This window comes from Aptenodytes patagonicus, chromosome 12 (assembly GCF_965638725.1).
Source record: "Aptenodytes patagonicus chromosome 12, bAptPat1.pri.cur, whole genome shotgun sequence".
NCBI classification, from domain to species: domain Eukaryota; kingdom Metazoa; phylum Chordata; class Aves; order Sphenisciformes; family Spheniscidae; genus Aptenodytes; species Aptenodytes patagonicus.
Window position 1 is genome coordinate 4,470,232 of NC_134960.1, and position 70,938 is coordinate 4,541,169.

At 47.3% G+C, this 70,938-nt stretch overlaps 1 protein-coding gene across 1 annotated transcript; it reads left to right on the forward strand.

The window, feature by feature from the left end:
- Window positions 1-16,440: 16,440 nt before the first annotated feature.
- On the forward strand, window positions 16,441-39,789 carry TGFBI (transforming growth factor beta induced). The gene is made up of 17 exons (XM_076350098.1): window positions 16,441-16,556; window positions 20,951-21,049; window positions 27,907-27,971; window positions 28,863-29,020; window positions 30,120-30,284; window positions 30,781-30,927; window positions 31,621-31,762; window positions 32,359-32,571; window positions 32,721-32,858; window positions 33,095-33,240; window positions 33,408-33,544; window positions 34,074-34,204; window positions 36,143-36,267; window positions 37,757-37,859; window positions 38,064-38,143; window positions 38,520-38,544; window positions 38,708-39,789. Exons 1-17 carry the CDS (start codon window positions 16,441-16,443, stop codon window positions 38,761-38,763), a joined length of 2,046 nt encoding a protein of 681 aa, XP_076206213.1. The 3' UTR covers window positions 38,764-39,789.
- The last annotated feature ends 31,149 nt before the right edge of the window (window positions 39,790-70,938 follow it).

The window sequence follows — 70,938 nt, forward strand, 5'->3', positions numbered from 1 at the left end:
TATAGAGAGAGAGAGACAGAGTATTATGGTTTTAGTCCCTAGAACCTCTGCTGTAGGGAAACACGGATGGCAAAGCGATACATCTCTGAGGCAGTCACTGTATTGGCCTTAGAAATATGGGCAGCCAACCAAGCATAATTTAAGCAGTTTATTCAGAAGAACAGTTATTTTGATCTTCCCTCAGGCTGCCTTTTCGGGATGCAGATACACAAATCCCTCGGCTTGGGCACAGTGGGGATGAATAGGACCAGTGGGGACGAGTAGGACCAGTTTCCACCCGACGTGCAGTTCCCCACCAGAAACAAAGATGTAAAACTCAGGAGTTTTTGTAAACCTCTTTTTGACCAGTCATTTTTAACTCAGTCTGTTCTGGCTTTTTATCTTTTGGGTCCAGCAGTGTTTCAAACGTGGCCGAGCATGTCATCCCCGTGCATGGGCTGGGGAAATGGCTGAGAAAACCTGTCCTCCGGATGTGCAGACAATTACAAATGACCAATTACTGGAAAATATTCTTCTAATGAAACCATCTGTATACAGTCTGACTCATCTAAAAGCAGACTAAGACGACAAGTCACCTCTCATGTTTAAAAAAATCTAGGTTAGCCCCATGTATAAATATTCTTTTCAAGTAGCCACATTACTATATACATGAGGCATGTTCTGCTGAGCCCGCTGTGGGTTGGTTCCCATGAAAGCACAACCAAGGCACGATAATCCCAGCTACTACAGAACATCTGCTCTACGTTTTCACATGATTTATGGTAACGTTGCAAACATATATGCATATGTGTGTGTGTATATACATATGAAAGAGTAACACATTAGCACTGATCAAAAATCCTGCTTATTACTGTAATGCCAACAAATGTATTTCTTACATTTCACAAACCATTTGTTGTCGAAATTCCCACGTGGCATACTTGCCTAATAAAATAAGAAGAAAACAGCAACTCCATTGATCTTCAAAACCAACTGCACTTTATTTTTCTATATGAAAAGATCATGGAAAGATTTATACACAATATTTCTTTATTCCTACAGTTACCCAAGACTAAGGTACTTAGCGGAAGTACAGATCAGCATTGGACTATATGGAATCATTTATCTTTGTGTAATACCAGTGAAGGTCTCTAATTTTTTAAGAGCTTACAGGGTTTACAACATTAGCTCATATTCCTCACATTAGGCTCTTCATTTGCTTTTTATTCTGAAAAACTTGATAACCCTTGGAAGAAAGGGGAATGTTTTTTCTAGATAAAGAGAAATCTAAGCTATGATTTAGCAGGAAATTTTCTTGACGAGTGTCTTACAGTTTAGCTTTCACAATTTCTACGCTTTTGAGGTTTGCTTTTCCTCACTCTACCTTTCATTTCTTTTTTCCTTTAAATGGGAAGGACTTTTTCTTCCTCCTTTTCTGCTTTTTACAGTCTAAGCAGAACATGAGGCAATAACACCAGGGACTAATGTTAGTGCCAGACTTTTCCCAGTGGGCAGACAAAATGGAAAAGTCAAATTCTAACTGTGAAAAATGAAAAAAACCTCAATGAAGATGCCCAAGACTCTGAGGCAGCGCTTGGGCCAGGTACTCGGCTACCATCAGTGTGTATGGATTGGTGAGCACCAGTGAGACATCTCCATTTCGTGGTGCTGCTGGTTCGTTAGTGGTGGTATTACACTGGGATTTGTAGTCTGGTGAACCTGCTCATAATGGAGAGCGCAGGCTTGGCCTATGCTTGCAGGCGACAATTTGATGTAATAGGTTAATTCCAGATATTGCATGGCAATAAGCAGTTGTGATATTTTCCCCTTTCTCTCCTCTCACCGTTCGTGCTAACCGTGATGATTTCATCCTCCCACATGTAATACCCAGCGCCGCAGCCTCGGGTCCCCTCCACGCCTCCGCCGGCGGCTGGGAATGAGAAGCAGCCCTCAATAGCAGCAAGGAGTCTACTGTAGGTACCGGGATGCAGATGAATCACGGCCTGCAATTATGTCAGACTCCGCAATATGTTTCTCATTTGCTGAACTAAGGCTTTTATGAGACAATAGGGCAGTGTGTGCTATGGAAAAGGCAAGAGAGCTGAAGGATAGCGGGGAAGCCAGAGCAACAAGAAATAAATAGCCCATGGTAGGTACGGACGCTGCTTCCTTTTCTAACTTCTAGTTTAAATTCAGTCACTTAAATGGCATTGGACTTATCCTCCTAGTAAAATCAGTATTGTCACACATTCCCCTTTCTTCCTTTAGGCTACTTAGAGCCTTCCAATGTTTAGGAAAAAAAAAATTCTTATTTAATTAATCATTCTTAAAAAATAATCGTAGGCAATTATGTAACGGAGTTGTTCATTAATCCATTAATCCGAATATATGGGCACATCAGGCTCTTGCTGCTACGACCGAGGAATCTAAAACATCTACTTGGTGGAGGTTATTAGCCCTGTTTTCAGTCCTGGGCACGTGCTGAGGCGTGGTGCAAATCTGGGGGGCAGTGGTCAGGACCTCCCCCAGGGCTGCCACTCCTGGTGATGAGCAGTCCCCATTTGCAGGCTGTCCCCAGGCCATGGAGCAATCGCAGCCACCACAGGACTCTCCCCACACACGGGTGCTCTGATATTAACACTTCATGTAAATCCTCAAGCGCTCATAATGCCATTTTTTTTGCATTGACTGTTTTGGTTAAGAGTGGTATAAAGTTACTGGAAAATGAATAACCACTGTTGCAAGTGTCAGAGCAAAACATTTGCAGAGAGCTGTGCTCCCTGGTTTCACCTATCTCATTTTTCACTCTGGTTTTCTGTCCTTCCACCCCACCTCGCTCCCCGAACTGGAGCCAATGCCTGGAGGGTGCTGCGTTTTCTGGACCAGCTGTATCGCTTACTGGAAAAAATTGCATGGTTTTGTCCTTCACGGGGAGGAATGAGGTTACATTTGTGTTTTCCACCATACTTGTCTGCACCTCAGGAGAAAACTGAGTTGCGGTCCAGCTCTGAGATATTTGCTCTCCATCACTGAGACGAGCTGTGGGAGGAAGAGGAGGAGGAGGCAGCTTGAGGCGTAGAGGAGGGAGCGACTGGGAGGCGTTTGGTGGCAAGTCTGGGTGGGTGCAGGCTTAGGGATGCACAGGGCTTAAGGGAAAGGAGAGATGCTGTTATATTAGCACAGGGGGATCCCAATATTGCAGGTTTGCGGGGTTTTGGTGAGATTTTCTTTACGTCCATTTGCTTTAAGAAACAATTTCCATGAGAGGCATCCCCCCACAGGGCATTGAGGAAGGGAATGGGGAGCAATGGGGCAGGGCTGGGGGCGGTGGGATGAAGAAATGAACTCATGTCCCGGGGGGGAAAGGAGAAAGAGGGCTTTGGGAGATGGGTTTCTCCAAATTTCCTTGGGGAAAACACAAAGCACGCTACTTCTGAGCGCCCAGCGAATGTGTGTTAATGTGTGCTGAGAAGGAAAGACAAGTCTTGGTTTGGAGAGAGCTAGCGGTCCTTGCCTGGGCTCAGGGATGTGATTGTAGAGGAGAAAAAAGGAAATAAATCATCGCTGGGAACTGTGTGAGAGGCAATGAGCTGTGTCAGCACTTGTGGGCTTGCCGTCGAACAGAGCTGCATCTTCTAGTGGTTTTGTCTGGGGAAATTTGGAGGACTGGTTCTCAAGCAATGCTCTCCTGGGCTGGCCATGGTGGGCTCACATGGATGACCTGAATCTGGGAAGGATCCAGCCTCCAGCTGCTTTTCAAATGGGTGTGATGTGAGCGATCCTCTGCAAAACTGGTGGGTTTGACTTAAAATGAGGCGCTAATGTCTTTGAGGAGATATCTGTATGTTCTTTCATAGCATATATTTGTATTGTTTTGCAACCAAACCTCCTGGTTTGGGATTTTTTCTAAGTTGCTCTATTTCCTGCTTCACCCATTTATGGCACATTGCTGCAGGAGCAACGCTGATGCTGAAGCTGGTTTCACATCAGGCAGAACATCTCAACCCACAACAGCTCTGCAGCATGAAGAGGTGAGCATGGTCTGACTTTCTGGTTTATCTGGCAAACATCTGGTGCTTGTTCTGAGGCTGTGCTCAGGAGCAGTTTCCAGAGGCATTTGCTAACCTTCCCCGGTGCTTTGGGTGTCCAGATCAGGCACCGTGTGCCCGATCACTGAGGGTCCCGCTGAGTGGGGATGGGAGGCTCCAACCCAGGCTGTGGGCTGGATCCTGCACAGGTCAGCGTTGAACCCATAAACGAGGAATAAAGCTCCAGGAGTCAAACCTTTCGTCCTGTCAACCTGGGAGAGATTTGCCCAGATGACTTACATTAATTTTAATGGAAACTGTGTGCAGAAACCACAGGCTTAAATCACGAAGATTATGTCAAAAGAGCAGACTTTACATTCATAAATCCAAATGACAGATTCCAAGTGGGTTTTTTTGCTCACTGCATAGAACCCATCACTATTTTCAGCTTCTTAAAGCTGACACAATGCCCAACCTTCATGGGGATCAAGTTTTGAAATGGTTTTTGTAATTCAAAGGAAAAAGGAAGAAAGCTCCCCAACCAGGGTTACATTAATAAGCAGCTACATTAAAAGAGCAGTTCTCAGAGACTTCAGCACAAGTTTTGGCTTGGCATCTCATTGCAGTCTCTGTGCCAAGGTGGGATGAGCTGCTGAATATCATTTCCTTGCGGTGGTGTGGTTGGGAGCATGGCAAAGGATGTTGCAGCAGTCCATCCCGCCTGCCCATCCCAGCAAAGAGACTGGCACTTTCCATAGAAGAAACAGCCTTCCCTGGCCAGTTGCACTTTTTTTAATTCTATCCATCAAACGAGATGAAAGGAGGGGAAAATACAAACCTCAGGAATCTCCACAATGGATGGTATTGATTTTTCTGAGGGTGCTTTTAGCCTGGAAAAAGTACCTTCTGAGCTTGTGAGGAGCTGGGGTATAAGACAAGTCCAACATAGCAATCACAGACTGATCAAAACGCACTCGGAGAAGGGTGTGAAATTTAATGTATTGCAACAGGTTGAGAAAACCATGACATGTCTTTGGGCAAGCAGAAAGGGAAGGACCTGGCTTCCAGGCTTGGAGCCAAAATCCCATTGCATCCTGTGCTTGAGAGAGCCCCTCCACACACAGCTCCTGGCCTTCTCCATTAGCAAGGCAGGAACATCACCACATGGCTCTCCTTGCTTAGGAGAAAGAAATAGTCAGGTGATTTCCTTCTCTTCTAGCCTGAACTGCTCCCAGAAAGCCCTCCTACCTGCTTGTTTTTTTCCAAAGCCATCCTGAGCGTAGCGTCAGCTCCAGTTCATACTTGGCTCCTTGGGGCTGGCAATGCCAACACAGAAAAAGCACTGTCTAATGCCACCAAGCTGCTGGAGAACCTCACAGTCTGGGGCTTGTCAAACCCCACCAGCTGCATCCAGGTCTGGCACTTGTTTTTAACCTGCAGATCCTAAAATGCCTCCGTGATGTGGTGCCTTGTGCCCAATTTTCCAGTGGCAGCGCTGGGGGAGCTGAGAGCAGCTCTCGACGGCAACCGGGATGGGGAGCTCCTCGTGAGCCATCAGATAGCAGCCCTGTTTCTGGGGAAGGAAGAAGAAACCCTCCCTGCAAAACCTGCTTTCAGAGCTTTCTGGGAAGGTGGGGGGAAGGCTTTTCTGCCAGGAAACAGTAGCCATCGCTAACGGACAGGGAGCAACTTGTCATTAGGCTCTTGTCAATGACTGACATGTTTGTGACTCTGGACATCTGGAAGAGATTTAGCAGAAAGGTCTGGTTCCTGTGACACCGCTAATCTCCCTGGCTAATGGATTCAAAGGGAATGAGGTAGAAGGAGAAAAGAAAACTGAAGATCCAAGGACTGATTCTTGCCACATGTGAAATAAATAAAGGACCTGCTCAGGAAAGAGGGTAAACAACCCAGCCCTGCAGCATCAACCGCTTTCTCTTGCTTTTCTCTTCTCCTGTTATTTATCAGAGGTGACCACAACGCACTGGAAGCAAAATGCGCTCAGCCCCACAGGGTCTGGGTTTCTGCAGTGTCGTGGGGGCTCAGCAGCTCTCCCCCACGCTGGCTGCCTGGCCAACCTTCCCCTCTTGGACTGAGCGTTTGGGGCGCAGTGATGCTCGTCCTGGGGAGGTGGTGAGCAGAGCTTTAACCAAACCCCAAACCACCACCTGGTACAAACTCTCATCCAGATTTTGTAAGTACATTTGAGGCCCAACCTGTGACCCTGCCTTTGGCCCAGCAACCTTGTGCATCTGCTCAGTGGCATGACCCAAGTAGACCCCATCGCTGATCAGAGATGAATGTGGGAGTCCTGCTGCAGATGTCGGGGAGAGACATAGAAACCCGGAGGTTTTAATTGTTTTTCTTTTGGTGTGACTTAAAAACCAAGACTTCTGGAAAAAGATGTGCAGAGAAGGAGAGAGATTTCCCAAAGCCAAATCTGGTGCTTGGTGGTTGGGGCTCACTCGGACTGTGGGAGACCCGAGCTCCCCTCTTGGGAAGCGCTTGGCCGCAGATAAACAGGCTGCTCCAGGTTAGTCACACTCAGAAATTACTCAATCTTACATGAAATTGCAGAGCCAAAGGCTGGTTCAAAATAAGAGACATGACCTGACTTTCCAACCTCCTTGATTACTTGTCTGTCAGGTTCTTCTGGGAGTGACCCAAATTTCATCTTGTCCGAGGTTTGGGAAACCTTCCAGCTGAAAACGCAACACACAGTACGTTGGTTCAGTCCTGCTCGAGATAACCTCGTCCCTAGACACAGTGCTGCTATACATTGTGTACCCATGAGTGACATATTTTGAGTTGTTTCACTTAATATCACACAATATTTGGAATATTATCATATGCATGGCACGCCTCTCTTTATGTAAGGAGAAAACTGAAGGCATATAGCTGGCCTCTGTGTTTAACTTGCCGTTGGATGTCTCATGTTTTTGAGATGATCTTTTTTTAGTACTGTCTGGGCTAAAATAATAAGGGTCTGTCCGGGAGTCATCAGCCAGTCTGTTAGCTCAGAGCTCAGCAGGATTCCTAATTTGGATAATTCCTGATCCAAACAGTCCCTGGAGGAAAATGGCCGGGGAATTCCCTGGTTCTTCAGTTTAAAGTGTAAATCACCAAAGTCCAGTGAAAGGCTAATGAGCAAACCAAAGATACCTCAACCACCTAAAAAAGTATTCCCAGCAGTAATCAGCTGGGAGAATCTTCTGATGACCTTTAAAAAAACATTTATCTTATTCTTTTTTTCACTTTTGAGAACATCTTTTGTTTAAAGGAACTTTCAGGGAGTTTGACAATTGGATTTTGACAAGTTCTGAAAACTCAGAGCAACAGGTACCCGGTGTTGGTGCTGGAAATTTAACGCTGCACCCTGGCAGCCCCGTTGTGCTCTGGAGCAAGTCTTTGTGCGTGTTTGTGGGTGTGTATTTGCACGTCACTGTGCCCCTCAAACCCTGCAGTTTGCTCTCGGCCAGCCCCAGGCAGGGAGAGGAGCGCTCCATCTCCTACCTACCTGATCTGGCCTCTAGAAAAAAAGTACAGTTTGAGATTAAACAGCCGTGACCTCATCCTGGGAGTTTCACATTGCTGCGAGGATTAGGACCATATGACTGGAAAGCCTGTCTGATAAATATTTGTTCCTGCTCATGGATGAAATGTCTCTCCTGCAGCAGCTGGAGCGAGGGAGCATTGCCTTCCCGCTTGTCCCGGGGCTCCGGAGGAGCTTCGCAGGCACACCGGACTCCTGGTGTAAATTAGCCCATCCCTCTGCTATAATAAAGGAAGAAAGCAAATGTGTTCGCTTGCCAGCTTCGGAGTCGGAGAGTGATGAGGGTGGACGGTGCCAAACCATTGTGAAAAGCAGACTTAGAAGAACTAAAAACTAATAATGAAGAAATTAGTCTGTCTTGATTGTGCTACAACTGCCAGACTAATCCTACTGGAATCCTCCCAGGCCAGAGCATCACTTGCTCACTTTCTCAGTAGCTGGCAACTCTGCTTTTTAAAACCAGTGGTGGAAACAACCTTGGTTTTAAGCAGCTCTTCATTTGTAGTGAGGTTTTGCTTCATTTGAATTCCAGATTTCCAGGCACTTGGGGCTAATGCTAATACAAAGTCCTATTGTATCATACTAAAGAAAACACTTCTCTGACTCTTCCCATAAATGCCCAAAGCTGAGTTTCTGTTTACCTTGCCTGAGTGAGAAACACCACTGAAATCAAGAGGTCAGTTTGCCTAAACAAGAGGAACTGGACTTGGCCCAAGATATCTTGCTTTACAACGTGCTATGTTTCCTATAAAAAATCCATGTCTCCAGTTTCTCTCTGCTTTGGGTATGCCAAAGTTCTGGTGCACGTTCAGGCATCTTCTACGAGACCTATTCCCACACCTGCATCTCTTGTAAAAAGCAATAAACCTACGTGCATGTGAACCTCGGAAATGTGCGTATGCTTTGCCGGATAAAACAGCGCATGCCTGTTTCAAATACTTGACTGAAACCTGTAGAAAATGCTGCTCCTTATATTTTATGGAAAATAAGCTACGTGGACCTGGCTAGTTGTAGAAGCGGTTTATCCAGGAACATATGTCTGTATGTTGAACTTGCATAATGAAGGCAATTATTTTCCATTCAACCCTCCTAACACGTATTGCAACATTTGTTCTCGGCAGCGGTGAGGAAATGGATCCAAACTGTTCCAGCTCTGCCTGGCCCTTTATCAAGGAGCCTTTACAAGCGCTGTAGCTTATATTACTAAATCATTCCCTCTTAGAAATGATTACTAGTCTTGTCGTGTTGTCTACTCAGCTGTAACTACAAAACCACTGCAACTAAATTAAGCCATATGTCCCCTATAATTCCTCGCAGTGATGATGAACTCACAATACCTAATCAAGAAGTACCTGTCCATACGATTTTTGTGTTTGTATGTGCGCAGGTATGCAGATAGAAGTGCTCCAGAATCACAGGCTCGGGTGAAGCTCTGCTTGGCAAACAGCCCCCCAAAGCAGACGGTGGTGAATGGGATGTCTCCGTCTGAGTTTTCTAGCCATGAGGAAGCAGAAAGAAAAGGTAAAATCCAGGCATGAAGGAGCTGATGGGGTATATAATCACCTTCAGTGCGCAGAGTCTCAAAGCTGAAGGAAAACCTGAGAAGGTCTTTTGCTGCTGCCGGTGTGATGCCAGGCAGGAGAGGATGTCGAGTGGGATTGTTTTGCTCTCGTACCTACCACGGTCCAGCCCCGTGGGGATGGGTGTGGAGGTGGCCAGCGCGGGAAAGCTGGGGCAGGCAGAGCCCGTGCACGAGTCCCTGCTACTGCTGGTATCGTTCACTTCCCGGTGCCTGCTCCTGCCCGTCCTGCCTGCTGCCTCCAGAAACAGTCTGACCGCTGGGGAGCCGGTTCAGCGCACGAATCCAGCAGGAAGCTGCACCTGCAAAGTGGGTCCCACTGTGTTGGGCGAAAAGGAGCTGCCTGTGACCGCCGTGCTGGGCTGATGGAGGCAGAGGAAGAGCTGGCGTGCGGGAGAGGGAGGAGCATCCTTTTTGGAGCAAGCCAGCTGTAATGTCGAACTTTACCCAGCAGAAACTGGTCCAGGAGTGTGTAAGTGGATCTAATCCGCACTGACAGCTCAGGTCATCTAGTCCATCTCCCCATCCCAAGGCTGGCTTGGCGCTAGCTTTCCCCTCCCAGTAGACGTCTGCCTGAGCTGTTACTGAAAGCAAGAGGGGAAGTTGCTCAGCTTCCTCCCACCCAGCTGCACAGGCCCTCTCTGGTGACAGGTCTGTGGTCACACAGAAGGAGGGCGGTTGCTGGGTCCGAGCGCTTGGTCTGATGCATGGTGGGAGAGGGCTGTGCCTCCTCGGTGGTGGCCTGGCGCGAGACACGACTGGGTGTGTTGCGAGATGTCCCTCTAGTGTCACTGAAGTTTGTTCTCTCTTCATTAAAAAGGGAGAATTTTCTTTATTAGCACCTAGTTTTCCTAAAGTTTATTACCGCTCGCTTGGTCTTCTGTCCTGCGCTTTGTTACGTACCTGCTTCACCCTGGTGCTTGAGGAGGCTGTTGTCTGAAGAATGGAGTAACCAGAAAAAAACACCCAGCACTTGTGTAACTTTGCAGAACTGGGACATCAGTGATGTGCAAATGCTACATGAAACAGCCACCAATCATTTTATTATTATTATTATTATTATTATTATTATTATTATTATTATTATTATTATTATTATTATTATTATTTAAGGCTCTTTTTCTTTCGTCTCTTAGATGCAGCATCTTCTTGCTGATGAGGGTGTGAATCGAACAAGGCATTGCAGCCTTGAGAAATACTCTGCTGTTCTCCAACCGGTTTCTTGACTTCCCAGCACTCTGTGATGCTAAATCTTTTTAATATGCTCCTAACTGCGAGAGCCCACAGGGTTTGTATAAACCCTCGTGTTTACTTCGGAAATATGGATAGTGTGTTGGAAAACGTACAGCAGGGAACACGCTTGCACTTTCATGCTCTAATGTCTCTTTTCCTTTGCTTCATTAACACCACGTGAAATGTATTGAGAGATGATTGTGCGGAGGCCCTGTGATCAGTGGGTAACGACCACCTCGTCATGGTGGGTGTAGCATATTGTTATGATAGAGAGATGGAGAAGAAAATGGCTCCTTAAATCTTGCTGAAGAAATTATTGTGCTGAGCTACGGAGGGACGTTTTGAGGTTGGTCTTGAAGTCAGAGTTTTGTCATGCTTTCAGTGAGCTGTATTTCATCCAAAGTCTGTAGGCTAACAGAAGCAGCCTTCTGGCTACGCATGTCCAGTTACGAGATGGTCTATTGACATAATGTAGTTTGTGTATCTTTTTGGCAGGGAATGGTTTCTTCTGCCTGTTCTATTTAATTGAAGTTAATGAGTATCTTTTTTTTTTTTTTCCAATATACCATAATAAACTAAATGAATTCAGATTCCAAAGCTTAGCATCCCAAAATAAGTCTGTTGTAATTTGGCTCAGGATGCTCAAACGTTTGCTCTCTTCCTGCGTTACAAAATGGCCTACAGCCAACCTCAGCAGATTACTGCACTGACACTGGGCGTCTATCAGACCTTTAAATCAGTTGAAGCAGGCCAGAAAAAACTTGCTTTTATCCATTTTAAAGTCTGTAGACTCTGCTTGTCAAGTGGTTTGCTCTCCAGTGATGGCACAGACTTTTCCATGGCTGATGCAGCTATGTGTGGAAATGAATACTCCCCAGAAAGATATGTCAGACTAAGATTTCTTAGGGGTTTTCTACTTCATTGCTGGCTTGCTGAAAACAAGAAGATAAATTGCAGGATAAGGAATAAAATGAGAACATGTGAGAGCTAGAAATGCCTTGTGGGAGCTGTTTTCTCTCTCTCTTTTTTCTTTTTCATATATGGACGATATGACTAAGTGACACTGAATTATTCCCTGAAAGTTGAATTGCTACTTCTTCTGACTTCCTGCTCTATAATTTTACTGTATCATATATCTGCAATATGGGGCAGGGGGAAGGAGGGGAAAATAGAAAACAGATGAGGGGATATCAGCTTGGCCCCATAGCACTACTCCCGAGCTTCAATGGGTTTATTCTGTGTGTGTGCCTGTCGGCGTACGAAGAGAGAAACAGCAACGGAGAGGCGATCTTAAAAAGATTTATCTCAAAGTATCTAATGTGGGAAGATAATTACAAGCTTATATGATGAGGTAAGAGAATTGTTTTGTTTATACCAGAGAAGATAAAGCACATATTTCTTCCATCACAATGATATATTAAAAGGAAGCAGAATATTGTGTGTAATTGCCTTTTTGGCTGGCGCTCCCCGAAGCCCCTAAGGACAGGACAACGGGGTGCCTTTTAAAGCTCGCGAGCTAACTCAGGGCAGCTACCCTGCTTAAATGTTTGTGGGGAGGCAGTTTAGCATCGCTCAGAGTAGATTAATTTGGCCAGACCTAACAAGACATGCAGGAGTAACTTTGCCCTTAATCAGAAAGGAGAGAGAAAACAAACAGTAACTGTACCCGATTTCCTTCAAGCAGCTTTTTGGGGGATGCAGGATTACGTGATCTTTACCGGGATCTCTTTACAAGACTGATATATGAAAGCAAAAGCGTGGTGTGAAGGAGCATCTGCCACGTCGTTAACACATGGGACATGGAAAGAAGACCCAAAAGGCGAGCGCGGGAGCATTCGGGGCGAAGGAGTTGTTCAAAAAAGACTTAAAAAGACACAGAAGGGAAACCTTTTCCCTTGATATTAGTATTGATAGTGAAAACAGATAACAAAGTGGGAGTGTGGGATGAGATGGGATATATTTTATACCAATATATTAACAGGCTCATGGTTAAGGTCATTTCCCACCAGTTAACCAAGCCCTCCGCCAAACTCCCGACCCAAGCCAGGCACAAACCGCTGGCTGTCAGTGCCTCTGTCACCAGGGAATATTTTTCTGTGATATTCTGATTCCATTTGCCTGGATCATTTTTCCTTTGTTTCAGCCCCTTTTGTGCCGGGATCCGCTCAGGTCCTGCCGCGTCCCGTGCAGGGCTGTGCCTCCAGCCGCAGCAGCGATCTGCCCGCCGGGCATTTCACAAACGCCCCGAGAGTAAAATGAATGAAGGATCATCTATTTATTCTTCTGAATGAATTCTGCTGAGTTTAAAACAAAAGCACAACAAACACGCTCAGAGCTATTTCCAGTACTTTTGCTCAGAGTCTGTGGAAATGAGAGCAGAGGCTCGTCTGGGAAAAAAAACATCCGACCTGAAATCACCATTAACTAGAGATCGAAATGAAATGGAGATTCAGCTTGTTGCAGGGATGTGGGTTTTACCAAATGTCACTCTAACTGTTTATTATGGGAATTATTGCTTATACTATTATGGGGATAGTAGAAATTTAATACGGCAGGCAAATACAAAACCCCTTTTAATTCTATGCTGTTGATCATTTCTCCTAAAACTATTACGAGAGAGGTGGAAAGGTGGTTTTTCTTTACAAGCTCTCCTTCTGGCCTTTCTGTGCAGCTCACAGAACAAAGTAAAAAATATTTACAGTCTTAATGATTCAGTAATTTCAGCCTTCAGATTTGTGTATACAGGAAAAACTTTTTAAATAATAGATGTTTATTATTGCTGAAGATTTCTTTGGTTTGGCTTAGGGTATGTCTTGCGATTCCTCCCTTTCGGTGGAGCAGCTGTTATTTCTGCTTATTGCTTACTCTGAAATGTGTATAGAAGTGTCTATTTGTGTAAGTGCAATTTTCTACGTGATTGATTTTAGAGTATTTGTATGAGTGTGCAGAGAGTCTACTGCACATGGATTTCATTTCAAACTAAACATCCGTCTGAAAGCAGAGGTTAAAACAAGTGCAAACCAAAGCAATGGTCATTCACAAATAGGTTTGTCACAGTCTGATAGCCGAGTATATTCGAATATTTCTTTGCAACAGTTGAACCGCTCTCAAACAGATTCACAGAAGCTAATTGCAGGCTTAGGCAGCACAGAGAGTCCTGCTGGAGAGGAATAATGAATAAGGATGCAGTGGAGAAGAACGAGGAGGCAGCGGGACCGGGAGGGAGGGATGGGGAGGAAGGAAACCAGCAGTTGTAGATAAAACCGGCGAATTTGCCCATGAGGTTTGCGGGAGATGCTTTTCCACGTGAGCTCTCTGCTGCCCAAATGGCAAACGCACCGGCTCTGCCCACCTGCCTGCTCACCGAGTGTTTTCCAGTCCTGCCCTTGCCTTGCTCTGCGCATCTCCGCACAACCAATCCGGACTTTTTGGGGCAGGAAAAGCAGAGTGTCACTCAGGGGACCCAGGATGCGTGCCAGTGCTGGGCGCAGGAAGGCGGTGGAGCTGCCCCATCCCTCCTCGCGCTCAGCCCTGACCCCTCGCAGCCGCTTGCTCCTCCCCACCCGGTGTTTGCGTAGTCTCCAGGAAAACACTTCACTGGGAAAAATCCTTGCCAAGTTCATTTCCAACGTTTTGGGTTCAACAAACTTCTGTTGACTGTAGTGCGGGGTTTGGTGTCTCAAGGACATCAACCCTCGTTTTGGAAGGTCATAACTGGAACATGGTGATCCTGGTGAGCTTGGCTGTGGGGAAAAGCCCCCAGGAGCCCACCTTAGGACAGGCAGCCCTGTGCTCCCAGGGGATGGAGAAGCTTTTCCAAGGATCTGGGGTTCCTTGGGCACATCCAGGAGAGAAGTTCACAGGTCTATAAACCAGCTGTGCGAATGAGAGGCACCTTGCCATTCCTGAAACAGCAGTCTGGCCCAGAGGAGACGAGGCAAGAGCCTACATCCAGGTGCTTGGCCCTGCCACCGCGTGGGAGCTTCACTGTTCTTCCTTGCAGAGAAATTGCGACCGGCTGCTGTTTTCGGAGGACTCAGCAGTTGGCAAGGCCTTTGCTGTGATCTCCCTCCTCTTTGTGTTTCATTTTTTAGGAGCTTTAAGCCTTTCCCTGGCAATAAATTACAATAGCTGGTGGAAGAGAAGTGAATTTTAAGGCTTGTTCCCTTCTGGGGTCAAGGGGTCTAACTCTGACCTGGAAAAATGCACATCCATCAGACCAGGCTTCGCAGCCCTAAATCTTTTCCCAGAGCCGGGGAACCAAGTCAGCCCTTTCTGGGGAGAGCGTGGATCACTCCTCCCTTTTACACAGAGCGCTGGAGGCACTCATAAAATACCTCCATTGTACAGAGGTGCAGCTCAGAAAGGCTTGGGTTAGGCAATGCCTGAGAGGGTTCAAAACCTCACCTTTTTCTCAGGAAGACCCGAAACATCTATTTCTTGTCTTTTAGTCTGGACTCATGAGCCTTTGCAGGTAAGACTTCATGATTTACCTACTTAGACAGAGGCAGCAATGAGGCACTCCCCGGGGAGAGGAAACCCGACTGAGGAATGGTTTTGTGTATTTTATCCAAGAAGCGTTAATGCTGTTTACACTAATCAGATTTATTTACTGTGGGGAAAAAAAATCTTTGTAAATTCAAAGTGTTTAGTACTGCTAAAGACTTCTTCTGTTTGGCTCGGAGGCTGCTCGCTGGATGCGTTTCAATTCCTGTCCTTTGCCGAGCAGCTGCCCTTTCTGGCCACTGCCCAGTCTGGAAAGCCGCGTGAGGGCTTCGCAGAAGTCTGTCCCTAAGGGCAAGTGGCCACAAAGGTCCCCTTCTGCTTCCCGGGAGGATTTAGGGAGGAAAGAGCCCTTCAGCTTTGGTGTCAGTCCAATCAGAGCAAACCCGTTACAGACGCTGGGATGCTGCGGTGAGTCGGGCTAGATAAACTGGGGGCCAGGTGACTTGAGTCTTCCCTGCCCCTTTGTGCGAGGCATTGCACAGGGAACCTCGGTTGGTTGTGCTTCACCCACATTTTGGCCCCTTCGGGACTTCTGCAAGGGCTCTCGCCTGGGAAGCCCGTGGTGATGAGCACAGTGACAGCCTCAAGTGAGGGTTTGACTTCTCTGCTGCCATTACCTTTACGAGCACCAAACACCACTCTCTGCCCTCGGCTGGAACGCAGGTTTCCCATGTGAGCTCTTAGGGTGGCTGTGATGCCAGGGCTGGCTCCTGGGGGCCTGTCCCACCGGCCACGGCGGGCCGGCACCTTTGCGTCTGTGACCCTTCAGAGGATTGGGGTGGCATGCGGCTCGCTGCAAACCTCGCCCCTGGGCTTCACCCCAGAGCCGTATGTAACACAAGCAAGCAAGGCGGCATGCCGATGGCAGCCTTATTGCTCCTGCTTTGGTTTAAAAGAAACCAGAAACATCTCACCACGGGTGACCCCTGACAGCGCTGGAGGACGCTGGGGGGGTGTGCGTGATACTGGCGGGCACTGGGAGGGTACCAGGCGAGGCTGCATGGGGAGGCATTCGAACAGGCTGTGGGGCAGGGATGGGCTGGCCGGGCGGCAGCCAGGAAAGCTCCCTGGGGTGGGGGGGTCGTAGCGGGGCTGAGGTCGATGGGACCCCCGGAGCGTGTCAGTCCAACCACCCCGGTCTAGGTCCCGACTGGGGGTGGGGGGGATGGGGGAAAAAAATCCAGAAGAAGAAGAAAAAGCCGTTGCGGGTGAAACGCCGAGCTGGAAGGGAGGATGGAGGACGCCCCCGGCCGCCTTCTGCTCCCGCAGCGGCGGGGCTGCGGGGCACGGGTGGACCGGCGGGCGGACAGACGGACGGATGGACGGATGGACGGGTGGGTGGGCGGATGGAGGGATGCCCTTCCCGGGGGGCGGCCCCCTCTCCCCTCCCCTCCCCTCCCCTCCCCTCCCGCCGGGCCGGGCCGGGCCGGGCCGGGCGGCGGCCCCGCTCCCCCCGCGGGGCCGCGCCGCCGCTCCCCGCCCCCGCGCCGCCGCCGCATTTAACGGGGCGCGCGGCGGCCGCCGGCCCGTCCCGGCCCGTCCCGGCCCGTCGCCTCCCGGCCATGGCGCACCCGCCGCTGCCGCTGCTGCTGGCGCTGGCGCTGGGCCTCGCCGCCGCCGCCAAGTCCCCGTACCAGCAGGTCCTGCAGCACAGCCGGCTCCGCGGCCGGCAGCACGGGTAAGCGCGGCGAGCGGGCGGCTCTCGCCCCCGCGGGGAAGAAAAAAGAGTGTGTGTGTGTGGGGGGGGGGGGACGGGACACTTTTTTTCGCTAGGTTTGCACAAATCCCGGTGGGGAAGGGCGGCCCGCAGCGGGCGGCGGCTCGGTTGCCTTCTCGCCCGTCGCTGGGCACCGCCGGGCTCCGGCCGTCCGGCTCTTTGTGCGGGTGCGGAGGCGCCGCCGAGCCCGGGGCCGGTGCGGGCACCCAGCAGCTCGGCCCTGCCCTCGGGGGAGACTCCGGGCGCTTTCTTCCTGGGCTAACGACTTTTTTTCTGTCATCCTCGAGTAACTTTATTCTTTAGATAACTTTCCTCCTTCCTTTCGGGATGCTTAATATTGCAGACGTCATTTTAGACCCCTCCGTGATTCTTTATCAGTCTATCCCTGTTAAGGAAAAAGGGAAAAAAATCCCCAGATTTTGAACGGTTAAACATTCTGTGGGAAGTATGCTCGTCTTCATGAATTTATAGAAAAAGAAAGAAAACTGGTTCAACGGGAGAGGAGTGTCTCTGTGGAGTGGGCACCAGCTCACTCATGACCGGAATCCCCAGTAAGTCTTGAGAAAATTTTCTTGACAAAAGTAATCACTTACTTACTCATAAGTCTTCCGAGATAAGGAATATCCAAAAAAGTGCACGTAGACCTCTCTTGCTAGATGGACAGTATGTTACGGACTGAGTAGTCTGGGTCTTCATTGATAGGTAGAAAACTAACCCAATGTTAATAGTTGTTCCCATTGTTTTTAAAATGTATTGGGAATTAGGAAGGATGAAAGGATGACAGACCTTTCGGCTGGCTTCTGTCTCTCAGGATGGTGACGTTGATTGAATGGTAGCTTCCATTTAAATGGATTGCTGAAGGCAGGGTCATGAAATGCTTTTTAAAAACCCCCAAGACTTAAATACTGCAATATGATACATTATCTGGCAGGGATCCAGGTCAGCATTTATGAAAGGGGTATGCTGTTTATGTGTCTAATCAGTTACAGAATCCAACAGACAAATTCTGAGCTGGTGTCTATTTGTAAAATCTCAGTAATGAAAGAATTACAGTGACTTACGTACAAATACAGTGAGTCTTGCTCTTCATCTCTTACATGATCTGAAACTAAGTAAATATCCAGTTCTGCTGATAGCCCTGTGGCAGAAGTTTGCTCCGACTCGGTAAGTCGGTGCCGTCCTGGTGTAAGTCGGTGCAGTCCTGGCGTAAGTCAGTGCACTCATCTCTGCGGAGAGAAGCCTGTTACTCCCTGTACAATCAATAGGGGCACAGGGTAGGACGGGATCGTGGTCCATGCTGGTGCCTGAGATCTTTGGGAGACGCAAGGAGTTAGTATGCCAGGTGAAGTGAAGTTACGCTGAGAAAAACCCAGCGTAGCTGACCACAGCACATGGCTCACTGGTCCCTTTCTGATGGAGACAGCAATTTATACCAAGCTAATTTTTAAACATCAACTGAATTTTGAACATTGATTAATGATGTGCCAAAGAGATACAGCAACACAAAACCAGCCAAAAAGCTCTTGGACGTGAGGCGTGTTGTTTTGCTTGCAGGAGGGAGCTCAGGGATGTGCAACCGGGGCTGCCACCCCTTCTGCTGTGAGCATCCCCCCACACCATCAATGCTCCTATTGAGCCGAGAGCGAGTTGGGTGGCAGAGCTTGGCTCTGCAGCAAAACTTGTACATCTTAATTAACTTTTTCTTTAAGTGAATCAGCTCAAGTCTGGGAGAGGAGCTGAGAAACATATAAGGAGCATTAACATTTGAAGATGAAAACCTAGGAGCGCTCTCCCCAGACTCACCCAGCTTTGTGGGCACTACGTGGTGCTGGGGATCTTCATGGGCGCAGTCACAGCAGGTAGATGGGACCGCATGGTAAGTCCTGCTCTTCTCTGCCCCTTCCCGAAGGGCAGCCCCTGCCCCAGCAGCTCCCAGCTGGAAGGCTTCAGCTGAAGGGGAACAATAGGCAGTTTTATCCTCGAGTCAGCGCGGCTGGCTGGGAACGGCATGGCAGAGGTGATGAACTCCAACGAGGAGAGGGGAGAGTGTTGACAAATTCATTTTAAGCCAGACCGGGCAAAGGACCAGAACACGCACCACGGGGAGCCGCTACTACAGCCTGCCTGCGGGAATCATTGATAACACGGCCCTGGGGGGGTATTTTTCCGCACTGAGGGAAAACTGGGAAGAAGTTTTTCTCATACGTCAGGGAGGGAGCAGCAGCCCTGTGGAGCTGTGGTCCCGGGCAGGGAGGAGGGAGCAAGGCAGCGCCGGGTTCGATGCTGTCCTGAAGGCACAAGGGTTTTCTTGGCAGGCTGCTCCCAGGGATACGGGGGAAGTGATCAAACAAGTCTTTCAGTAGCCAGGCTTGTCAAGACGAATATTAGAGGGATTGTCCACTGCCGTCAGCCAGACGCTGAAATCGAGGCAAGGTTTGGAATTTCGATGTAATTGGAACCATATTTTGGCGCAGCGGGGCTGGGGTAGCCGAGGTGGGCTGAGTCAGAGCACAGACGTCTCTCTAAGTGATGATTTGGCGTGGAAATTACTGAGCCTGGGCCAGTTTGCACCAGCTGAAAGTTTGGCTTTGTGATTTCTAACTTCTTTTCAGTAGATTCTTTCTCCTTGTCCCTCGCCCTATATATATAAAGGGAATTAAATGCTTTCATGCAGAAACAAACTACCATTACTGGATATGGCAATAATGAGGGAAACGGTGAGCCTAATTCCCCCAGGTCCCACGGGCCCTCACTTTCCCCTTGGGGCAGGACGAAGGTGCCAGGGCCTCGCGGGGTCGGATCCTGCCTCTGCAGGGCCCTGCAGCAGCCACATCAACAAAGGCTCATTGAAGGCAAGCCAAGCTCCCGCTGAGACTGGCGCTGGAGTTAGCCAACATATAGGAGACCCTCATGTTAATTCATGCTAATGATGGGCAGCCTGGCCCATTTTGGAGAGAGCTGAATTTGGGACGCCGGTGAAAAGCAAGCACGACCACAGGAAGACTTGGTGGTCGGGCTGCAAACTCTGCTTTTGTTAATTTTGGTAGGCAAGCGGGCAGTGTCTCGGTCAAACCCAGCATGAAACAGGATGCTGTCTGTTTTCCTAAACAGATCGACAAGACCTTTACAACAGCATCTCCAGGCCCCATCCAGAGTGTCATTTTCACAAATGAAAACTCTGCCTTGGACGGTGCAGAGCACTTCTGAATGGCTGAAGTGATGATTTATGTATTCTGCTTAATTACTTGTTTTCCCTCCATCTGCCTGGCAGCCAATACTGCACATACTTTTGGTGCCACTGTCGCAACTGGGGCACGGTGTTGGTGTTGGGAATCCAGTCTCAGTTGGGCTGAGCATCCTCAGCTTGCTTGGGCGTTTGCTATACCTCTGGCTCAAGCCCAGAGGCAGTTGGTGGCCTCGCAACCCAGATCCATAAATCATACCTCATGCACTGACCATGCGTTGCCCACATCCGTGGCCAGGGATGCTGGCCTCAAACCACGGAGGTGGTGAGCCAGGCTGAGTGGGGAGAACACTGTGCTGGCCAAACCAGCAGCAAGTAAACTCCCAACTCCTGTTTGACCACATCTTTGCTTGCAGTGATACCACTTCTTAGAAAGCTGAAAGGCTGCAGTCAGCTCTCAGTGGGGTTAGTCACACATGTAACGCCAACCGTCTCCTTTTCTGGTTGAGAAGGAGCTCTCGGTACCTTATGGGCTGATATATATCTAGCCACTCTCAATCTGTGCTGTCATACCTGGTGTGTTGAAACCGGAGTGTGCAGTGCCACCGCTCACTTTCCCCATCAGCAGCTCAGCATCCATGTCCAGAGTCGGCTGAGTCTATCATACAGCAAAAGTACCCGTTCTGGTTTTGGTGCAAGTCGGTCCATAGGGTGATAAATATCTGTCCTTCTTTATGTCCTCAACAATAAAATAATGGGGTTTTTTGGAAGGATTTGAATTATTGCATAACTTTATCAGGTTTTAGCTGGGATCCCAAATTGTAAGTAGCTGTTCACCACGGAAATACTGACCAAAGTATTATTTTTAACTTACTTCCTTTATATTTTGGTGAGGGGTGGAACGTGGAAAAAAGTCAAGATTTCGCACTCAGTGAAGAAAAAGATACCCTGGCAGAGTGAAGAGAGATCACTTTCACTGCTTCCTCCACTTCATGATAGTCATTATACGCTCAGATCGAGCAAGTTGACGTGTAGTTCTCAAAGTTTCCTCCCTCGCAACCGCAGCAGGGCTTTTCGGGCGCTGTCAGGTGGGGTCTGGCTCCATGCTGGGGGTCAGCACCGAAAGGAGGGAGGCTTACAGGACCCTCTTCTGCTTTGTCGTTACCTGTAGCCCCAACGTGTGTGCGGTGCAGAAGCTGATCGGCACGAACAGGAAATACTTCACCAACTGCAAGCAGTGGTACCAGAGGAAGATCTGTGGGAAGTCAACGTAAGTACCCGAGCGCCGGCCGGGGTCTCCCTGAAGACCCCGTTGCGGAGGTGGGTGCTGGGTGGGAGAAGCAGACGGTGTGACGGACATGGGATGTCGGAGCCCGTGGTGTGGGCTTAACGTGGATACCTGTTAAAAATTGTTTTAGCCTTTTACTCCCAAAGAAATACTTGTGCCTTGTTTTTTCTCAAATGGCAAACATGATCCTAGAACACTTAGGTGTTAAGAATGGAAAGTACCATGTAAATACAAACCCTGATGGTTTATTCTAATTGCATTTCTATATATACTTATATAGCTCTCAGTGCTGTAATGAAGTGTGTGCCAGATGTTTTCTAGTACTTAGCTGTGTCTCTCTCCACGCTAGGCTCAATGCTGCCTAGCTGAAAAAAAAAAAAAAGAAATAAAAGGCAACCCATAGCTGATGGATATTGGAGAGAATGTGAAATTCATCTGCACGTGTTTGCTTTGGAAGGGAAAACAGAAATAAGGGGAAAGAGGTGTCAGTTTTAGCCAACGCTCTCTGATGACTCCACCAGGAAAGCTAATTAGACTTGCAGGCCAATTCCATGTTTAAAATTGCAAACAGTAATATTCAAGTAGCTGTTGCATAAAGTATCTGTGTAAGCAGCCTCGGGACATTCTTTTGAAAGATGTAGTCAGCAGATAATTGAGGATATGCGTGCTTGACTATCTGCCAGGCTGTAGACCAGGAGCGGGGAATCTTTTTCCTTAGTGTAGGCCAAACTGGGCTTTCAGACACGTTTGCTGGCCCACACTTTAGCATGCACCACCGCGTTACCAATATCAGTGCAAAGGTGCTGGCCGTGGGGAGCAGAGCTGTGGGCCAGGTCTGGTCCTGGATCTGCGAGGTCAAGAAGAACAAACAGCAGAAAATCGTCTCGTGTGTTTCTGATATGGTCCAATGTAAATTGTGATTAGATCTATAGGAACATGCTGTTCTTTACTGCAGATTAAATAAACTCTGTTTCTGTAGTAAACAGCAGACTTTGAGATCTTTAACTGTGGTGAGCTATATTGCTTTTATTTTGGTTGCCTTCGTTGGTTTAGCTGTGTTGGCTGGCCACTGGGATTTGTTTCACATGTCTGGTGTTGGTATAGTGAAGAGGGAGGCAAACCAGGAATCATCACTGCGTGTGGCTTTTGGCCTTTCATCGTGCTACCCATGAATTCATCTACTTCAGGAGGATGTATTGCAGGATGTACCATATAGTGAGCACGTATAGTGGTTTCCCTTATGTCCAATTGTCTTTACGGGGGGGGGGGGGGGAAGAAAACAAAGGAGAGGCAATATTGTAAAAACAAACAAACCCCCCCCCCCCCCCCGGCTTAATTCTACAAACCCACCAAATCTGGGAAGACTTAATTTGGGTGATAGAGTTCAGGCTCTCATCTTGGCCGAGCGGTGGCTTTTTTTGACGTAAAATGGACAAGATTATGGCATGGCAATATGGTATCATCATTGCCTCTTCTGATAACAGAGTAGCTTAGTAGGTCTCCAAAGAAAACATGACTCAGCGTTGGATGTGGGATAGCTTTGCTGTTATAGGCAAAGCTATCCAGCTATCCACTGAAAGGCAAAGCGATCCAGCCACGGATTTCTTCAGCTCTGAAGCAAATGAGAAACTAATCTCAAGTAACCCAAGTGTGCAGCTGTATTTGGCAGAGACAAAGTCATCTGCTTATCTCCAGAAAGAGGTGGAACAACTGGCATCTGGCAGTATTTCATGATTTCATTTGAGGACATGGGGTGATCTCTTCTAACCTCATTTTCTCTGCTTTTACCCAAGTGTCTAATCCAATGGTGCCTTGCTGAGAGGAAAGCAGACACAGCATTAACCTGCCTGTTAAACTATGAGATAATGTTCCCGTTATACACGGAATTTGCTCGGTATTCTTTACTTTGCATCATCTCGACAATGGGTGTTACTGTCGTCTTCTCTCTTCCTAGTCATTTTTGAGCCTGGGCCCTAGTTTGCCCTTTAGCAGTGCTTGTGCAGAACAAAAGACACGTGCCTTGACTCATGTTTTCCAGAGGACCCTGGGACAGCTCTAATTACAAAAGTTTGCTGGTGATGGCTCCCGCTGGATGTGGTGTTCATGCTGTATGGAAGCAATCAGGAGTCATTTGGGCCATAAAGGACATGATGCATTATGCTGCAGCAGTCAAATTCTCAAACCAGTGTCAGGGGCCTGATGCTATGCCGCGCTCAGTGCATCAGCGCCCAAGAGAGTGCGTGGGCACAGTTAATGGTGCTCAGCATGAACCCTCGAAACTGGTCCGTTGTGTGGGACTGAGCTGGTCCGTGAGAGGTTTTGAGAATACCAGATGCCTTTAAATCCCAGAAAGAGTCAGGATTTGGCATGTTCGTCAGCGTAACTGGGTGGATCCAGCCTTTGCTTGGGATCCGTAGTCAGAAGTCCGCTCCTGAAGCTGTGTGCTTGATCCTCCTGTTGGCAGGGGGATCCACTCCATCAGCCCAGGGGGGATGGTGGAGCTGGGTAAGCATGGTCATTTCTTTCCTCATCCTAAAAGGCTTTTCCCACCTGTGAGAAGAGCAGTCCTGGGATAGGAGACACTTGACCCATCTCACCTACTTCACATTTGACCTGGCTGTTATCCTCCTTACTTGCTTAAAGGGTCAGTGATGCCGTAAGTTGGATGCGTGTTGCAGGTGCAAATATCTGGCTCTAGGAAGATAGTTTTGATTGCTTTGATTTCTTTTCTTTCGCTGCTCTGAGCACCGTTTCGAACAGGTAGTAGGGAGGGTGGTCAGTGAGAGACCAGGTACTGCAGAGAAGCAAAGCTGGGCTCCTGCAGAGCTGGCTCAGAGCAGAGAAGTTCAACCCTGAGCGAGGAAGGCAGAAAAGCTGCTGCAAGCCTGTAGCAGTAAGTCATAACTTCACTCCTTCTTGGATGATCACATCCTGCACTGGGAGACGCAGAGCAACTGGAGCAGCAAGGAGGGCCAGCTCAAAAGACGCGGATGTGCCTGGTCTTTAGTCTTGTCTGCAGGTGCACCACCTTTTGGTTGCTGCTCCAGGCTCACGGCTGAGAGTGCTCGCAGTCACCCTGGGGTGCAGCGGGTGCCGTGCTGAGTTGCTCCATAGCTCCTACCAGAAACAAACAGGTTACGGCTGTAAGGCAGGGGCTTGGCGGCGAGGCTTTGCAGGCTTGCTTCCTGAGCAGCATCTTTTGGTCCGTGGGGGTGGAGTGCTCTACTGGGGCTGGATGTGCACGATGAAATTTCCAACTCATGCATCAGAAGAGGACACTTACCTCTTTATCTGCTTTTTTTACTTTGTTTTTCTTCTCTTTGCTGAAGTATTGGCTCACGCAGTTAGGGAGAAATTAGATAGAGGATTTATGTACATTTTTTATCATTGCATTACTTGCTGATGAAGTGAGATAAGACAGTTGGCAAGAAGTCTGACACTGCTTTGATTTTAATGAGCACTGAAACAAGATTGTTTTGGTAATTAGGTAATTTTCCACTGTTGGTTATTCCAAAGCCAAAGAAATAGTTTATTTAAAGTATATTCTCATAGTTGTGCCTGTGTTTTTTGTATTTTTCTACCTCGCTTATGGACTGGCCTCATTCTTCCAGAATTGCGGTTGCAACTGAACGTGTCCCCACACACTTTTTTGTCTTGAGAACGAAAAGACAACTTACATAAATTTGGGTTTTGATTATTTTTTGAGGAATAACTAGTGGCAGTAAGTTGCCCCTTAATACGTTCCTTTTTTTCCTTTTAAATTAACTTTCCTTTTCTTGTGTGATGTACTTTCCTCAGTTCAGGAAAAAAATGACTCTGGCACTTATTTTACAAAAACAAAACATATGGGTTTTATTACAGGAAATTATTACAAATGGATCTTTATTCACTAATATATCCCTAAGCTTATTTTTATTACCTTGAAAAATGCACTTAAAATTTAATTTCAGATCCTAAGAATGCAACAGCAGTGAAACAATGACTAATGAAAGCCAGGGAGCTTGCCTCTGCAGTCAGACACAGACAGACATTTAAGAAATACAGTGTTTCAAAGAGGCTGAAAAACTACAGATTTGACTTGAAATTACTCAATGAGGAGGTCAGGAAATTGTGGTCAGAGGCGTTGCAGAGTGGATGAGAAATGCTCTTTGTACGAGGGCATTGCTTATTTAACCCACATCGCTGGCATCCACCGTGTCCCGGTGTAGCAGTCTGTAGCCGCTGAGCAGACACCAGAAACAGGGATGGACTTGGCAACTCCAAAAGCTTTTGTGCAGAACCCGCCGTGCGGTGCGGTGGTTGCAAGTGTTCAGTGTTTTCTCCCGTGAGCTGTTTGTCCCTGGCCATGTAAGAAAAATACTCCTCTCCGGGCAGCAGACTGTGGCTCCGACCCAGCTGGAGGAGGACATGTCAAAGGAACAGCCTTCCTCCCATATGGATGTGTAGGGTACTGTAGCATCAAGATGCAGAGTCGTGCAAGTGAGGCAGAGCAGCCTTCAGCCACGGCTGTGCTGCTCCTCCCCGAGGGCTGGAGGTGGCTGCAGGACCAGCTGGGAGGATGCGCTGTGCCCAGCCCCGAGCGAGCCGTTGAACGGTGCCCACGTGCCTTTGGGTGGGCTGGGTGCTTCCACCAAGTCCACCAGCCATGAGAGGGCAAATGGCTGAAGCTGAAGCTGTTTTTTACAGTCCTCATCTCTGGCTCCTTGTAGGTGCAAACACTTGGCTGAGCACCTCTGTGTTCACCTGGCCCTTTGCAGAAGTTTTCTGGTACTCAACTCAAAATGCTGGCACGCAAAATGCATACCAGATGATGCTGGTAGGTCACCTTCAGTGGGCAGGTGAGACTGGGGGCTTGAATGAGCCCCTGCACGGGTGGAGCTGGCCCCATTACTGGCCTCGGTGCTTCTTGCCATTAGCTTCCCTTGTGGGGTGGTGCTGGAGATGCCCACGAACCTGCTGAAAAGCAGGCGGCGCGGTCCCTCTGTCCTTTCCCGGTGCCCTCCCCTCCCGGCAGGCGCCTGGCTGCTGGGGCAGCCCCGAGCCGGCGAGCTCCCCGCGCTGCAGGCTGTGTGCATCAGCGTCCTGCCCCTTCGTCACAGCTCATTAATCTCCGATCGATCTATAAATAAGCCTTTTAAAGCCTACGTCAGCACTCAGGAATTATTTATGCTGAACTTTGGAATGATTTCTCTTTAATCAGCTCTTCGTCTTTGATTACAGGCCTGAACCAAGGGAACTGTCTAGACTGGATTTAGTTTCTAGGGTGAAAAAAAGAAAAATCGGAGGTAGGGGAGGGAAGTGGCGGGGGGAGAAAGTGTGTGTTTCTAATGAACACGAGACGGGGGGGCTGGGGAAGGCGGAGCAGCAGGGTGTTAAGATCTCCAGTAGTCAAAGGACGGGATTGCTTTAGGCAAACTCTTTCCCACATGGAATATATAATGTCTAGACAATCAGTCTGGGTTTGCTTTGTAATTCTCTTAGGAAACCGTGACACAGAATTTATTTGCTTCTGTCACAGAAAAGCAGGTATTTGTTTCACTTACTGGCTCTTAATTACCCTGAAGAATTCCCTCTTAAACCCCAGGCATTTCCACTGTTTAACAGTGTTAAAATGATGACAAATATCTGAAGCTTGAGGATTTTCCTTTCTCTTTGAGTGAGTGTGCTGAGGCTCGGCGATACAGCATCCTACTTGTCTCGAATCCAACCAGGAGCACAAAGGAAACACTCCTCTTCGGGAGGAACACCTATTCCCTTGCTGTCTTTAGCCTATCAATCAGATGGCCGCCTTCCCTTCACACCAAGCGTAAGAGCAATAGGTGAAAGAATCCCCTGTGAAAAATAAACAGGCAACTTCTGGATTGATTTTTTTTTTTTCCTTTCCCCCCCCCCCCCCCCCCCCCCCCCCCGTTAATATCAAAACATGTTCTGTTAAACGGCCAGCTTTGAGAATCAGATTACTTTTCTTTCCCATTGAGCTGCAGATGATGGACGCAGCATTCAGGCAGCTCTTGCAGATTTGCAGACCGTATATAAACAGGACGGCCCCGAGTCCCCAGGATGGGGTCTCTGGCCCCTTTGGTTTTACTGGCAGATAGTGCTTGATCAGAGCAGCAGTTTGCTACCAGCCACAAGGAAATGCTGCACTGAGGGTGCTCGGATGGACGTAGCCGGTGTTAGCAAAGATGGGTGTGCTGTAGGTACTGCCTACGGGTGCCCGTGGATGCACATGCCACCACCGGTGAAGTTTGTCCTTGCAGGGCTTATCCTAAGCCCTTCTGCCAGTGCATCCGAGACCAGGGAAGCTCCTTCCCCTCCGGGTCTGTCTTGTGGATTCTGCCGTAAGTAAGCAAATAATTTCTGGTGGTGGACGAGAATGGGGTGAAATGAAGGGGAAGTACTTGGCTGGTTTGGTAAAGCAGCCGTACCGGCGTTGCAGCGTGTTGCCCAAACAGTGATCAGACGTGACAGCAGCAGTCAGCCGGGGAGATCCCCAAATCCCATGAGGCATGTGCCCAAATGAACCAGCACTTGCAGTGTCTTGCGTAGGTTATCTGTTGGGACCGCGGCATCGGTTTCCATCCACTGTTTGTGCAAAGTCTCCTGGAAGGTGTGGTTTTGAAAAGAAATGGTGTCTGCTTTTATTCAGTGGAGAAATTGGCAACATGCGGCCCTGAAGGAGATAAAAATTGTGGTTTGTCTTTTGTTCAAGTCTATATTTCTAATGAAGAGTCTGCTTAGAAACATCACCAAATATGGATGGACACGGAACTATAGCGAATAGAGAAAAAGCAGTGAGATGCCGTCAGTTAATCTGCCGTATCCATCTCTTATTCCAGAGTAATCAGTTACGAGTGCTGTCCTGGATATGAAAAAGTTCCTGGAGAAAAAGGCTGCCCAGCTGGTAAAAATACGTTTGACATTTTTTAGACTTCTTAAAATTATACAGCTGCCTAGTAAAGGGAAATGTTAGAAAATTGCTCAAAGTGGATTTGGTTTTTGCAATTTGTGCGCAATATTGCCATGAACAAGTCAAAAATGGACTCAGCGGAGCACCAGCTGAGTGCCAGATCAGCTCCAAAGCATGCAAAATGTTCCAGACAACTTAAAACCTTGGATATAATTAAACTTAATCAAGCATGGGAGGGCCATAGGGAACTACTTATTCCAACAAGTAATATAGCTGTATGGGAAATGCAATACAAAGGAATGATAGAGTAGCAGACAGCTCTGCCAATCTCTGCTCATTTTTATTTTGGCAAGCATGGGTTTAGCAAAACTGCATTTAGGAGAAAATACAGTTCAGCCCCTGGTGGGGGTTGGCAGGGAATTAACTGGGTTTATTGAAGAAAGACATGTTCTGCTTTTGCTTTCTCAACGCTTCCTTCCACAAAAGTTTGATGCCGCCCAGTTAGTCACGTGGGCTGGTGTGGATGGGTCAGTGGAGACCAAGACCAGCAGTGAGCTGCCAGCTCCGAGCACCGAAAGCCTGAGTACAAACAAGGATCGGGTGAAAGCAATGAATATCTTTGCTTGCCTCAATTCACATCCATATAAATCCAGAGTAACTCCATTTAAACGTGCAGAGATGCAGTAGATCCTGGATTACACTGCTGTAATTGAGGCTGGAGCTGTCAGGCTATGATTATTCATTATCTAATTAATAAACAGACACGAGCTCCTTGATGTGCTTCATTTCCCCAAGCGTTTTCACCAGCAGCTCTCCTTTAATTCAGCGCGGTGCAGGGAAGGATGAATGATGTTGTGTTGGGAACATAACCTTCTCTTCTTTCAGCGCTGCCGCTCTCCAACATCTATGAAACCCTGGGAGTTGTTGGGTCTGCCACCACGCAGCTCTACTCCGACCGGTCTAACCTAAGGCCAGAAATCGAAGGACCTGGAAGTTTTACAATTTTTGCCCCAAGTAATGAGGCCTGGGCGTCCTTGTCTGCTGTAAGATATCATTCCTCTTCTTTCTCCTCTTACTCTGGCTTTCTCTAGTGAAGATCCAGCTCTGCAGGGGTCTGGATCCAGCCCCATCTGGCAGAATAGACACAGTCCTGATATAGGAAGGACTATGAATTTCCAAGATGGGAATCACTGTACTGGTCCATCAGCTCCAGAGCTTTGTTTCTGAAACAGCCCAACACTAGAAAGATGTGGATGCTCTCCAGCAGGTGGATGTAGAAATCACCTCATTCAGTTTTCCCTGCCTCTTACCATTAGAGATTGCATTAAGACCTGCAGCAAGAGACTTTCCACCCCTTTCGGTTTTTCTTCTTGACCTTTACTTTACCACTCTGGTTGTTCTTAATAATTTGTACAAGTAGCCAGTCCCAACTGGAGCCTCCGTAAACCTGCAGCCTTCCTGCATCAGTGTATTCCTATGCCCAATTACATATAAATTTCCTTTACATTGGTTTTGATTTTCTCACTCTGTGTCTTGTGAAATTTCCACTCCTGAAATCGTCACTGCTGTCCTGCTGGTGCTCCCATCCTAGTGGAGGATCTCTGTGAACAGGGGAGAGTCCCGACTATATGACCCCTATCCAGTTACATCCCACGTTTAAATCACTTGTCCATAAATATGTAAGAACAACTATTGGGGCAGGGAGGGGGCATCTTTTTGGCTATCCCCACTACCAAGCCTCTACCTTAAATGTGCACCAGCAGAGCCCCTTGCAGGGATGATGCTGTTGGGGAAAGTCTCCTGGTGTGTTTGTCCTTGGCCCTGAGCGATGCCTTTTGTTGCCTTACTGCTCATTTCGATGCAGTGATCCCACACTGGAGCTTGCTGCCATCATCCCTTCACCTGCCAAGGATGGGGGGGTGCCAGAGCTGCTAGCTGCTGTTGTAAGGCAAAAGATAAAGATTTACGAAAGTCAGAGCTCTTAACTGGCACAGATGGCTTAAGGCTGAATACATCACTTAATGTACACACGCACCCACACCCCCCTTGGAAGCACCCTGGATGCAGCCAGACCTCCTGGCTCTCTCTAACAACTGGCTTAATGGCACTCAGCACTGAAAAATGAATTTTTCCGATTTTCAGGAAACTTTGGATTCCTTAGTCAGTAACGTCAACATTGAGCTGCTCAACGCCCTCCGCTACCACATGGTGAACAAACGGGTCCTCACGGACGATCTGAAACACGGGACCACACTTAATTCAATGTACCAGGACCTGCCTATCCAGATTCATCACTATCCCAATGGGGTAAGACATTTGCATTAAACCTACCCACAGTGGGCTTGCTTTTCTGCTGCCTTGCACCTCCGACACTGTCCTCGGACCTCCCGGACTCTGTAATGCTTAGGTTGACAACTGTTGATTTAGGATACCTATTTAGAAGGAGCTTGAAAAGAGCATTTATAAGCAGATAAGTTTCATCGATGCTATTGCAAGGAAGTTGACCACTTTGCTGTATAACAGTATGCTTGCCTAAGTATGGTTCTTGCATATTTTCTTAGTCTTGATGATTCAGGGTAGACAAAACCACTGATTTATTTTCAAAGCTCTTTAAACATGAAATGTTTCGAACATTCTTGATAGAGAATTCTCATTCTTTATGTGTTTTTTTCAGAAACCACATTTCTGCTCCTGCTGATTCAATATTATAGCGCTCACTGCATTTGAAATAGAAAAACAGCAGAGGCTGCTTTACCTTCTTGGTTTAGTGCACATAACGCCTCGTGGCTCTTTCCCTCTGCAGATTGTGACTGTGAACTGTGCCAGGCTGTTGAAAGCTGACCACCATGCCACCAACGGAGTGGTTCATGTCATCGACAAAGTCATCGCTACCACTACAAACAGTATTCAGCAGATCATTGAGACCGAGGAAAGCCTGGAAACTCTTCGGGTGAGTCCACCCCACATGTGCTCCAGGGATCCTTAAAGACGGTCAGTCATCCCACTCCCACTGAATTGTCATGAAGAGCTTGCCAGCGCGTAGGTGCTGTGACTCTAAAGCTGCTGATAAAATCCTTGTACCAATATAGCTTATTTTGCTTTAGGAAGAGAAGCGTTTGATATCAGCGCAAGTAGGGTTTTATAAGAATAATTGTCACCCTGCTATTGCTGTCAGTAAGGAGATGTAGACTGAGTCTGTCTCCTCACTCTTCTATGGGAGTCTTAGCCTTAGGAGATATTAACTGTTCAGATTTGATGAGTACCAATTTATTTGCCTTGGTATTTGCCAAGTTAAGGACTAACTAAAAAAGCACAGGGGTTTTGCAGTTAGCCAGCTCTGGGTTCTGATCTGAATTATTCACTGGAACTGCTGTGACCCTTTCCAGGCACATCAGGGTATTCGAAATAGCTCTCAGTCTTGCCAAAAAAGGGCTCTTGTACTCAAATTTCTGGAGCGCATGGGGCCAGGTCAAATTTATAAAGGGACCAAAGCGCTGAAAGAAGCTATTCAGGACTTTTTGGAAGTCCTCTGAAATTATAAAAGCCTTAATAAGTCTGGTCCTTAGTGTGTGCCTGGACAAAGTTGCTGACCTTTGTATTCTGGCTGAATGTGTTTTACCCTCTCTCGCTCATTTCTCTGAAGGCTGCTGTGGCTGCTTCTGACCTCAACAGCTTGCTGGAAAGCGAAGGCCAGTACACGCTCTTGGCTCCAACCAACGAAGCCTTTGAGAAGATCCCACGAGAAACACTGAACAGGATCCTGGGGGACCCAGAAGCCCTGAGGGGTAAGTGCTTGTTTACTGAGCCCATTGAGAGACTGAAGAATATTTTTCAGTTCTTCTGAATTCCTTCTCAAGGACATCTGAATGGCTCCTTGATACGCTCTGACAACAGCTGCAGTAAACACATTTGACAGACTCCAGCTTTTTAAACTGGCAGCCCGGACTTCTTTCGATGTAGATATGGTAGACGTGTTAGACATGGCAGAAAGAGTGGTATCCAGATATGGGGGAGGGAGCTGAAGCAGTCCCTTTTCCAATTTTCCTTTAGCACTCCTGCATATGGTGGTGATTCCTATCAATCCAGCAAGATGCAAGAAGACTAGTATTTAATCAATGTAACTTCCCCTGACAAATGAGTCAAATAACCACACGAAACCTTCTGAAGTTGACAAAGGTGTATAAAAATTACTTTTTAGGCACTTCATTTCACAGGCTACTGAATTAAAATCAGCACAATTTAAAATGACTGTGCATCTTTTGGAGTGGAGCCCCATACGGTACCGTACAGGAGACCCTTGCCATTGAACAGGATCCCTCAAAGCTGCAATAATTTCATAGTCGATTTCTGCAGCTCACTAAGACACTTGCTTCTCTTACAGACCTGCTGAACCATCACATCCTGAAGTCAGCCATGTGTGCTGAGGCCATCATCGCTGGCCTGACGATGGAGACTCTGGAAGGAACCACCTTGGACGTGGGCTGCAGTGGGGAAGAGCTGACCCTCAATGGGAAGCCCATCATTGCCAACAAGGATGTCCTGGCAACCAACGGCGTCGTACATTTTGTTAATGAGCTGCTGATCCCAGACTCAGGTACTGGTGCCTCTCTGCGTCTTTCTTTCTGTTGCCTTTCTTTTGTCTATTTTGCCAAGGAAATACTGGATTTAGAGGGTGTAGATATTTTGTAGTGATGGGTGGATTGCCTTTAATGCAAGGTTACTATGCGTTGCTTTTGTTTTCAGCTAAGACCCTGTTTGAGTTGGCACAAGAATCTGAAGTTTCCAAGTCTATGGACGTTTTCAGACAAGCTGGTCTCAGTTCTCATCTAACTGGCAGTGAGCGAGTGACCCTCCTTGCCCCAGTGAATGATGTGTTCAAAGGTAAACTGGGGAGTAAATCCCTTTCTTCCATTAGTTTGGGCCACAGATCTGCTTCAGTCTTCAGCCACGTTTCAGTGCAAAAGCATGCAAACCCTCTCTCAAATGCCTCAGCTATAGGCAGTGGCATCTAGCTTTAAAATTAAGACCTGGTGCAGATAATGCTCCGTATTTGCCCTTTTTTAGTGTCTCAGTGGTCATTTTAAGTGCATTCATTCTTTCCATACTTTTTGCTGCAGATGGACTCCCCATTGTTGACAGCAACATGAAAAACTTGCTTCTGAACCACATTGTTAGAGACCAGCTCTCCTCTAAATATCTTTACCATGGACAGAAACTACAGACTCTGGGTGACAAGGAACTGAGAGTTTTTGTGTACCGCAATGTAAGTTCCTGCAGTGCGCAGTGCTGTATATGGTCGAATGATGCTTGATGTCTGTAATGTTATGGCTATCATGTAAAAAGTGTAACTGAGCATTGTGGAAAGTATAAAAATCTCTTTCGAAGCGTATGTTAAGAATGTCTTTTTTTTTTCTGCAATTTTGTTTGCAGAACCTTTGCATTGAAAATGCCTGCATTGCTGCCCATGACAAGAGAGGAAGGTTTGGGACCCTGTTCAGTGTGGACAAAATGTTGACTCCACCATCTGGCTCAGTGATGGATGTTCTCAAGGCAGACCATCGCTTCAGGTGACCTTTCTGCTCTTCCTAAGTGCTAGTTAGGAGCAGAAGAGCTGCCAAAGCAGCTTCTATTTATTATGGGCCATAGTCATGACGATATATATTGGTTTTTTTAACATAGAAAGAGCATCCAAAACCATGGTCTCATCCCTAAATTATAGGGAGTGAGACTTCAAATAACCCTTCAATGAATTGTGAGCCAAGAGGGTGTGGTCCCCCTTAGTACAGTAAGAAGCTGGCTCCGAAGCCATCTCTGCCCATCGGAGCCACTGTGGACAGGCCTCTCGGTCTCCTCACTACCATTTGGTCCCCCAGGAGTCAGCATTCCCAGGTTGCTTTGCCATTTCTCAGATGTTCTGGTTGGACCTCACAGGCTCACTTCCTACCTAATCAACTTTTTGGTTAATCGATTTGCTGGACCCCAGCAGGATTTTGCAATTGTAACTTCACAGCTCTTTTTTTGAACACAACATGCAATTGCTCAAAGACGAACAAAAGTAGCTTATAGTGAAGCATTTTATGTATGTTTGTCTTGCAGTACGTTGGTGGCTGCAATCCAGTCTGCAGGTCTAACGGAAAACTTGAACAGGCCAGGTACCTTCACAGTGTTTGCCCCAACAAATGAAGCTTTCCGAGCCATGCCCCAAGGGGAACTGAACAAACTAATGGGTGAGCATTTTTAGAGCATTTAGATGAACAGCTGCTGTGTGTTATTGGCATGATACAGAGAGGAATGGCTAAGTTTCTCTGCCGTATCTCATTCTTTGACCCTGTCTGTTGGAAGCATGGGCTTCCTACACAACTGATTTGGATAAGCCCTATCCAGCAGAAAGCTGAGGATGCACGGAGTGGCACTGAACTCTCACACAAAGCATGGGCATGGGTTTATACTTTCCTGGTGCTTGGAAGACATGTTTGTAGTGTGTGCTACAAACTTACTATGACTATAATTTGGCTGTGCTGGCTGGTGTAAGCAAGGTAACTCTGAGGTGTTTCTAGAGGAACCGATGAGGTCTCTGCCTGTCTTAAGGATGAAAGAAGTGAGAATGTGGCTGTCAACCACAAAGGATCAGGGTGTCTAAGGTAAGTTTTGCAAATAGAAAACATGGTCCACATTCAGCCTCAAGTTACACTGTATGAAATTTAAGTAGTAAAAGGATGGAGCTGTTGCTCCATCTATGTGTACATGGACAAAGCATGAAGTCCAGTCTGATCCTGAGAAGACAACAAATATTCCAGTCTAGCACAGACGAAGACCAATATCCTGAAAAGCACAGGCGTGCAGGCTGGGTGTGGAAAAAAGCATGGGAATGTTTAATAACGCTTTTCTGGATAAGCAGCACGATCTTTTATTTTGTTCATGTTGAAAACCGGCTGTGGTTGGAAACAACGTCAGGTATTTGAGTGTAATGTCTTCTCGTCATTAAAGCCCAACCAAACATTGACATCATCATTTGGGAAGCATCTGCCCATGGTAGCTGGTTATCCTTTTAAGTGCAGGGATGAGGAACTGGTAATCTCAGACTGCACATCCAGTCTAATGCTTACTTAGTATATAAATACTTCAGAACTGTTTTGCAGCTATTGTAAACGGCTGCAGGAATGAAGTGTCCCAGATGTGGACACTTCAGATGTTCTTCTTTCTTCACGCAAATATTTAGCTTACACTCCTGATGAAGAAGTGAATCATGCTGGAGAGGACATGCAGTGTGAACTGTGGCCACCCTAGAAAAACTGTAACGGGAAAAAAGCTCACAGTGTATTCAGATACGAGTATTAAAAGAAAATTCCCCCTTGCTGAAGGAGCTGCTCTGGTTTTGTAAATGGAGGCCATCTTTTGCACTAGCTGTTCCCCATTGCCTGTCTGTGAGTTTTATCAGTGCCGCTGCATCCCCTAAAGGAGAAGATGGAGGAGGGCTGCTGGCCCATGCTGTGCACATCACTGCCTCTTCTGGAAAATAGATGGTGAGGGGGAAGCATCTTATCTTCCTAAGGTCCGTTTCAAAGCACAGGTAGATGAGTAGAGACTCCGTGGGTTGGGCATCAGGCCAGAAATCTGCGAGCCATTAGTGACCTTTCTCCTGCACTTTTCCCCTTGCTACCCAGGAATCCTGCAGTTTCAGCCATGAAGGTTATTGCCAAGTGACACTGGCGTTGGCGAAAGTATTGACATTTGCAAATACCCGAGTGCTCTATCTGCTTCCTTATTTCACAGAGGTCTCTTTTTTTTTTTCCCCCCTAGACTTCCTTGGGAAGTGAAAGCAGCAACAGAAGCAGGTTCATGCTGTGCACAGTGAGAGAATGAGGGACTGAAAAAACAAGAGATAGGGGTTTCATGTATAGGGCAGGATTGGTACGTGGCAAGGTGGGACATTGGGAGAGTGTCCTTCTGGACTCGCTGGGATCCTGACCTGTCCAGGCAGGAATGGCCTCAATGTCCTAACCAGCTCCATCCAAGGTCCTTCTGCCCAGTCTTTTCAATTTTACATTTTTTCCTTGCACTTTCAGGAAATTATGGTATTTTCCGTGTAATGTCATTCCACCACATGAAGTACAGGAAGCAAGTGCTGATGCTGTTTTGCAAATGTAGATGTTTTCTTCCCCCAGGTAACGCCAAGGAGCTTGCCAACATCCTCAAGTTCCACGTGGCTGATGAGATCCTGGTGAGTGGCGCAGTCGGTGCCCTCGTGAGGCTGAAGTCCATGCAGGGAGATAAACTGGAAGTCAGCATGGTGAGTCACCTTGGATGGGGTTTTGCGGGGGTTTCAGCAGGGCTGTGGCCTGTGTTTAGCCGTCCATGTCGAGGACCAAAGTATGTCTGTGTGCATTTGGATGGTGTGGGAACCTCTTCTAAATGTGCGCACAGTCCCACCAGTGTTTTCTGGGCTGTAGCGGAGGGACTGTTGCCACGTGTTCAATTCAACAAGCTGGCAGTCTTGAAATGTGGTTTTCTTCAGCTTTCTCCCCAGAAGACCAATTGTAAATGATTTCCAGGAGCTGTTATAAATTTAACCCTGAGTCATGGGGGAAAAAGCATAAATAAATTAAATTAATAGCTTGTTCAGCTAATACATCTTTAGTGTAACGAAAATGATCTCTGCATGGGCTCCCTTAACGCAGCAAGATTTATTTAGAATCATAGAATCACAGAATGGTTTGGGTTGGAAGGAACCTTAAAGATCATCTAGTTCCAACCCCCCCTGCCACGGGCAGGGACACCTTCCACTAGACCAGGTTGCTCAAAGCCCCGTCCAACCTGGCCTTGAACGCTTCCAGGGATGGGGCATCCACAACTTCTCTGGGCAACCTGTGCCAGTGCCTCACCACCCTCAGAGTGAAGAATTTCTTCCTTGTATCTAACCTAAATCTCCCCTCTTTCAGTTTAAAGCCATCACCCCTTGTCCTATCACTACAGGCCCTTGTAAAAAGTCCCTCTCCAGCTTTCTTGTAGGCCCCTTCAGGTACTGGAAGGCTGCTATAAGGTCTCCCTGGAGCCTTCTCTTCTCCAGGCTGAACAACCCCAGCTCTCTCAGCCTGTCTTCATAGGAGAGGTGCTCCAGCCCTCTGGTCATCTTCGTGGCCTTCCTCTGGACTCGCTCCAACAGGTCCATGTTCTTCTTAGTTTGGGGACCCCGGAGCTGAACGCAGTAGATGTATAATTTAGATGTATAATTTAATGTCACCAATTCTGCACTACATTAGGAGAATGTAGGATCCTCTATTGAGGAAAAAAATATATTTCAGAAAATAAATAACCACGACCCACTCTGTGCATAAGGAAGAAAATGCAGGACAAAAATGGAAAGGCCAGTGTTTCCAAGTGCATTGAGTTGGCCAACTTGCATGCTAGACTATTCTCACGTCCAGTCCTGATCTGCCCTCTCCCGATGCCACCTCCGCAGCCATCCCTCTTGGCGCGAGCAGCAGTGCCCGCTGCCACCAGGGAGCCGGTGGATGTGTTCTGCTGCCGCGAGACAGCATTCCCAGCCAGCGCACCGAGAAAGTCCGTGCTCCAAAGCCTGCCAGCCACTCCAGGACAAACTGCTCAGGCGATAATTTGTTTTTATATTCTCCTTAATTGGCAAGAGGAATGAAAACGCCTGCAGCCATCCAGTAAATGAATGAATGCAAAGTGAGGGCTTTTTTAATAAAATTGGAAACCACTGATGACAAAAGTTTCTCATTTTCTACTTTTTAAATTTTTTTTCTTTTCCTGAACAGAAAAACAACGTAATACATATCAACAAGGAGCCTGTTGCTGAAAGTGATATCATGGCCACGAATGGTGTGGTTTATGCCGTGAACTCTGTCTTACAGCCTCAGGGTAGGTCCATGGTTAGAAATATCTAGAGCCACACCATTACAGCAGAGCTGCTTTGGGAGGGAGAGGTGACACATGGCAATTGCTTCAGTTTACTGTGGAGGATTGGTCTGTTACGGGATTTTCAACACATCCTCCAAAACACTGGAAGGAAGCAGCCTGTGTGCTTTGAAGAGTATTTCAATGCTATCTATGTCCCACCCTTAGCTTCAAGGCCGCAAGAAAGAGGTGACGAGCCTGCAGATCCCGCATTAGAAATCTTCAAACAGGCATCGGCGTTATCCAAGGTAAAAGACAAAAAATCTCTCACTGTAAAACTACTGAAATTACATTTTGGTAATAATTATTAGAAGATAATGTCACATTCAGGCTTTGACTTTCAAAGAGAGTGAGCGTATGTGTTTCATGGAATGACCAATCCTCTCTTCTTGCATGATTTAATTATATAAGAAATAATACATTTTGCAACGTGAAGCCTACAGTTTGCAGCACACTGTGAATGTAACCTTGGCATGGTACTATATATGTCAGCTTCCAATAATGAAGAGTCATTCATCCATCATTTTTGGAGAGTAGGGATAAATATATTGACATGCAAACTGTTCTTATAGCTGTCGGAGACTTGTTGTATTTATGCAAACCTTGTATTTTCTTTCCATGCAGGTTTCTCAGAGGAATCCTCGACTAGGTAAAAGAACTTCTCTAGCTTGTTGCTAATTTCCATCGCACGTCCCTGTCCCTTAAAGAGAGGTTTATTCTGTTGCCTTGCTCCAAGCAAGGTGTAGCATAACCGGAGGAGAGGGGGCAGGGAGATGCTGTGTGTCCCACCCAACTCAGTCTTCTCCTTGCAGCACCCGTCTACTCCCGGTTACTAGCGAGGATGAAGGAGAACTCGGGTGGATTCTGAGCCACGTCGTGAGCAACCGCAGTCAGCGCTTCCATCCCATCTGCTCTGGCTGACAGCTAAAGAGAAGGACAGAATTGTTTTTTAAAAACCAAATATCACCCTTAAATTTATTTTTGTTTCCAATGAAATGGATAGGAAAAATGAAAAGCCATATATATATGTATATATTTTAAGACCATTTTTATTCGGTTTTGACCTTAAAGTTCCCACACTGAGAATAGGGTGGGGTTTTTTGGGTGGGGCTTGTTTGTTTTTTTACGAAGTAGTCACTAATTTGCAACTTTTGGGCTTGATACCTATGTCCAAGGGCAGGTGCTTAATTCCGCCCTGGTTCAGGAGCTCAGAGATGCTTAGAGCTCACCTTGGTGCTGTCTCTCTGGGGGAAGAGCGAAAGGGGCTGAATGAAAGCCTCTTCTCCAAGCTCCCAGTGGTACCTACTGGCACTGCAAATGCCAGGCTACCAAAGCGGGAAGCCAGTTATGATCTCACTGAAAACCCCCTCCAAACCAGTGCCAGAATTGGGAAATTTTGGCCAGAATGACGTGGCAGGAATTGTGTATGTTCAGCTTCCTGAGCAAATACATCACCCAGGGCCACTGTATGGCTGGGCGAACAGCGATTGCTCCGGAGGAAGTAAATTTGTTGAATTCATTAACCCTTACCCAAGCAATTGTTTTTCCTGTTTTGTTTTGTTATTTTTTTTTAATCAAGCATGTGTTTCCTTCATCCCCTGTGTTTTAAAAGTCTTCCGTGAAATTCTGAATTGAAGGCTTTTAACAAAAGCCTCTCTATTGACATTGAGGAAACTGCATAATTATAAGCTATGGTTTGAACTGTTCTCTTTTTTTTTTTTTTACTGGGTTTTGTTTATGCCTATGGGTTTTAACTGTGCTGCGTTTTGTTCACGAGATTGAAATGAGAGTTCTCCCTGGCAGAAGCCTTCCAGTAAATGCTTCGTTTTTAATAATGGTTGGGTTTTTTAATAAAAATTAAAAATAAAATCAAAAATATAAATATGACAAGCGATGATAATGCTTGTTTGGTTTTTTGTTTGTTTTGAATTGCCTGATGGCACAGTTTGACCTCCTGAGCACGGGGAAGGAGTGGGGTCAGATTTGGTCGGATCAGTATTTACAAATCTAATAGTTACTAGAGTGGAATGGCAAAGCATTTCTCCTCTCTGATCCTGGCCTGTCATCATTTTTCGGTGGTACTTTCACAAGCAGTCGCTGTCACGCACTTCAAGGAGCACAGGGCAGCCGCGCGCATCCCTCCCCCTGGATGCTCAGCCACCTTCGCCGGCAGCTGGGGCTCAGCACTGCATGCCATGATGCCAACAGCACTGATTCACCCCATCAGGGCTTTATATTCGCTCCCCAGCCAGTTATTACCTTGGTGAAACCCAGGATTACGAGGCAAAAAAAAAGAAAAAGGGTGTCAAGTGCAGAATACAAAAAAATCCAGATTATTTTGGTCGCCCTGGCTGAGAAACACACTGGTAGTTTTTCTTCTATTAAAAGCCCAAATTGAAATCCCATGTGCTGTGAGCCATCTGCATAACTCAAATGTGTGAAAAATAATCAAGCTCTTCTTTTATTTCCCTTCCCCAACCTCCCATCTCAACTTTTTATTTTTCTGGCATGATGCAGTCCTGTTATTCAAGGCTGGAGCGGTAATGGGGAACCCTTTGAGCCACCTATTCCCAGCAGCCCAAGGAAGAAGGGTCATATCAGGGGACTGGCTGCTGGGGGAGGCTCAGCTTTTTGTAATTAGAATAATTAATAACTAACTCCTACAAAAGCCTGACAGGGAGAGAAAACCACCTTGCATCTTGCTCGGTAGTAGCACGCGTGATTGCAAGGGCAAAGTCTTGCCTTTTTTTGTTTTGCTTTGCTTTTTTGTCTTCATGACTAAGCGATATAAAGGCCTTCACAATTTGGGAAGTAGATCTGATCCTCATCTCGGTGAGTGCCCCTCACTGCTACCTTCTTGCTGTCTGACCTGGTGACCAATTAAGTGTTTCTTTGCAAAATGAAACTACTTGAGTAGATGGGAGTAGGGGAAACTTTGCTTAGATGTGCTTAGTAACTACAAGGAGTCCCATCTGCTGAGAGATTGGTTTTCATCTCCTCCTGGAAATACAGCCCTGGCTTTCCACTGCCTGGTTTATGGGCAGGCATGCAGTGATAGTCTCCTTCATGTTTTGTATACGGCCTGACTTTGCTAGGCTTGCTTTGAGGGGGACACCAGGTTTACGAGTCCCAGCAGAGTTTACAGTAGCTAGAGGTGCGTTACCCTTTCAATCCAATTCCCTTTTTGTTCTCTCCCATTGATTATCCTCCCTGGCCCTCTGGCAGTGCTCCCTCCCTTGCTCCTCCTGCTGCCTGCTCCATCCCCATAGCTGCTGTGGGGTGCCAGCAGCAGCTCCCCGTGGTCCTGTGGGTGTAGGGCTGGTGTCCCTCTTGTGTTGCCTCTATAATTTCCCCGGGATCCCACATCCTGGGAAGCCATTCCAGGGTGCATTCCCACGGGCTTTGTGCTTGGAAGGCCCCCAGGGCTTTGGCGGCTCCAGATGATAGTTCACGTTGATGGAAACTCTTGAGATGACTTAATTCCCTCCCTTTCTCTAATCCAAGTTGGTTTCTCACCCCACTGTGCTCAGGGAGGGTTACCCAGATGGCTTAGATCAATGGCAATAGTTGAGCTGCTTTAGTTGATCAGCAGGGACTGCATCTCTCCCTTTGATTCAGTGACACTTTGGGGATGTTTTCCCCCATGGATATTCATCCCTGTACCTTATCCCCCACGGAGCGAGGGCGGGTGCTGGCAGTCATCCCACCAAGGGGAGCGAGACATTATTGCTTCAGCCTTCGAGGGGCGCAAAGGGAGGAAGCGAGAGGAGAGCAGCTGAAAGATGGGGAAATGAGGAGTGCTGAGATGATGGGAATATAAAACTTATTTGTCATTTTCTAAAGATTTTTTTTTTTTTTGATGTGACAAAAGGTGGAAGTGAAAGGAAGAAGGAAGTCGCTGGTGCTGAGGAGAAACATAACTCCCCTAGGGAAGTGCTGGCCGAGGGGCAGAGAGCTCCCACGAGTCCAGCTGGGCATGGGAACCTGAGGGATGTCCCAGCTGAGGGCTGTGGTGGGATGGAGGAGCTGGGGCTTCCCTGTGGACCCACCCCATCCCACCCCGCAGCTCCAGGAGTCTCCAGGCAGCAACACTCCGGGGAGGGAAGAAGCAAACCCTGATTAAGGTGCTGCTGGGCAAGGGTCCGGGCTACCGCGGCTGCAGGGTGTCCCTGGGGCAGCTGTGAGACAAGCAGCATTTGGGATTACCCTTCTTGTGGCGAACACCGCTGGGGTGTTCAGCTCACAGCCATACTGCACCAGTGGTTTTGGTTTCTCATGTTGTCAGAGTATTTCCACTGGAAACCCAGAGCGCGTGGGTGCGTGCCACCGCGAGCTCGAATCGGGGCTGTCCTCTGCAGGAACTCCCTCCAGGGCTGGGGCAAAAGGAGCCAAACTGAGAGCAGATAGGAGGCTTTTGGAGGAGAATTTTACTTTTTTCCTCCTTTGGAGTCAAGAGTGTTTTTCTATTGAATATTTGCAGGAATGTGCAGCCGCCCTTGTTTACTTTTTTAAAATAATGATTCCTTCACTTGCAGTGGCTCCAGTTCAACAAAACAATTAAATGTATGCAGAAATCCATTTAGGAAAAATACAGCTTTTAAGTGTGTGCTCTGATAAGTCCTGAAATCCCACTGATGCCTAGTGGTCATGGCTGGGCCGAAGCTGGTGGGTAGCTCCTGTGTCAGCTGAGCACCAGTGCTCTCCTGGGTTGGAGCAGTGAAAAGAAAGCAGCGCCTCTGAAGGGCTGGAAAAGCAAATGTTGATTGTGAAATGCTGCGTTTCGGGAAGCTTAATGCGGTGGCTTCGCTCATTTACATCTTGAGACAAGAGCCAGAGACTCTTCTCTTCTAGAAAATTCTTTTAACTTTCCGGTGGCCTTCTGCAAATGTATTTAAAGCAAGAGAAAAAGCAGCGCTGTGCTTTGTCCCAGGAGAGATCTCGCACGCAGCGCTGTAGTGGAAAACATGTGCTCTTCCAGCGTCACGGAAATCTCGGAGCACTGTTTGCTTGGCTTACGAAAGAGGTTTGGAGTTGACCTGCCCCAAGTGCTGGGGCTTGGCGCCGTCAGGCTGGGAGGGCTGCGAGGTGGGTGACGGCGGCTCCCTGCACCTCGTTGCGTGAAAGGTGGAAAGGCAAAAGCCTTCGCGTGTGTCAAAGGCCAGGCAGAGGCTTGAATGAAGACGAGGCATCACAGCCAGATGTGCTGCAGAGGGATGACCCCTGAAAGTCAAACCTGAACGCAGGGGTGAAGCCACCCACATGCCATCGCTGGAAAAAATTGTACTCCCCGCTTTTCTGCTGTACACAAATTCTTGTTTCTACATGTGATTTATTGGAAAGTCATTGCACCTGTTAGCTGTTGTCTCAGGAGGAGCAAAAAGGAAAACTAAGGGTAACACTAGCGCTGGTGAAAGATAGGCTCGAAGGAGCAGTCGGCATCAGAGGCATCCAGCTGTGGCGCAGGCAACTCTTGCATTTTTTTCTTCCGAGTCCTTTTTGGTCACATTTGAGAGATTTTGCAGAAATCTGTAAATTTGCCAAAGAAAAATATTTAGGTGGACTTTCTTTCCAAAAATGAATGATGCCTTACTGTTTTGTAATATTTTTATGAGTTAATGCTTTGCAAAAGCTCAGCACTTTTCCTGGGAGAAGTCATCTGGAGCAAGAGCAGAGGGGTATCAAGTGTGCAGTGAGTCATGCAGCGCACTGTGCCACATGAAGGCATCCTCCGGCTAAGGTAGAATAACTTTCCTAAGGATCAGTTATCACCTCCTGGAAAGGAAGGTGACAGGAAGGGTTTGTTGGATGCTGCCGTTTGTGATGATACACTGAAAAATTCTTTACAGAATTGTCATGAGTTGGCCCGGGCACGTCTCTTTCCTGGTACGCTTATCCTTGACTTTTCTGCAGCTTTTCAGAGAGCTTGGCTGCCTCTTAGGCTTTTCTCTTGCCACCTGTCTCTTCTTTCTCTGTTCAGTTAGGTCCTTCTAATGGGACTTCATCTGACTTCTGAAGCCACACCTTCTGTTTTTTTCACGTGCAGCTTGTGCATCAAGCCCTGTTATCTGACAAATGCAAAACTGGTTATATTTTCACTGTTACTTCTGGGAGAAGAATCAAGATCTCCCGTTTGGAAAATAATTGTGCAGAACCTGGGGGGCCTTCTGAGGGCATTCATTGAATTTGTGGTTTTGTGGAGGCAGGAGGATGAATTAATAGATTCCAAGATTTCCACCAATGCTTCTGTGTAGCTCTTCCAGATTTCTGCCTTTGTTTCAAAGTTTACAATTGGGATAAGTGACCTTTTAGGTGGAAATCCCATAGAACCCCCGAGTATTACAATGCTATCTTTGTACATGCAGCACTTGTGGAGTTACCAACCTCTGTGAAGAGCCAGAGGGTGGTTCTGTGGAAAGGTGAAGTATGATGACAACAGTGACAGCAGTCATAACTTTATAACTAAGGCTGACTTTATAACACTAGTCTGAAGACACATCCACTTGCTGTAAGCTGTAGGCATCCTAATCCCTGTACCCAGCATGGTGCGTGTTCTCCTAGCAATGCTGTCAGTGGTGTTTGTGGCTTTGGACACCGGACAGGCTCATGTGGTGATGCAGCTTCCAGCTTGGAGCTGGCTCATGGTGGGCATCTCAGTTCAGGTTGTGGGTCTGGCTGGACAGGGTGCCCTACTCAGTCTGTCTCTGGTCCTACTCTTGGACAGATAGCAGATCCTCACCCTTCCTATCATGCAGACCCCGAAGGGCTCAGGTAGAAATATTTACAGACTCATCCCTGAAAACGGTACCTCCCTCCCTGCACTCAAGCTAAAGGAACCCGATTTTGCAATCTTCGCTCACATGAATGGTAGTGACACACCCCGTTTATCACCCCCGCGGATGTGCACTGGCACCAACAAGTGATTAAAGTAGCAAAAGTGGCCGGTTCCCTTCCTTAGCTTGTAACTAAAGAGCAGGAAAAAGTGGAATAAACAAAGCAAAGCTGCAGAGCAGTCACGCAAGGCGAAGGGAACTGAGGAGCATCAGCAGAAAGTGTTCCACGACAACACCATCTGTGAGCACTTGAGGTTCAGGAAATGCTGCTCTTTAAGAAGTTCATGGTGCTATTGCGTACGGCCGGAAACAGACTGGGGGTGAGGCTGTGCAATTATGCCTTTTATTTGCTCAGCATATTTTGCCTCTTTTTATGTAAAACCAGCAAATGAGGAACTTGAAAGCTTTTATGGGAGAAGTGACTTTGACTGCAGAATTGTTTATGGGCTTTCTTCTTTTGGGCTGCTTCTACCTTACATTCTTGCTGCTGTTACCCTGAAATGTAGGGAAACAGTAATAAAATGACCTGTGCTGCGAGCTTTTCTGAAATGCCTGTGAAGCTACAGAGGCCTCTGAGTTGAGGTCCCAAAAGATGGGACACTGTGAGCTGGATCAGAACTGAACTGCGAGCCACAGTAGGACTGGCTGAGCTGTGCCCAAAGAGCTCCTGGTGCAGATTTGGGAGATGCCCTCCATCGGGTGTGCAGACAGGGTAGGAACGATGCTCATTCACACCTGACTGCCCGGGCTTGGGCATGGGAACTGTGCTTGCCACGAGGTCCCAGCTGCCCCTGGCTATGCGACTGGTGTCACTGGGGCACCGTGGGGAGGCTCTGGGGCTGTCCTGGCTTTACACAGTGGGAGGGCAAGATGTAGTATCAAGGAGGTAAAAACCAGACAGTCTGGGGGAAAGCAACTCACTGGCACATGTGTCCTCTCCACCTGCCATTCCTCTGAGTAATCTCTCCCCTGCTAAGTACCTTTACAGTAAAAAGGGCAGCTGCTGTTTCAGGTTAGTGGTTTCTGAGGCAGTACCATTGCCTCATTGTTTATCGGGTTTCCTGACTCCTCAGAGTGAGCTGGCTCATTGGGAAGCCACGTTCTCCTTCTCTTCCTCTGCCTGTCACTGGGTGATGGCACCAAGGGTTGAAAGCGCGTCCATGCAGGACGCTGTGCATCAACTGCACAAAAGTCTTGCGAGTCCAAGGAGATGCTGAGATGTTTGGAGCCTTTTTTTTTTTTTTTTTTTTTAAGGACCAGAGCAGTTCAGATCATATTGGAGGCTATTTAAAAAAGATGGGAAGACATTGGCCCTGGGAAGCCCTGAAGCGAGGTGGTAGCTGCCTGGGGAGACATAACCTGCCTTTGGTTCAGCAGAGGTGAATGCTTCAGAAAGCTGTGGGCAGACCTGCCTGGGAAATCAAAGGGTTGTCTTCATCTGGGCTCTTACTTCTGCCCTTCACTCCGACTTGCTTAGCTTTAGGTCATATTAACAAGAATCGGGGGAAACTGGGGCTGGGCGTACCCAGGGAGAGCATGAAACGCTGGGATGTATGGGGCTGATGGGCTGGGAGGGATGCTTAGCTTGGAGAAGCGCGTTTCTGCACTGCACAACCTGGGGATGCTCGAGGGCATTGGGGAGCGAGGGAAGCGCAATGAGTAATGCTCGGAGTAGGTGGTCCCAGGCCTGCTGACCAAATGTTCCTCCCGAGCTGCTATATTTGGATACCACAAGCAAGTGATTTCACTTTCCTGTTTAAAAACAGGCCCCCTAAAGTTATGCTGCTGGCTGCTAATGCTTGCCTTGCAGCACGAGCGACTCGCCGAGCAGCAACCCCTCTTCTCCCGCGGGTAACCTTGGGCAGCACGAATTCTGCCTGGGAGTGAGGGACTGCAGAGCTGCGTTGCTCACCATTTAATTGTAACCAGATTCCCCTAGAAATGTCTGCTGAAATATTTATAAATATCATAGCCAGCAGCTGCTAATGCCAAACAGGAAATTTTAAGCTGAACAAACTTTTCCACGTTTCTAAGTGGGAAAAGTAAACTGTAGCTAAGACCAGTATTTATTTAAAAAAAAAAAAATCTAAATAGCAACAGGCTTCCACTGTTCCATATCCTGAGAGAAGTTAATGATTTCTTGAAGTCTTGGTCCCTTCCAGATAGGCCATTTTCTATAAGCAGTATGTCTGCAGAGTGATACAGAAGGTGGCTCTAAAAAAGAAAATGGGGTTATACCTCAACGCAGGCAGTTGTGCTGTACGATGTGACAGCCCCGTGTAATGGTACAGTCTTTACATTAGGGCTGTCTCACAGCGAGAAAAGGCCATTGGGAAGCTTTCAGTAAAGGTACATATGTCGTACCTGCTCTCATGGTAGCTCTCCATCTCAGAGGATTGGCATTTTAAGCTGTTGGTTAATGTAATTTCAAGGAGAGGAAAAAAAAATAATACAGAACTTGAATGGAAAGCAACGAGCCGGGGAAGAGGCTGGTGGGAGCAGTGGCCACCTGAGGGAACGGAGCCCTGTTTTGTCTTGCACTTCATGTTTTGGGCTTTTTTTCCCCTCAGGGTTTTTTTTTTCTAGGAATTTTTTCCTGCTCATTCATTACTTGGTATCGAGACAATGTTTTGGAGCACTAAGACATGGAAAAAATGTAACACTAAATCTTAGTGGAATTATCTGTTTAAAAACAACTTCTGCCACTTATGAATTCACTAAATTAATCTTCAGGCAAAAGGCACTGTTAGGCTTTTAAAAACTGATTCATGTAATTTCATAGTCAATGGTATTGAAATAGAGAAGAAATGAAGCAAATGTCCTCAGTGTGCATATTAATTCTGAAATTGTATTCTTCAGTTCAAGCATCTTCAAAATGAAGTGGAGAAGTACAGATCTAAAACCTTGAGTCTTTTGAAGAATGAATTATTAAAATAACTCAGTTTCTACCATCCCCACAATTACCTTCGTATACAGATATTTTTATGAGCTCCTTTTTCGATAAATTCTGTTTACTATGGTACCTTAATGGAAAGAGAAGAGCTTTCTGATGCTGAGAATTTTTGTATTTGTTTTTAACTTCTGGCTGTTGGTAGCAAATGCTTATCCACTTCTGTGTGAGCTAATTTTCTTTGAAATGAGTCAATGGCATGCAGTGAGCTTGGCTATAGGACTGCATAGGCTGAATTGCACTTCACTCTCTGGGTGTTTTTTGGTGAGCAGCATGCATTTTAAGAGGCAAAGAGATCATATGAGGAAATGAAGTTTTAAGGATTCCTGTAAATGTTAGCAACTAATAGTAGTAGGATCTCAGTGAGGCTTTATTACAGTATAAAATGTGGAATTCAGCAGGAAACTTATTCATAGCTTTTCTACTTGAATTGACTCTATCTGATTTAATTCTGGGTAGGAAATAAAGCACCCAGGTGGGCAGCCCTGTGAGCACTTGATTTTATTATGAGACTGTGATGAAGGAAGGTCTCAGCCCGGTGTGGGATGAGGGGGAGCGTTGCTGCCTGGATGGTCAGAGACATCGATGGTGCTAAGAGGTCCCTGCCAGCTTCCTTAGGTATGTGGTGCGCTACGCTGCCAGCTCACTATCCAGAAATTCATTACATGAGAAAACTGCAGGAGTTTTACACCTAAAAATCCCACTTTCCATTCTGCTGATCACCTCTGTAGGTTGCTGCTAAACTTCTGGCTTTTAGGTTTGGTCTTTCTCAGTTGTTACCCAGGCACCCTGAAAGGATGCACGTGGGGCAAAAGAAAGGGTTCAGTCCCTTTCCTTCACAGGCAGGTGGTATCGACAGCAATCCTGCCTGTGTTTTCCCCATGCATAAGAGAAAACAGCCCTTTGCAATTACTTCTTTTTCCCCCATGCTGTCACTGCAGATACTATATGGAAAACTAAGTTGAATTTTTCAGCAGTTAGAAAGACACCATAGCAGCCGAAAAGAAAGGTGGGGGACCTTTGGATAGTATCCACATAAATGTTCTCGATCACAAGAGTTTTAAACAGGATATCTCGCTAGTTGTTTGTCTCCACGTAATCAATCCTCCAGCTCCCTTTAATGCAGAATCTCCCTCAGTGCTCAGGTTTGCCAAGGGACAGTCTGCCATGCTTGAGTGACTTTGTCCCTTGGGAATTGCTCAGAAGTGTGTGTTCATCCTGTTGTGGAAAATGACTGTGTATCCTAGACCTTAAATCACCTGCATCAGAGGCTTGACTTCTGCTTGCAAGTCCTGGCTGGGTATACGTATGATGTGCAGACTCCTTGGCAGCTCCCTGTTGCTGCAGCACCCTCCTGCCGTACCCTTTAAAGCATCAGTGGGTTTTCCTTTCCCTACTTGATAGGAGGCACCAGGCTCCCCTGGGCCAGAATAGGCATGACGGAGCATGAGTCACGAGTTCTCCATGTTCTGGTATCTGGAACAAGTTTCCGAGTCTAATTTAAACCAGACACTTAGTGGGAAAGAAATGTGCCTCTGAGGCTCTGCAGATGTGTAGGCAGTCAGGAGGGGCACATCTTAGCAGAGAGAAATGTTTTGTCTCACTCCTAGTTAATGCTTAAGAGCCCCAAGTGTCACCAAGTGAGGCCTGAAAAAGCAGTTAAGGCATTTCGCTGCCACTGGGTAAGTCTCTGAGCTCTTTGATGCACTCTTAGATACAGATCTAATAGTGTGAGGCTGGGGTACTCAACTGGTTGCTCTTCCACACATACCTTCCCTCCAGAGGTATAGCTTTTGAAAATCCTTAGTGATGGCTTTACTCAACGGTTGGTCAAAGCCTTGATGTGGGTCTTGCATGTGTAGACCAGGAGACGACCTAAGGTCTGTGTTTCCCTGCCTCTGTGCATCAGCACCATTGGAACAGCCTCAGCTCTTCACTGTCCGCTGTCCCATGACTCTTGTTTAGATTCAGATGTCTCCACAGTCAATGTCTTCCTCTGACTGCAGGGATTCAGCAACATCTTAAACATGCAGATGCAAGAGAAAGCAATTGAGCTGCGGTCAGATGCCACTGCTGTGACAAGGAGGTCCATTTACAAGTCTAGTTTTGAAAGGCCAGCAAGTAAATCCATTTTCTGCATAATTGATGAGAAAATTCTGGCTGCCTACCACTAAGCTCTAAATAAGAACATGGTTTAGAAGGAACTTTACTCTTCCCAGAATGTGGTGCTGTATGCCTTTGGGCTGCAGATTACTTTTAAGCCTCTGCCTATCAGTTTGGATGGGCATTGCCTGACTCCTACCTAATTTTTTTTCATTTTATTTATCTTAACATAAATAAGTACTAAGGTGCTATTCTGGTATTTTTCTCCCAACTTCCATGTGATTAATAGGGAACGACAGGAACAGGGCGATGCCGAGAGCCTCTTTTGCAGGGCTTGGGGGACAACACCACGTGGGAGTAGATAACCATACCCTGAAAGGCGAAGTTGACTCACTTTAGACCAAGGCAAACATTGACTCATGAACGCGTTGGCCTGCACCATCTACTGCCAAACACAAGATTACGGATAGTTCAGAGCGAGAGATCACCACAACAGCTTGAATAGCAAGATGTGAAAAAAGGAGCAAGCTATAGGTCTAATATTACAGCTGCCCACTGCAGATTGGGTTGTTTAAGGTAAAGGCAAACTGGAATGTCCATAAAGAGCGAGAGGAAAGTAGCTGGCCAAAGTGCTGTGTGCCAGGTCTCCACTGAGGTGGCATCACTCCACCTTGCCTCAGGCGCTGGAGCTGCAGCCCTTGAAGATCTGATCTGGAATTTTTATTATATTCGGGAGCAAATTAGATCTGGTTTAGGAATTTTCCAGTAAAAATCCTTCTTTGCCAGGAAATGTCGATTCACTGGACCCAAAACTTACTATAATGTTAATGAGAAAGCTTTCTCCTTATATCCTGGGTGGGCTTTTTGGTAAGAGAGATGGAGACCATCACAGCATAGCGCACACTGGCTTAAGAAACTGAGGTTGGTATTTCAGGCTGGATTTCAGCTAGAGAGGAGCTCACCCATACCTCAGGTGCAGCTTGGTGGTTTCCCCCCTCCTCCCCTCTAAAAGATGCAGGAGGTCTCCCAGCTCCTTGTATGGACTTGGGCAGTGCCGTGAACTGAACATCAGGGGGTATCAGAGCTGGCTGGCTCCTTGCAAAGCCCAAGGTGGTTCTTGGAGGCCAGAGGAGAGGATCTCCCCTGACCAGCCATGCAATGCTCAATGGGCCGGTCATGAGGCATCCCTTGAGCACACAGAACTTGCTGGAGATTTACAACAGGTGGAGGTTAATGGGTTCACATCTGTTCTTGGCTCCACAATGCAGGAATTAACTTGTCAGGTTTAAACATTTGACATCTCTTACAGTTCCACAGACTCTTCCCAGTTGCAATAGTGGAAGAGGAAATTAAGCTTGATTAAATCCCCACATGCATTAAAATGTACCATGCCTGTGTACACCCTGCTTCTAATAATTCAACCCCAAAGCAATGATTCTTACCTCAAAATTATTTTCTTCCCTGACTTCTGGGATTGTATCAGCTGTTCACTAGGGATGGCAGCTGATTAGAGAGGGACGGAAAAGAGGAAGAAATACTAACTCCTGGTTTTTTGGGCTGCTCCGCAAAGAATGGCTTTTCTCCTCCATGCCGGGGGCTTAGCTGAGTGAGGCTGTCCTGCTGAAAGTGGGACAGCCCTTTGAAATAGTTTATCCTGTTGATTAATCAAAGTTCCCATTAGACGGACTCTTAGAACTGGACCCGTCAAAAGGAACAAGGCTCTGCTGCAGCTGGAGGCTGCAGTTGAACCTGCTCACATCCATGCAACAACATGCAGCTCAGGCTGTAGCACAGGACGGCAGGCTCGGAGACCAGAGTATAGTGGGCGTCAGCCCAAGTGAGCAGCCTGAGCACCCACGTCCTAGTAATTCCGGGCTTGTTGTTAATTGTACGGATCATGCCATATATGACTTACTGGGCTGACTTAGCCCTAACAGTGATGCCTTTTGGTGACTCCTGTGTGCCACACGTTGGTCCAAAAGCAAAGACATGTATTAGTGCTGCTGTTCCAAAAGAGTTCCACCCACCAGGGATCTATTCATAGATGTACCCTTGAGTTATCTACTTCCAGCCCACTCTTTTGCAGAAAGATGTCTTTACCTTCTGTTTCCCTTGTTATTTTTAGCCAGGGCCAGAATCCAAACAAGGATTTGCAAATGTGAGATAGCGAGCGGTGCACCTGATGGCACTGGCCCTGCCTGCCTAGAGCAGGTGTGAGACAGCTTCTGGTTTGGTCCCTCCCTACCCCATCTCGGCTTCATTGAGCTTGGCCGTAGACCTCGGCATCGTGCTTGGGACAATGCTGAAGCTCAGCTGCAAGGGCTTTGGCTAGTGTTGTCAGCCATGCAAATTTGTCTCTCCATTTAAGTAAACTGCCTAAATAAATAGATAAGTACTTAATATATGTACTTAAATAAATATATGATACAGTACTGTAACACCGCTGTTATGTCTGCAGCAGCAGCAGCTCCATCCAGATAGAAAGTGCATGTTCAGGTTAGTGTGGCCTTCCAAACCACGGCACGAGGTCTATTTGTGAACCATTACCTGTCCTTTTGCAACTATGTGCCGATGGGACGCAGACGTCTGTAAAGTTTTGGTCTCCAGTGGCTGTAATTGCTGCTAGCGTAATACTGGCAAAGACTCTGGAATTTGTTCTGTGTTTCATCTGTTGGATTTTAATGAGGTTTTTTTTTTCTCCATCGCTCTAGATTCTGCACATACAGATGCCTTGCATTTTATGAGCCTTATGTAGAAAACGTACCACCGCTGTAAGGTAGTAGTATAATTACGTTTACTATAAACTCCATCCACATTCTTCTGGTTCTAGTAATCTGTTTCTGGAGTCTAGATAGCCAGGTCTCTGGCAGTCAAATATATCATAACTGTGTCACACAATTACTGCAGGAGCAGAATCGCTGTCACTTGCAGCAAGCCTGTGTTTTTACTTGGAAGAGGGTGACTATAATTGGAACCACCTGCAGTCACTGAAGCCAGGAGCCTTTTGGCTTCAACACAGTTTTGCTGAGAAAGCTAATGCAATTACTTACGTGAACTAATCTGTAAAGGATGTTTTTCTGTTGTCTCTGCATTAATTGTTTCCAGCTTATGGCATGGAAATGTTATTGGCCCTGGGAGGCCAGGGGGAGAAGGGAAAGAAGGAACATCAGAAGCAAATGGAAGGTCTGGATGAATGTAGGAGGTACTTGGGTTTTTTCCTCCTACTCCTACATTCATTAAATCATGGGAACAAAGGTAAAACTATTTGATTAAGTCACACTCGGTAGAGCAGGCCTTGGTCTGCCACAGGGCAGCTGTGAACTACGCTATAGCTGCAGAACTTTCTTAAAATGGGTCATCCTGGTCTCCAGGGTCCTCAGCCTCCCTTCTGTCGCTGGTGCGAAGGGCTGGCTCTAGTAAAGGTGTCTGTGGGATTTCTCTCTTCCCAGAGATCCTACAGACAGACTTGCTGTCCCAAGGTGGCTGCTCTGGGATCCTGTGGCTTCCCTCAAGTCGTTCTGCTGCTCCCAGTACACAGAATGTGGGTACCAGTAGCTTTCAGCCCAAATATTCAAAGCTTGGGAGTCTGTGGAGCATCTTTGCAGCTTTCTTCCTCCTGTTGCTGCTGAGTCTCTGTTGTTTGGCTTTGGCTTCCTCACCCGTGATTTACAAATGCCGTCCCTTCTGCCTTACCTCCATTTGCTTTATCTCCTCATCCTTGATCTTGCTCAGCTAGGCTATAAGAATGTTAAACATCTCATTAAGCTAGCTCGGCAAACAATCTTCAGAAGAGCAACCTCCCCACTGGGTTTGTCAGAGCAGCTTTGCTTTCAGAGAAGCATCTACCAACATACCTCTTCCCTCGTTCCACTTTTTTGTAAGATCCATTCCTTTCCTCTTGTGTTCACCTCAGAGATGCCTACATTTTTTTTCTCTTGGCACAACTCGTTGTCCCTCCTTTCATATTTCTCATATTTTCCTTTCTCTGTTCCAATCCCTCCCCTCTTTCACTTGTTGTGATCATACCAATATCCTTCATGCTGCATATCAGTTCTAGAAAACGTCCAGTGTACCGCCTCCGCGTGCTCCTCCATCGGTCTCTCTGAGCAGAACCCTTCTCCTGGGAGCTCGGCACCAGCAGAAACCCAGAAGGTCTCTGGAGACATCCAGAACCATTCAATCATTTGGGTTATGAGCAGAGCCAGCAAGCAGAGATTTCAGACTGAAGGTGGCTTCCCAGTTTGTAGGCGGTCACCTTCCTCAGAGGATGGTGTTGAACATCTCCAGCTGAGGGGCAGCTCTGATGCAGTCAGCCATCTGAGCATTGCTTGTCCAACACAGCCAGGTGCTGTCAGGGAAGAGCTTGGAGTGTAGCTGAGCTACCAGTGTTTGAACACCTCTCCTCTGACTGCAGATAGATGGCTAAGTCCTCAGCTTCGCAGAGTCAAGTATCTAAGACACTGAATATTCACACTCACTTTTTTCCCTCCAACTTCTGTGTGGGAAACATCTGTGGATGCAGGTATTTTTGAGGAGAAAAAACTTGTAGAGAAGATTTGGCCATTTTCAGCACTAATGCCACTTGAGTAAAAAGGCTCCGTACGTGGAGCCTGATGCTTGGAGCACTTGAATTCCCTGTTCCTGAAGGGGGTGTTGGAAACAGTGTCTGACTCTCCAAGTCTCTGAAGACTTCAACCGTGCATGTCAACGCTTGGATCTGAAGGCAGCTGTACTGAAGAAATGTTCCCACATCAAAATGACTCATTAGCAGAGGCTGGGCTGAGGCCATATTATTTTGAGTCAAGCTCCACTTGTCCCATCTCCAGCAGTCAGTCCATTCCAGAGAGGCTGCATGCGCTAGATGACCTTTGCTCATTAACTAACACATGAACATCCCTTCCCAGCAGTAGCTTCCACATGCTGAAATTACTTGACATCCAAATATTAAAGGAAAATGGCTTTTTAATACTGAAAGCTATTCCTTTCTTGCATTCATGTCCAAACTGTAGTCTTTTGGATAAGCTTCTGGCATACTGCTGGTTTCTCCAAAGCAACCATCTCCTGCAAATGGTAAGCAGCTAATGGGAAAAGAATATCCATTTGAAGCACTTGGAAAGAGAGATCATGAAGGTGCTTCACACAAAACTGCAAATTTTAATCCCAGATAAAGAAACTAGAATTCTTCTTTGGAAATGCCTCTTGCTTTGCACTGGCTGTTCTTTCCAGACATCAAAGTTTCTCCTATAGAAGCAGAGCAGGGAAGGTAGGCGTCGCAGAGCGTTGCTTGTTAGGGTATTTTGCACGTTTTAGTGTGGCTTTCCCGGGAGGGTCTCTCCCACTCTCTGTTCCTCTTTTCTATTCCATTTTGAAAATGAAAATGACTTGCTGTGCCAACGCTAACAGCACAGTGCCACAACAAATGGCAGTTTTGCTAGATAAAATGTAAGCAAGTTTATTTGCCTATTTACGTAAGGTTTCTTCAGGCATGTCAAGTATTTTAGCTGTGGAAAGAGCACAGTCATTTTAAGATGGTCAGACTGTATGCAGACTGTCTAGGGATTTCAGAAATTATTTCCTTAAACTTATTGCTGTTTCAAGCTTTCGTTTTGTCTAGAACATTGTGTATCCTGGGTTTTCCTTTGCAGCCTACTCACCATCTGCAAAGTTGTTTGAAATGTGCTACTGTATCTTGATCCATTTCCTCAATAACCAAAGTTTCGAACTAAGTAGGAGAAGTGCCTTCACTCTGCCCTGCAGAATCAGGATTGATTTTTCACTGAGCCTCGACCCAAGACCTGTCAGTCCCAGGCCACCTCGTCCTTTCTGCAGAGGTGTTGGTGATCTGAACAGGATCACCTTTCAGAAGGGAAGAGACCAGCCTGGGCCAGGTCTGGGCTGTGATGTGACATCCAGAGCATCTCACCTGGCTTTGCAGAGATGGTGGCCGTAGGGCTGGCTTGAAGGTCAGGCAATGACTGGAGGTTCCCTTTCCCGTGCAGTTGCAGGAAGGTCCTGAACAGAGCACTGTGCCTTGTGAGCATGGATCTGTCAGCATCATCTCTCTTTCCACTCCTGTTCCCTTTGCTCCCCGTGGATCTCCACACTGGGGCAGCTCTCCCCAGCCTCCTGGACAGAGTCCTAGGCTCCCCTCTTCTTCCAAAAGCCCCTCTATTTCTTGCTGGCTGTTGGAAGCTGAAGCAATTGGAGTCTAGTGCATCCGGATGCTGAACAGAAATGGATGGTGAAACAGCGAGGTCATTGGAGTGATGTCAGACAAAAAGCTTTTGAATGTGGTGTTAGTGTAAAAAAGATGTGGCTGATGGTTTGCATATTAACTTGACATTTTTCCAGCTAATTCTGAATTTAAAAAAAAAAAAAGATGGAGAACTACTTTATGTTGTGATGAGGAACAGTAATTCATGGTCAAAAACAAAAGCAGTGTAGTGCCATCATTAGGATTCTTGAATGTTGCTCTACCATGTGCCATTTTTTTTCCCTTAGTTGTAGCGAACGTGTTAAATTCTAAGCGTGACCCTAAGGTCTTGAAGAAGAGCATTTGCCTCTGATTTTACTCAGAAAATATTCTGTTTCTATTGCAACCAAAAAGCCCAGGCCTTTGGCTGGGTCCCGTGGTTTTCAATGGCTGTGGCTCTCCATGTGGTTTTGTTATGCCACCATCAGTTGTGTAATCTGGAATGCTAATGCAGACCAAGAGCCACGTACGGGCCATGCACGCACCAGTTCACTCCCAACTTAACATTTCTAGCAATCACTGGTAGTGATGTTAAGGCACGCTGGAGCCTTAGTCTCTCTGGGACTGAACCTTCTCCAGAGTCAGTACTGATGGTAGAGTCATTAATTCCTTCAAAAATCAACTATTAATCTCAAGTTTCAATTATTTCTTCATCAGCTGTTAAACATCACCATAAATATCTGTCCTGTTACCATGTAAGTAAGATGATTTTCATTCATATAACAGTGTCAGGACTTGGTAGTCTTCCTGTTACTCTGTTGAAAAGTGGAAGAATGTGGGTGTGGGCTGGTTAATGGAAAAAAATTCTCCTAAGCCCTCCTTCTGCCACCGGTTCAGCAACACCATACACATAAACTGGGGGGAACAAATTCAGCTCCAGTGTGGGCAAATGTAGGTCTCTGGGCATCTCTCTCTCTGGCTGTTCTTGCAGAAGGAGAGCCCAAAGGTGTGAAGCCCCTCAAGGTTTTTTTAGAGGCTGCCTGCCTTTCCTCTGGGCTTTACTTGGGGCAAGAAACCCTTCCATCTTTAACCATTTAACATGGTTAAAGAGCCATTTTAACAATGGGCTCTTAGCTTTAAGGAGTATTCTTGAATTTGCCTGTCCACATTAGTGATTGCAGAATGAAAAGCGCCTCTATTCTTGTGTGAGGGTAAAAGATTTATTTCTGTATTCCCCAGTGTGTGCTGGGTTTCTCCTATATTCTCTTGGGTTTTGGGGCTTGTTTTGTTTTTTGTTTGGTTTTTTTTCCTGCAGTTCCTCCAAATCACAACATATTTCAAGGTTAGAGAAAGAAGGGGTCTTGCCATCTCCTATTCCTGTGCTGTAATATTGCACTCGGACCGAGAAACTCAGTCTGCAGGACTTGGTTTTATTGTCCCCAAACATTCAAACAAGAGTTTATAGGAGGTGAAGTGAGGAGAGAGAGAAAGGAGACTCGCTTAAAAATTAACTTAAAAAATAAAATGAATGGGGTGCTGATAGGATAAGATAGGATTTGATTTAAAGAGAAATGCCCGATGCCCCAGAGCTCTTGGATTAATTCCTGGGAGCTGCACGAGGCGACTAGAGAATTAACAAGAAATTTAGCTGTTGGCCTCCAGGACGGATTTCTCTTTTGAAGGTCTATTAGCTTCTTCCTCAGTTTGGCAAACCTCCTTGCAGACCTGTCTTACGTGGCAATAGTCTGCTTCAGCTGAAAGTGATGCCAAAACCTTCTGTAAGAGCTGAAGGAGATGCAAAACAAGCTTATTTCTGTATACCTGTGCTGGTCCAAATTCTGCTGAAATTAAGAGAAAGCTTTCGTTTCAATATTTTGTCTCTAGATTTCTGCAGCTCAGTCCTTTGCCTTGTAGGAGGAATTATAGCTGCTAAAATACCAAGGGGACTGAGATCCTCCAGCCCTCTCTCCTAGTAAAAAAATCCCACCTTTTATGTGACATTTGAATTGTCCAACCTCTTCCGCTGATGTGAAAAGCATGCTGACAGTAATGAAATCTGCTTAGTTTCTGCAGGAATTATTGCTTTAGCTTGGTGCCACTGTAAATTCTGGCATGCTTTTACAGGGAAGACGTCTGGAGTTTAGTTTAGAGAAAAAAATTAACAATAAGCATGGAAGACTGATAAGAAAAGCTTTGCTTGCTTTTGAGCCAAGCAATTAAAAAAGTGGAAAAAATTGTAAATGAAGGGAAATTTCCCTAGTTATCTAGATTCTAATTTTGTTGCTATAAATGAATTTAATTAAATAGAATATTGAGAAGTTGAAAATCACACTTGGGGGGGGGAAGCAGCTGTTGCTCAACCACACTTTCAGAGGTAATATTACATTAATGTTCATATTTTAATGTTTTCCTCCTAACTGCAGAGACCATAAAATCTGCTCTCTCATCTTTCAGAGTGAGGACAATTTAATTTATAATACCAAGAAATGAAACGTAGAGCAAAAGCATTGGGATGTGTGGGGAAGATGATCCTGGAAGGTGACAGCGAGCCATTATACACCCAGTTTCCATAGTGTGAAGCAACGACTTTATGACCACCTCTGACATTGACACTGAGCCTCTGGCTGTAGCCTGTGAAAATGTGAGAGTTAAACACCTTCTAGGATTACACTTGGCCAATCATGCCAAGGAACGTAGGAGTGTAATGAAGTCAATGAAGTTTGGACAGGTCCTAATGGACAACATATGTGTTTCAAGCATGGGAGGCAGCCAACCGAACCCAACTGTCCCGTCTCCTAAAGGAAAAACATTCACTAAGCAGATGAAGATTATTTTCTTTCATCTTCTGAATGTGGCGCTGTTACACTGTCTAGCGGTATCACTGGTCATGACCTGGTAGCATCCCATTTTGCATTGGATCTGTGAGTCTTTAAGGTCTTGGGTCCTTTTGGAGCCCTGGAGAGGGGAGGGATGTGGCTGGTAGAAACCTTGGCTTTGGTGTGATGCGCTTGAGGTGGAGGTGGGCAGTCCACAGGTAGGCAAATGAGATGATGTTATTTTCAGGGCACTGAATGACAATAACAAACACAAACTGTCTGCCCACAAGATTTCCTCAAAGCGGGAACTGGCTGTGAGACACCAGAAAGCCCGGTTTCTGGCAGAAAGTGTTGTTTATAGAGGGCCAGTTTGGGGACATGGATTTGCTGCTTGTCCTCAGGTCTGTCCTGTATATATCCGCTTTTATTTTAATTAGATAATTGTTGGCTCTGGAAATGTTTCCTTCTAGTAATTACAGCTTTTGTTTGTTCCTCTGTCTCAAACATGTGGTGTGAGGGAGGCTTTATTGCTTCTTAAGAGCTTCCCTCTCATTACTGCATTTCTTCTCTCTGCCACTGTCTCCAGCAATCCCCTCTTAAAACACATCAGGTGCTCCTAAATCCCCTTAAATTGACTTGAGTGGTAGTTTGGTGAAGCAGACAAGGGTGGATTTGGATCTGGAAGACCTACTTCCCATGTCTGCTTGTTTTTTTTTCTGGGTGTTCTTGAAGAGCTGTCTTGGCCTCAATTTGCTTAAACCCTTTTAACAGGTAAGGCTGCTTATTTCTTTTAAACATTTTGAAGATCTCCAGCTACAGAATTTACTGGTTAATGACTTTCTGATGTCTGGATCTACAAAGGTGGTGGTATAGCTCCTTCTCTGTCGCTGCTCATTCAGATGTCAGGTAACGGCTGAGTGCTGTTACGGCTCTGAAAGCCCTTTTCCAGTATGATTTCCAGATATCTTTTTTCCAGACTCCATGCTCTTTTGTTGCTGGTTAGACAAAGTTATCAGTGAGGGAAGATGGCAAGAGCTAGCTGACAGCTACTGCATAGAGCATTGCTGGAGATCCCAGGGGAGCAGCATTCCTCCTGGCTGTGCTCCCTGGGAAGTGAGTCTGGGCAGGTATTTATTTTAATGCCATCTAAAAAAATGCCTTTACAAACTGACAAGGTCTTCTGAAGCCTTGCTTCATTTTCATGGTGATGTGCAATTTAAAAATGGAGGGAACAGATTTTTATTGTGGAAGGTGATGCTCATAAGCAAATGCTGGCATGAAGGAACAAATGAATTCACGTTCAAGCAGAGAGTCGGGAGGTGATGCTTCGCGCTCTGCAGCCTGCGGTAACCACCCTGTGCATGACGCCAGGTGTCTGGCTATTAAAGTATTGAGGTGATAGAAGGACAGAGTTCCTCCCATAAACAGCACTGACAAGACAAAAGACCCACTGGAGAAAGGAGCTAAATTTGGCTGTATATAGAGATGACTCACACAGAAATCTCATCCATTTGTAGGTTGTCTCCTGGATAGTGACTGGTCCAATTCCCCCTGGAGCCAGTGGAAACACTTACAGGGATTTCAGTGGGAGTTCAACTTGGCCGTAGGGAATATTTTTCCCTTTGTAGCTCTTTGGTTTTTGTTGAATTGTTTCTTCCAAGGCTGTGGAGCGTTAATCAGCAGCAGTGCAATGAGGCAGGCATGTAATGCTTAGAGCATCGTTGCTTCTGCTAACGATGAAACGCTGCTTTGAGCTGAAATCATGTCTGGGGAACTGGGAAAACAGGGTTTGAAGCAGATGTTGGTGCGGTGCTGCCTGGAGTTTGCTGCGGAGAGATGTTTTGACGGGTGATTAAGCAACAGCATCTGCACATGTGTGCTGCTGATCAAAAGCTGTGGGGCTGGAGAGGGACCCGGACGGCACCAGGGAGGAAAGGTAAAAGGCTGGAACAGGCAACAAGTGGCAGTTCAGGGAACGATGGGGTGTTTTGAGGACACCAGGCAAGGCCAGGGGAGGAGCTGCCCTTTGCCCAAAAGGAGAAGACTAAGACTAAATAGCAAAAGACTTGAGTTTCCTAACGGAAGGGCAGGGAGTTGGCATAGGGCTGTCACGCTCACGGAGCAGCAGCCCCCCCGGTGACCCCCCTGCATGAGCAGCAAAACCAAGGGAGATCTGGGGGGCTTTCCTCCTCTGCCACGCAGCCGATCGTGGCCGGGACACCTCACTGCTGCTGTTTGCAGAATGACTCCCTGTGCCACACTACGAAACCCAGGGGCATGGCAGCTCCTCTGGAGCAGGAGAGCCAGGAGCGGCACACACAGCCCTCCCGAAAATACCCACCCCATGGCCAGCACAACGCAGCCCTGCACAATGGCACAGGGGACGGCTCCCTTCCAAGTTCAGCAGTTAAAGGAAATGATCATATCAAGAAAGGAAACCCCCTTAACATCAATACGAGAATTAATCTGCACATAATTCAGACTGCTTGTGATTCTTACCTTGCAGCCATTGTTTCTAACTCGTGGAAAGGCTGCTTGCTTCGGGCCTCACCACTTACGCAAGGGAGCACAAGCTGTTTGCAAAGGCTGCGGGACAGTTTTGAGTTTGGAATTTTACCATATAATTATTAAGCATTTCAGTTGCCAGCACAAAGCTTATTAATAACCAGGTAGAGTTGCGCATGGGGGTGACTACCACTTTTTTTGAGGTACCATTTAGGACTATCATTTTTATCATCATTGGAAATTGCTCCACAACAAAATTATTCAGCTATTTAAAAAAAAAAAAAACTGATTCATGGTGCATTCAGAGCATGTTTGAAGTGTGGTACAATCAGGTGTGGGCAAAAAAACCCAACAACTGATGGAATCTAGTTCAAAACAGATGGGAATAATTTTCCCAAGTACGAGAAAGCCACCTAAACCCGCGGCTTAGGAGAGAAGCAGGCACTGAAGACATAGCAACGTGCGGGAGAGGACAACGTGATGCAAGAACAGAGTAGCTCAGTGTGTTATCAGGTCTGCATGATGATGGGACGAAGTATTCGTGGTGGCTTTGGATGTTTGGTTTTTTTCTCAGTAATACCTTTCCCACCAAAGTAAATAACAATATATGGACGTGTACGGTGAGTTGTGAACTAAATTTGGTTGGATTCTCCGTCTGAGCTGTCAGGGCAGGATGGTGCCTGTGCAGTGCCGGGCCCTGCTCATGCAATGAAGGATGAGAAGGAAAATGCAGCCACTGGGAATGGCTGGGGTGGAGAGGGCAGTCGGCGTTTTCAGACAGCTCTGGTCAGCAGCAGCCCATGCTGCAGCACACAGCGAGGTGAGCAGAGGAAAGGGCTAGCAGGGGTTGGCAGGAGGCACCTGGAAACACAGAGATCAGACTCCACAGAAAGGAAAAGAATGAAAAGTTAAAACACGAATGGAAAGAAGAGGCGGGAAGTGAAGAGGTAATTCGGAGCCATGTACAGTAGGAGTCTCCCCCCTCCGCGGGCACTGCTGGAGATGTGGTAGGGGACAGCCACAATCCAGCGGGTACAAGGGATGAACCTGCTTTAACAACAGAACTAAATTTTGACACAGCCAAACCCCTTTCAAGCCTCAAAAATGCACTGGGTATCCTCAAAGTTCCTTAAATCAGCAAGATCTCACTGTCCAAAATGTAAGAGGTTTTCTCAAGGCTATAACTATGGCCTCATGGTTCAAACCCACCCCCCCCAAACCAACCCAAGTCAAGAGCTGAGTCCATCTGCTTCCAGCACAACACAACAGGAAAGTTCTTGTTCTTCATGTGGCTTAATTCCTAAGGTTTTAGTTTCTTTGCTCTGAAAACATAAACCATAAAACCCAAAAATGTTTTTAAAATAAATCCTTATGCCCACATTCTTATTATAAAGCTACAAATTAATATTGTGCCCAGGGCTTAAGCACTTTCTGCCCAGGGAGCTGTTGTCTAACCATGCCAAGTCTTCCACCTGAAGTGCCTTAGGAGAGGCTGGAGAGCAGCGTTCCTGTCCTGCACTGACAGCACTAATCTCCAAGGCCTTCCCAGAGGTGGAAAAGTCCCCTGCCTCCCCCGCCTCCACCACTGCTCTTGGAGGTTGTTGACCTGAGAAAATCAGGGTTGGTTTTGTTTTGTTTTTTTTTTTTTTTTTTTAGTTCCTGCCCAGAAAAAAGAGTCTTTTTGGAAAGAGGAAGGAGCAGCCCTTGGCTCACTGCCTGCAGCCGGTCTCCCTGGGAGCAGGGAAAAGGATGCTCCTCGGGATGACAATAAAACATCTGATGCTGCCATAGCAAATGGGCAAGAAAGCTTAAGGCCTCTTTTATAAGGGTAGTTACACCGGGTTATGTTGTTATTATACCAAATTAAGGGCAGTCACTCTGAATCGGTGCAGAGCCAGGCGCCTACATGCGAGGTGACTGTGTTCAGTTTTGGGCCCCTCACTACAAGAAGGACGTCGAGGTGCTGGAGCGTGTCCAGAGAAGGGCAACGAGGCTGGTGAGGGGTCTGGAGAACAAGTCTGATGAGGAGCGGCTGAGGGAACTGGGACTGTTCAGCCTGGAGAAAAGGAGGCTGAGGGGAGACCTCATCGCTCTCTACAACTCCCTGAAAGGAGGTTGTAGCGAGGTGGGGGTCGGTCTCTTCTCCCAAGTAACAAGCGATAGGATGAGAGGAAACGGCCTCAAGTTGCGCCAGGGGAGGTTTAGATTGGATGTAAGGAAAAATGTCTTTACTGAAAGAGTGGTGAAACATTGGACCAGGCTGCCCAGGGCAGTGGTTGAGTCCCCATCCCTGGAGGTATTTAAAAGACGTGTAGATGCGGCGCTTAGGGACATGGTTTAGTGGGCATGGTGGTGTTGGGTCGACGGTTGGACTCGATGATCTTAGAGGTCTTTTCCAGCCTCAATGATTCTATGACGGAGCCCCCCTGCTGCTCCGGCCCCGAGGTCGCCGTCCCCGCCGCTGCAGCGCGGCTCCTCCTGCCCGGCTGCGGGCGAAGTGCCGGCAGCGCCGCCACCTTCAGGCGGAGCGCTGGCAGCGCTGCCCAGCGCAGCACCCGGCCACGCTCCGGGGACTGCTCAACATTGCTTCTGCAACGACGTGAGGGAGGTGGGGGGGCTTTTGAAACCGATTTCTGTAAAAAATCGGTGATGCGGGTTGGAGCTCCAGCCTGGATGGAGGCGCCGGGTGGTGCTGGGGCTGGAAGGAAACCTCTGCGCTTTAACCAGCTCCAGAGAAAGGGTTTTAAGGTGTTACTCGATCCTGGTGCTGCCCGATAGCATCATACATGCTGCGACAGAGCAGTGAGTCCAGTGCCTTTCCAAGGAAGCCATCTGGAAACCGGGGTTAATCGCAGGCTTCTGCTCATAAATGTTCGTCTGTGTTTACTTGCCCCTAAACCTCTTCTCCAAATAGTGTCAGCAATTAAAATCCATCACAGCATTTCTGCTCCAAAGCCGCTCTTGCAAATCCAGGCTAACATGAAAAAGCAATGCAATATTAACGGGAGGCCGTGGCTGCTGCCGGGCGACCCGTCCTCCCCGCGTTACGTGACCCGCTGGGTGTTGTTTGTGAGGCTGGTTGAGGTTCACTGCAGGTGTGTGCTGGCACAAACTGCCTCTCGGGCAGCTCCGTATCCTCTCCTTGTTGTTTTTGCTGCTCTCCTGGGGATTTTGGGAGGCAATCTAACCTCTAATCCAATTGGTTATTGGAGCTTATTTATACTCGGAGTCATGCTAGAGAGAAATAAAAATCTCCCAGCAGAGTGGCCGCAGCTCAGAACTGCTTCCTTGGCAGGTTCCTCCTGCCCCCGGGCCCCGCGCCAGCTGAGGATCCTATTAGGAGAGGGAGGAGGAAATCGTTCAGCCTTAAATAGCCGCTCTGATAAAGTCCACTTGGTCCATGCAGCCTTAGATCTGCCCACGGAAGAGTTAATTGTGCGTGGCTCCTCGGCTTTGGGCATGATGGGTGCTCTGCCTCTCCTCTGAGGTGTGGATAGGGAGAACCCACCATGGAATGGTTTTTACTGGGAGACGGGGAATCCAGTTTCTCAAACACTTTTATGAAAATGTACTGATTCAATTTCACTCTGATCGGGAAATCTCAAAATCAGAAGGAAATAAATTAAATTCCTACACAAATGTTAGTGTGGGGGATGAAAGGTTCCCCCCCTCCTTGGATTTAAGCTGCAAATTCAAGTGTCTGGTCTAAATCAGGTGGAAATGGAACGTGATTCCCACTGAATGGTTATCGGATCTCGGGCCGTCTGATGGCGTGGCACAAGGACCATGCACACGACACACCACGCATGTGTCTCTTGTTCGACATTTGGGATGGATGGAGAAAGGCAGAAGTTGTCGACATGCTGAAGTCCCCACGCTCTGGCGGTGGGGACGTGGTGGCTCCTGGTCAGCTTTGACAAGAAGTGAGGCCAAAAGCACCTTGTCATTCCTGCACCTCCTTCCTCACATGCACCGGCGGCAGCTGCTGCCGGACCAAGGAGGATGTGTCGTTTCCTTGAAAATGAGAACAGGGCTTTGCTCTCCTGGGAGCTCGGTAGTTGTATCCCGAGATATTCATCCGAGCCTGGGCTCAAAGCAAGGGCTGCAGCTCCTCGCCATCACTGTGCAGGGATTTGACTTCAGCAAACAGTCTAATTTCACGGTAGCCGTGATGGCCACATGCCGAGGGGGCACACCCACGTGTGGGGCTGCCCTCCTTCCTTCCCCTGTGCCCTTGGGAGATGGGGTGCTGCCTGCATTAGCCTCCCACCCCCTGCCCAGCAGATCCAGGCCACTTCTCCGAAAGAGCTGAACCCAGGAGTTGACCCAGGGAGACCTAAGTGTTGACCCAGAGAGAAACAGATGGGCAATGCAGCCCGAGAGCTGCCTCTGCCCGGCCCATGGCTCGCCCTGGGGCAGAAGCCTGCCCAGAAGAACGGTTAGAGCCTGGTTTCCTCAGCTCTGAGCAAGAGGTCCCTCTGGTGGGGATCTCTGCTCAAAACCAAGCCCAAAGCAGCACTTGGACCTCCGGACGGTCTGACCAGCAGCTCCCTGCACCCCTGGACCTGCTCCCTCCAGGCAGTGTTGGAAACCAACAGGTTTGTCCACCTGACCCCACTGCAAGCCGGGGAAGCCCCTGCTTTGGGGCTGATTTCTGACACTCCTCTTTGCTCGCTGCCCCTCCTCACTAACCCTTCCTTGCCAGGCACTTTGGCTGCACGCTGGCCAGCGGCCTTGGCTTTATCGCACCACACCACCCTGCTTTTGCAAACACGCCGGGGGATTTGCCCAGCGTGCAGCCAAGGACCCCTGCCAGGGCTGCCCGGGCAGGGCCGGCAGATAAGCACCGAGTGAGGGGATCCAGGCTTTGCTCTCGTGTACGAGGGCGGTGGGGGCTGGCAGCATCTCCTTCCCTTGCAGCACAGGAGGGCTGCCCAAGGACCGTGCTTGCAGCCGGGGCTCTGCAAGGCTGCAGGGTCAAAGCAGCGGTGCATGCCCCGCTCCTCTCTAATTGCAGTTTCCTTATTGCAAAAATAACCCAGGAGGAAAACCAGGACACCTGGCTTATTTTCCAGGAAGAAAAGAAGAAAACCGCCAGGGACAAGAGTTTGCTTTACACTTTGAAGAAGCAATTGCTGATAGCACAGCAAACTATCTCATTACAGAGGTCAGCGGGGAAGTTTTTCTCTGTGCTCGCTGGGGGAGGGAGAAATCACCTCTCCCCGGCTTCAGACGCGTTGTGTGTCGAGCCTTGAGTGTCGTGGCTTGCCTCACTTTGTTTATGATTTCTGTGATGTCCCCACCCTGCGTCCAAGGGCTTGGCAGCCTTGGGGAGGGAAGGCAGCCGCAGGCAGTGGGGTGGGAATGCTGCGGGACAATGCAGGCGCAGGGTATCCAAGTGCTCGCACTGGGCCAAGGTCAGCTATTGTTCCAGGGATTATAAATAGCTGTGCTGGTAATAACGCAAAACTGAGCCTTGAAATAAAAGCTTCGTTTCTTCTTTAGCTGTGAGGTGAGGAAAGTGGAACAAGTTACAAGGCAGTGGCAGGGTGAGAAAGGAGCTTCTCCAGGAACGCCCCACCCGCAGATCAGATCTATAAAACGTGGTTATAAAGTTATGCCTGAATTTCCTGCTTGTGCCAATAATGAGGATTTTATTTTTTTTCCGGCAAACGACAACAGGTAAATCTGCTCTGAGGAAAGGTGTAAAATAACAAGTGTGTTTTCCCCTTTTATAAATAAATGTGACATTTGTACCTGAGTGTATGTGGCAAAGCCAAAACAGGCTTTAAATTATAGAAGTGGGAGACAAAAAACTACTTATTATATAATGCTCCTGCAAAATCAGGTTTAGAATAATAAAACTGAAGTTTCTGCCTGAAAAATTTTCAGATTGAAGAACTGGGTAGTGATTCATTCATTTATTTATTTATTTTCAATAGTATGGTCAAAACCTAGCAAAACCCAAATCCTCATCGTATTCATCCTTTGGGTGAAAGTATCGGGTTTGTCGCTTTGGTGAGGGACTGGCTGCGTCAGGGCTGGGAGTGCTCCGCAGGGCGACTGTCTTCTGCAGCGCAAGTTCAAGGACAGCCTGGGTTGTTAAAAGTGAAAACAGTTCTTGTTCAGCGGCTCCCGGTGCTGACTCGCAGCCTATTTGGCGTGGTCTGTGGTTGCAACCTCATTCCGACTGACCTTGGTTAAAGGGTTAATCCCTCACTAAATCTTTATGTGATACTGTCTGACTCTGGACTTTCCACATTGCTGTCCAACACGACAGGGTGGCTTTGGGACACTGGAGGAGCAGGATACCCACTTTTTATTAGTAGGGTTCTCCTTTCAAAGGAGAGGCAGATGATAGCAAACTGACATCAAGAGACTTTCAATCCATGTTGCGTCTGCTCTGCAGCCAGAGGACGTCAGCCTCTCAGGAGTACTATAGAGAGAAGGCACAATCCGACAGGTAGGATGCTGTCTGGACCACGGGAAACCTGGGTTCAATTGCAGGCTCATCATGGGACTTATGGCAAGATACTTGGTCTCTCTGATGCACGCATCCTGAAATTAATTTAATTGAAACAAAAAAAGTTGTGAATCTAGTCCCCCCACTCCAAGCCTCGTTTCTCCATCTGGGAATTTCACTTGAAGATAATTATCACCCTAAACCCCATCCATGCTTTATAAATCCTCTATGTTTTGAAGCAGAAAGAGACCACGGATTAATTTTCATTTAGGTAAAGGGGGGAGTGTGTGTGTGCATGCAGATCCTAAACTGGCTGAGAAAAGGTAGCTTCAAAGAAGCTGCATAAAATCAATGTCTATTGTTGGGACAGTGTGAAGTAGTTTCAGACCTTCTCAGAGCCTTTATCCACGTTCATTGTGCAGTTGTATTTCTTCTAATAAAGCATGTATTATTTCTAGAAATTGACTGAAAACCTGGACCTGCATCTCAGGCCCTTTTTGTGAGCCAGAAGCTATCACAGGTATTTAATTGCTTGCGCTTGTTTAACTGGGTTGCGGAGAGATAAGATGAGATGAGATGGTCTGTGCCATTTAGCGATGACACTGCTGTGATCATGTGTGCAACCAAATGGAAAGCTGTGCGCTTAGGCTTCAAAACTCTGATTGCAAGAAAAGTGCTCTGAAAGCTTTGATTGTATTAATTACAGCATTACTGCACCTTATAGCTTCGGTGCATGTGTTAGTTTATATCTTGTCTTCCTCCATCTTGCAAGCCCAGAAGAGATATAATTACAGCACATCTTTCCTTTTTAAGTTTCCTGCTGGGATATTTTCTGCTTGAAATCAATGCCTGCCAGTGTGCCTGTGAAATTTCCTGAGGAAGTAGTTTAAATGGCGCTGTAAAAACCAGGACTGATTTAGTAAGCAGGAGCAATCCAACATTGTTTCCAGAAACCCATAGCACCGAGGGAAATGGAGGGCAGAGGGGCTGGGGAGCTCATGCTCATCGGCTGCTGGTTGCAGTGCTCTGCAAATACCTGCATGGGAATGAAGATACGTGGGGAAAAAGGGACACGGATACTGAGCGATGCAGATACAGGACATGAGGAAGGATTGTCGTCTTCAGTGTCAAACAGGAAGGTCTAATGAAACAAGGGAAATAGCATTATTGCTTCAAACTGCTCTACTTACAGAAGGCGTCCTCGTCTCACGTTAGCACAATCTAGTCACGTTATGGGAAATAGCAGAATAACCCCCTTTTTATCTCTTCCAACTGCCTCCGTTGTCTTATGTTAGGATGCACCCAGGCCAATAGCGAGGATCTGTTTGCAATCCTGACCTTTGCTGCCACGCGCTTGGCACCAGCAGCAAGTGAGAGAGTGAGCACTGGCCAGCTGGGAGAGCTCCCCAATGCTGCTTTCCATAGAGAACGCGAAGCCAAGCAATACAGATCTGTTTCCTACTCTCTTATCATCCTTCTCTTGCTGTTATGTGCCCAGAAGCATTTCTGCAGAGGATGTCCCTTTGGGAGAGCCTGGGGACGACACTGGTTTTTGCAGGCTCACAAACAGCATTTCTGGTGGGAGGACAGACTGCATCCAGGAGCGGTGCCAGGCTCGGGGAGGAGGGGATAGAGATTGCCCCACTTTAAATGTCTTGCACAGGTCCTGGGATGCCGCCCTGGGGATGTCGGACTGGAGTCAGTGGTCTGGAAGGCCCCTGCCAGATGCGGCTGCGACGGGCGGCTTCGTGCAATCCCTTTCCTAAGCACTCAAGCTGCTGTGATAAGAGCATCTTGGTGGTTTTGCGGTCCGCTGGCAGGCCTTCCACAGCCTCCTAAACATTGGAGCAATTTTCTATGTTCCAGCGAAAATACATTGATAGGCGACTTGCAGCTATTCCTTTTTCACTGTGAGAGGTAGAGGCAATTTCTCTGCTCTATTTCTGTCCAAGATCATGTCTTTAGAGAGAAGAATATGGCGGGGATGTGCTGTCCACAGTGTTAGAAGTGTTCCACTACAGAGAAGCAGTGTTGGCATAGAAATGCCAGGAACTAAACGTAGAGGGGTTTACTTAGGTGAATCCCCGCTGTTGTTGAAGGTGTTATCGTTGCTGGGTGTGAGCATTTGCACCCTGCTGCGATGCTACTGAAGGAGCTGGTGCTCGAGGTGGAAGCTGAGAGCAAAGGGCCAGCTTCTCGGCTGGACCTGGGCTCTCACTTCTACAGTTATGGATATGTTTTACATCAGTTCGCCATCAGATGGAGCAGTTTTGGAAGCAAAGACAAGAATTGTTTCCCTTCCACCCTGCCTGAGCCCAGGACCCGGGCAGTGTTGTTAGAGCACCCTGCTCCCAGCATCAGTGAATCTTCATTTATTTGTCTGTGCACCTTTATCTGCAGGGTAAAATAATCCGTTCACAAATAACTGCCAATAGTTTGGTAGCCCTGGCACTCTCTTGGGAAGTGGAAGATGTGGCTTTCAGTTTCTTCATGCAAAAAAAAATGGAATTTGGCCTGGACCTCTGGCCACACCACTGTGTGAGTGTGGGGAAACCGGGGAGATGCTGCGCTGGGGCCATGGGAACTGCAACAATTCGGGCCACATGCAGAAGTTTAATTAAATGCTTGGTCATGCTTCAGGTGAGGTGTTAAAGCGCTTCCCCGGGTGAGCAAGCAGGGCAGTAAGGGTTTTCAGGGTCGCAGCCTGGGTCTGAAGTGCACAAAATGGGAGCGGAGCGGAGTACGGGTCAGATGGACTCAAGGATGTCCCTGGCATGTTGGGAGAGTCAGCCAAGTCTCCTGCCCCATGCTTCAAACACAGACCTGTCCTGTCTCACCAGTGACATTGCCCCGGTTTTGGTTTCTGGGGACGTTTGTTCAATCGAGCCAGTCTGCGCTGCTTTGCTACAAAAGGCCACAACAGCAATAATCAGCTGCTTAGGGCACATATTTGAGCTGTGCTCCAGGAACTCACCTATTTATTAGTATTTACTTTGACACTGCAAGAGTAGTACGTAAGTAAGTACCTCTATATTTAGGCATTGGTACATAAAGGGAAGTTCGCTGGAATGGGGCATCTGAACTGCGGTGAAGCACACAGCAAGTGGGGGATAAATGCTGGTCGAAGCAGTGGAAAAGAGTAAAAATGCTGGATCTTTAAAGGGAGACTGGAAAGCCCTCTTT

What these genes read in the sequence shown, in the direction of transcription:
- TGFBI (XM_076350098.1), top strand. Translation starts at nt 16,441, where the DNA reads ATGGCGCACCCGCCGCTGCCGCTGCTGCTGGCGCTGGCGCTGGGCCTC. An exon ending in AAAGCCTGGAAACTCTTCGG is followed by an intron (nt 30,928 to 31,620) that starts GTGAGTCCACCC and finishes ATTTCTCTGAAG; the next exon opens with GCTGCTGTGGCTGCTTCTGA. An exon ending in AGGCATCGGCGTTATCCAAG is followed by an intron (nt 38,144 to 38,519) that starts GTAAAAGACAAA and finishes CTTTCCATGCAG; the next exon opens with GTTTCTCAGAGGAATCCTCG.